Below are 72,089 nucleotides of genomic sequence, written 5' to 3' on the forward strand. Positions count from 1 at the left end.
GTCTAGTCCTCTTGTGTGACTGATGAAGAAATTCTTTTCATAATCTTTCAGCGGATCTATAAACTTACCCATCTTGTCTTTCAAAGTGCTTCTCTTATTTCTAAGAAAGGGTGCCCTTTGGGGTTCATAACATTTTACATTTTTCCTTCCTGTCACTCTTCCTAATTGGGCTACCACCCCCCATAAACAGGCTTAGCCTCACTCCAGAATCTCTTCCTCTTTCTATCTCTCCATCAATTGCCTGGCACCACCATATATCCATCCAGTTACTTAGGTCAATATCTAATCTAATAACTAATAACTCATCCTAAATGACTTTTTCTCTTACCTGGATTTTCTTTCTCTGTTATAGCAGCAATAATATACCCTCTTGACTTCACCTCCAAAATACATCCTGAATTTTATCCCTTTTCACCATCTCCTCTGCTTCTACCTGAATCAAGCCATCATCATATTTTGCCTGGACTCCTCTTCTATAAGACACTCTTCACAAATCTCTCTGCTTTTACAACTTGCCAACATACAGTCTGTTCTCAAAACAGTAGCCAAAATTAAAAATTTAAAATATAAATTATATCATGTAATTTCCCTGCTTAAGTCCCTGCAATAGCTTCCCATTGCAATTAGCTATCCACATTTATTACCATTACCAATAGGATCCTGTGTGATCTGACATTTGTCAATCTTTATGGCCTCACCTCCTACCCATTTCCATGTTTTTGTCTCTGTACATGTCAGGCTTATTCAGTCTTAGGACCTTTACGTTAGTTTTCCTGTCAGCTCAGGAAGCACTTCTACCTTTCGTTTCTCGGTTTCCTCCTGATCAGTCAGCTCATGCTTCAAGTGTCAGTCTCTCAGAGTGGTCTTTCCTGAGGACCTAAGGTACTCTATCATGTAACTCTGTTTTAATTTCTTGTAGCACTCATCATTACCTTACAGTCTTATTATGTGTTTGATTCCTCATATTGGTGTGTTTTCTGTCTGAAACTTGTAAGCTCTTTTAAAGCATAGACCTCATCTGTCTTATTCACTGTTGTACCACAGCATCTAGTACAATGCTTGGCTTTTTCCTGTTTCCGCCTTGATTGCCTATATAGTGTCCAGTTCTGATCATCAGAAGTAACACTGGACTGTGGTATCAGCTCCTGCCCAAGAATGTCCAGCCAGTCAGCATGCTCTACAGATGGTAGACTTGCCTAGCTAGTCTTCACAACACTATTACATCAAAGCCAAGATTAGAGTTTATTTATTTGATATTTTTATTAAACAGCAAACCCTACTATCACAAATGTTTTAAAAAATAATTTTAACTCAGAGTCTTTTTTTTTTTTTTTCTCTCCCAGTTTTCCTTCCTTCATCAAAACTACATTGAGCATCCACAACTGGCCAATTCTAGAGAGACACACAGGAAATAAATCATTGCACATAGCAGACTAAGGAAAATATTGTAAACAGCCAGAGAATACTTTGAATAAGCAGTGCTACAAAGCTCCCTGGTTCATAGGAAGCCTTTCCATCTGTGCAGTTAGGACAGCCTGAAAGTCCCCTCTTCCTCTGCTGTTATCATTCTAGGGGATCTGTTCCTACCTGGGATTTGCTGGTAGCCTTCAGCTGTTAAACACCAAATGTGTGTGGTATTAGTCGCTTAGTTGTGTCTGACTCCTCATGACCCCATGGACTCTAGCCCTCCAGGCTCCTCTGTCCATGTAATTCTCCAGGCAAGAATACTGGAGTGGGTTGCCAGTTCCTTCTCCAGGCAGAGTTTTAAAGTTAACAAAGCGCTATGGCTTCCATTAGTTCTTTTACTTGTTCTTTACAAATATTCTGTGTAGTAAGTGGTATTATCTCCAATTTATAGATGAAGAAATAATTGTTAGTGTAATTTCTGTGTTCGTTCAGACATTTATAATGTGTTAGCTGGCACAAGGGATAGAAATGCAGTAATCTAGAAAGTTCTAGATTGAACACTGGTCTTTAGCCTCCAAATCCTCTTCTCTGACCTCTACATTAGAACCCTCTGTAGAATATATGAATCATTAAAATAGGACAGGTCATGTGTTTCAAAAAACTAAAATAAAAAATATTATATATATTTGCAGTAAGTCTATGAAGTCATTGTTGATCTCTTCTAGGTAGACTTCATAATGTTGATTTAAAAAAAATCTCATTTCTTGATGTTGGAGTCCAGATAAATTTTAATTTTGGTGTAATATAGAAAATGATTCCTCTTTCTGTCAGAACGTGAGATTCTTTTGGTATTTAGACAGTTGGAAATGATAAAATTAATGATTTTATAATGTATATTAATTAAATACTATTTTCACAAAAAGTGTATTCTGAGTATGCTGATATAAAAAACTTTTCTGAGGGGGAAATAAAAGAAGTAACATTAGTCTTCTTTGTGTCCTTCAGCTAAAATCAAGACTATTTTAACGAGTTTGTAGCACTACTCTCTGAAAGGCAATCTGCAAAGGAGGATAGTTAGAAAAGTGAAGAGTTTTGAAATTTCAATTGTATGAGGACTAGGTCATGAAATTTCCATGTTTCATCTGGAGAAGGGCAGAAGAGAGCTATCTGAAGAGAGCTATCTCAGGTTCATCACCAAGGCTCATCCTCTTTTGCTCATTTGTACTCTCTGGCTTTCTACCTAGTTTTAAGTCATTAATGGTTCCTATTGGGTTAAAGATAAGCTCAAATTCTGGGCCTTTTTTTCTCCTTATAATCCAAGCTTCTGAATTCAGATGGAAATCACACTTCAGTTCACATTCTTGGCAGAAAAGTCAAGTTTCTTAGGTGACCTTCTGTGATTGTATTTATGCTGTACTGACACCAGTACAATCTCTGCAAAGACTGTGTGCTGATAGATGCAAAAAAGGCTAGAAAAATCCATGGGCTTTCTTTTTATGCAAAGAAAATTAATTAAATGTATTACATTCTCAGGTTCCTTGGGCATTACATTGCAAACACTATCTTCTTCTATCTCCTGATTTAAAAGTAATTGGTGATTTTTCATAGCAGTTTCAGGCATGGAAACATCAACAGCTCAGGATACCAGTCTTGGTGAATGTGGTTCCAATTCTGCCAGTCCTTCTGCCAGAGACTGTTCCTTGTTTTCCCACTGAAATGGGTCCTGAGGATCTCACCTTGCTGTCAAGAGTGGTGAACATGGCTCTGTTGTTGCATCTGGTTAGTGTCTGCTGTGGTTCAGCAGTGCTGTTCTTTTCCCAAATGGGGACCCAAAGTCTCACATACACAGTGCTGTTGATGACCTGCCTTAAGAATCCAGAGTACTACCTACTGTATAGCACAGGGAATTCTACTCAATACTCTGTAATGGCCTATATGGGAAAAGAATCTAACAAGGACTGGATATATGTATATGTAAAACTGATTCACTTTACTGTACACCTGAAACTAACACAACATTGTGACTCAGTTATACTCCATCTATGTCCATCTCTAATGTTGGCCTGTAATTTCTTTTTTGTGTGATATCTCTGTCTGGTTTTGGTATCAGGGTGATGGTGGCCTCTGAAAGAATCCAGAGTCCTAATTTAGTATCTTTGAAGAGTCTTCCTAAACAGTTTATTTCTTTTCCAATATTTTATCTCAATTGGATTGCATTTTCATCAGGAAATCATTTGTGTGTGTCTGTGTTAGTTGCTCAACCTTGTCTAACTTTTTGCAACCCCATGGACTGTAGCCCTCTAGGCTCCTCTGTCCATGGAATTTCCCAGGCAAGAATGCTGGAGTGGGTTGCCATTTCCTTCTCTAGGGGATCTTCCCGAACCAGGGATTGAACCAGGGTTTCCTGTGTTTCCTGCATTGCAGGCAGATTCTTTACTGTCTGAGCCACCAAGGAAGCCCTAATCATTTAGATCAGGCCTAAACTAAAGTCATTCCTTTGTATAAATATTCTTCTCTGAACTCTCCAATGAAAATATTTATACATTATTTTGAAATGGTAACACCCACTTTAGAACTTAAGATAAAAATCACAATTCTGCCCACTGCTGGGCATACACACTGAGGAAACCAGAAGGGAAAGAGACACGTGTACCCCAATGTTCATCGCAGCACTGTTTATAATAGCCAGGACATGGAAGCAACGTAGATGTCCATCAGCAGATGAATGGATAAGAAAGCTGTGGTACATATACACAATGGAGTATTACTCAGCCATTAAAAAGAATACATTTGAATCAGTTCTAATGAGGTGGATGAAACTGGAGCCTATTATACAGAGTGAAGTAAGCCAGAAGGAAAATCACCAATACAGTATACTAACGCATATATATGGAATTTAGAAAGATGGTAACAATAACCCTGTGTATGAGACAGCAAAAGAGACACTGATGTATAGAACAGTCTTATGGACTCGGTGGGAGAGGGAGAGGGTGGGAAGATTTGGGAGAATGGCATTGAAACATGTGTAATATCATGTATGAAATGAGATGCCAGTCCAGGTTCGATGCACGATACTGGATGCTTGGGGCTAGAGCACTGGGACGACCCAGAGGGATGGTATGGGGAGGGAGGAGGGAGGAGGGTTCAGGATGGGGAACACATATATACCTGTGGTGGATTCATTTTGATATTTGGCAAAACTAATACAATTATGTAAAGTTTAAAAATAAAATAAAATTTAAAAAAAAATCACAATTCTCCCTTTTCCTGGTATCCTTTACCAGACTTGCTATCACAAATTATACTAACATTTCAAAAGATATTGGGGAAGCTGGGCCTGGGAAGTTATTTTTGTTGTTTGAAAAGAAATTCCTCATCAATCATTCACTAAATGGTTTTTACAATCATGGAAGATTGTTGCCTAGACACATTGTTTTGTTGAGAGTTACAAAACGGTGTTTTTTTTCCTACTTCTTTCATTTCTTCTGCATGTAGTAGTTGGAAATTTAAAGTGCTTCCACTTAGCTACTTGACTATGTTGAAATATAGCCTGCACGGGAAAGTTGAGGTAAATGCCGAGTATTTCCCTTTACTTAACAATTTTCGAAATATGGGGTCATTACCCTAGTAACTACCAATGGTGATCAATACTTTGATGGGGGAGTTAAGTATGATTTTTATATATTCAATGCATTGCAGTAATTGCAGGTGCTTTTTGATGCTCCTTAGGAATCCCTTAATGTTGGCTCCTGTATAGGACTGGAAGTTCCCATTAGGTGACCAAACTGGCAGGTCAAATCAGGAGCCATTGCACTGAGATGCCTGGAAGAAAAGAGGGCTGGTTGCTGAGGGCCATCTCTACTTATTTGGCCTAAAGTAGTTGTTGGACTCACAATGAAGCCATATAGTTTTCTCTCTGTGTTTTGTTATTTTTTCACATATGACTAAGTGCTTACTTGGGTGCCTATGTTAATCTTTTCATACTTACCTTTTGTTCCTTTTTTCCCCTTATGTAATTTTACTATACTGGGAACCACCCTTCACCACATCCCCACTCTGGCAGAGTTTTTAATATAAGTTGTGAAAGCAGGTATCTCTAATCTTCTTTCCAATTTCAAAAAGAAAGCTTCCAGTGTTTCACAGAACATATAAAATATGTGCACTCTCTCTCTATGCACACACACACACAATTTGTTGATACATTGAGGTGGTCTTTAGCAAAAGAGCTGCTAAATTTGGCTTGCTAGCCTGCATATATACAGTGGGTAAGAAGTCAATGAGCCAAGGGACTTCACTGGTGGCTAAGACTCTGTGCTCCCAATGCAGGGGGCCCAGGTTCCATCCCTTGTCAGGGAACTAGATCCCACATGCCCCAACTAAAGATCCATCATGCTGCAACTAAGACCTGGTACAGCCAAATAAATATTAAAAAAGAAGTCATTGAGCCAAATGGATGCACAGAGTCTCACATACAAGGACAGCAAAAGTAAGATCAGAAGATCAGCATGGTGTCAGCTCCTCATGTCCCTCGTCCCACAAAATGACAATGAACCACAGGGACAAGATGACAGGTGACGTGAGCAGCAAGTCACTCTATCATGGAGGAGCTATTTTCATATTACATCTAATTCGTTTTATAGCTTGAAGTGGTACCCTAAGGGAGGAAGCAAGACGGAAAATCCCATGCCTCACTAGAATGAGGGAGGCTGCCTCTTGGCAGCCCTCCAAAAGACAGCGAGGAGGTGAGAAACAGTCCTCACAAGGCTGCTTGTCTCAACATGTTCCAGGGAGGATCACAGAGCATTTCACCAAGACTTAGGTCAACTTGCTGTTGGTTAAGCCTTGCCTGTGTGGAGAGGTGGCAGGTTGGTAGCACACCTGAGCAGAGGCATTCCCCTACAACCATGAACAAATCCTGAAAATTAAGGGAGCCTTTTAACTATATTAATACACTATAATAAATATATGTTTTATTATTACAATAAAATTGTACTAATATGACAAGCTGAAATCAAGATTTTCAGGAGAAATATCAATAACCTCAGATATGCAGATGACACCACCCTTATGGCAGAAAGCAAACAGGAACTAAAAAGCCTCTTGGTGAAAGAGGAGAGTGAAAAAGCTGGCTTAAAACTCAACATTCAGAAAACTATGATCATGGCATCTGGTCCCATCACTTCATGGGAAATAGATGGGGAAACAATGGAAACAGTGACAGACTTTATTTTCTTGGGCTCCAAAATCACTGCAGATGGTGATTGCAGCCATGAAATTAAAAGACGCTTGCTCCTTGGAAGAAATGCTATGACCAACCTAGACAGAATATTAAAAAGCAGTGACGTTATGTTGGCAACAAAGGTCCATCGAGTTAAAGCTATGGTTTTTCCAGTAGTCATATATGGATGTGAGAACTGGACCATAAAGAAGGCTGAGCACCAAAGAATTCATGCTTTTGAACTATGGTGTTGGAGAAGAGTCCCTTGGACTGCAAGGCGATCAAACCAGTCCATCCTAAAGAAAATCAATCTTGAATATTCATTGGAAGGACTGATGCTAAAGCTGAAGCTCCAATACTTTGGCCACCTGATGTGAAGAACTGACTCATTAGAAAAGACCCTGATGCTGGGAAAGATTGAAGGCTGGAGAAGGGGACGACAGAGGATGAAATGGTTGGATGGCATCACTGACTCAATGGACGTGAGTTTGAGCAAGCTCTCAGAGGTGGTGAAGGACAGGAAAGCCTGGCATACTGTAGTCTATGGGGTATCAACGAGTGGGACACGCCTGAGCGACTAAACAACAATACTTAATGAGTCAATTATATTGTGTTTAGAAATCCTTCAGTCTTGGTAAATCAGGATTTTACCAGTAGATGGCGCATGGCAAATATTCATCATTCAATTGGTTCGTATGGAGGGACTACAAACTTAATTCTCATTAGTTCTAAAACGTGTATACATTTCAGCTTCCCTGGTGGCTTAGACGGTTAAGAATCTGCCTGTAATAACTTTAAATATAATTATTGTGCAATACTATTTTTGTTAAAGCATTTTATTCTTTATTTTCTGAAATTTAGAGCAAAGAACAACACAGTAAACACCTGCATGTACTCAATCTAGATTTACCAATTACTTGTTGTTTAGTCACTAGGTCGTATCTGACTCTTTGAGACCCCATGGATTGTAGCCCGCCAGACTCCTCTGTCCATGGGATTTCCCAGGAAGAATACTGGAGTGGGTTGCCATTTCCTTCTCCAGGGGATCTTCCTGATTCAGGCATTGAACCCACATGTCCTGCATTGGCAAGCATATTCTTTACCACTGAGCCACCAGCATATTGCTAATTTGCTCTATCCTTTCTTTGATTTTTTTCTAAAGCATTTTAGAGTAATTTGTAGACGTCATGGCACTTCACCTCTGAATACTTGAACATGTGTCTCATGAGAACAAATCCATCATCCCACATTATCATACCAACTATTATATTGATCTAATATTACCTAATATCTAGCCTATATTCACATATCCCAATTTTTCCCCAAATGACTCTTATAGTATTTTCTACTGAGGATCCAATCCAAGATCACATATTGCATTTGGTTATCATAGCTCTTTTTTAGGGTCATATTTCTTAATCTTTAATCCAAAACAGTTTCCCTGCCCCTCCTTTTTAAAATGTAGCAATTCTATACAAATATGAAAATGCACATCTTTTAAAAATATTTCTTATGTATTTCTTCCTCCACCACTGAGTGTCCAATATTTTTAGGCAGATAATGTAACAACTTTAATTATAAATGTTATCCCAAATGGATGACATTTAAAAAAATAATAAAATACTTCTAAGTATGGCAATTGTACATGTCATGTATAATAAAAACTCATATAGAAATTTGAGGGCTAGCTCTTTGTTAGATTACGAGTTTTTTAGAAAGGTAATGGACTGTGTTTATTCATTTGTATAATTCCCTACCCCCAGTATTTTGATGCTATGATAAGAGGAATTGCTTCTTAAATTTCTCTTTCTGATCTTTCGTTGTTAGTGTATAGAAATGCAACAGATTTCAGTGTATTAATTTTGTAACCTGCAACTTTACCAAGTTCATTGATGAGTTCTAGCAGTTTCCTGGTAGCATCTTTAGAATCTTCTATGTATAGTATCATGTCATCTGCAAACAGTGATAGCTTAATTTCTTCTTTTCCAGTTTGGATTCCCTTTACTTCTCTTTCTTCTCTGATTGCTGTAGCTAGGACTTCCAGAACTATGTTGAATAAAAATGGTGCGAGTGAACATCTTTGTCTTGTTTCTGATCTTAGAGGGAAGGCTTTCAGCTTTTCACCACTGAGTATGATACTAGCTTTGTCTTATAGTGTAATCTGAAGTCGGGGATCCTGAGTCCTCCAGCTCTGTTTTTCTTTTTCAAGGTTGCTATGGCTATTCAGGGTCTATTGTGTCTCCATATGAATTTTGAGACTTTTAGTTCTGTGAAAAATGTAGGTCTGTCTATATGGCCTTTGTTATGTTGAGGTATATACCCTCTATGCCCACTTTCTGGAGAGTTTTTTTTTTATCATAAACGGGTGATTAATTTTGTCAAAAGCTTTTTCTGCATCTATTGAGATGATCATGTGGTTTTTATTCTTCAGTTTGTTGATATGGTTGATTTGATTTGATTGATTGATTTGCAAATGTTGAAAAATCCTTGCACCCCTATGATGAATCCTACTTGATCAGGGTGGGTATATGATCCTTTTAATGTATTGCTGGATATGGATTGCTAGTATTTTGTTTAGGATTTTTGCATCTATGTCCATCATTGATAGTGGCCTGTGATTTCCTTTTTTTTTTTTTTTATGGTATCTTTGTCTGGTTTTGGTATCATAGTGATGGTAGCCTCATAAAATGAGTTCAGAAATTTTCCTTCATCTGCAACTTTTTGGAACAGTTTCAGGAGGACAGGTGTTAATTCTTCTCTAAATGTTTGATAAAATTTGCCTGTGAGGCTGTCAGGTCCTGGACTTTTGTTTATTAGGAGGTCTTTAATCATGGTTTCAATTTCAGTGCTCTTAATATTTTCTATTTCTTCCTGGTTCAGTCTAGGGAGACTGTAACTTTCTACCCCCAGTATTTTGAATGTGGTGAGACTCAATACATGTTTGAGGGATGAATGAATGGTTTTCTCTCTCTTCTTTTACTGTAGTAAAATATGCACACCATAAAATGCATCATTTTAACTATCTTAAGTGAACAGTTCAGTGGCATTAAGTATATTCACATTGTTGTGCATGGTTCTCTTTTAATAACCCAAGGAATATATGTTAATTATAGAAAAGTTATTAAATAGATAATCAAAAAGAAAAAAATGATCTAAACACCCCTCAAATTTGCCATCCATAGAAAACCCAGACATAGTTATTCCTAACATTTTGGTAAATATCCTTTCAGTTTTATTTATGTATACTTATTCCTAGCCATATAAGATACAAAAAAGATCATATTATATATACTGTATAGTAACCCACCCTCTTTTTCTTAACATGTAGTTAATATTTTCCATGTTAATAGATAAGTGGGTTGTTTTGGATTTGGTTATATTTCATCCACTATTTTTGCAACATGTACCTCCAGTAACCAAGAAGGTGGGTGGGAGCATGGTTACAGGGCTAAGGATACGAACGAATTCTGTGCATTAATTTTTTTCTCTGAGCACAGTGGGTAGCAACACTGATTTAGAGCCTGGATTTATAGCTGTGCTGCTATTTGTAATTTGGCGATCACAGAAAGTTTAGGCATCTTTTGCTAATGCCCATCTTTAGCTCGGGGGTCTAGGGACAGCACTGCACCAAGGGACAGGGGCCAGACAAGAACAATCTCTGTCATTTGACTAGAATGTCTTTGGAATCTGAAATCTTTCCAGGGAGAACTTGTTATTGAATGCCTGCTTTGCCTTTATTGGGGAAAACGCACGCATCTTGAACAATAAAATGGTAATGCTCACCACCAGAGACCAGACCTTGTGAATGTTCTCTGATGCCTAGTAGGACCATTGCAGAGAAAAATATTAATGAGACTGTTGCTAGGAGATGGGAGAGCCAAAGACCATGGCTTGGTAGGGGTTTCACTGGAAAGCAAGGCAATTTAGGTATATTTTAGATCAGCAGCTTCACTGTTAAATTCCGCCCTTTGTTGAGCATGCGCTTTTTAGCATGTAATGTTTAATATGATTTTATGTTTGGAGAGGAATTTTGAGGATAATGCCAAGGCATTTTTTCCCTTTCCCTCCAGCTAATCCCTTCTTCACAGCACAGCTCATTTTCCAGCAGCCGCTGCAGCTCTTCCCCCACCCCTTCAGTGCGACAACCTCCGAGCTGGTGGAGAGGCAGAGCGAAGGCAGCTGGTAAGTAGCGGAGAAATCTTTTGTAATATAGATATCCGAAACGTTTTTTTTTTTTTTTTTTTTAATAGCAAGCGACATGTTTTGATGGATCAAAATAATACATAACTGTGGAGGAATTTCTGATTTTAATCCATGGCATTGAGAAAATGGCTTAATTCAATTCTAAACATTCCACGGTCACTTTTCTAGTTTAAAGCTCGTTTCTGAAAAAGTGAATGAATTTTTAGAAGGAAGTATAGAAACTTCCCTCTTGTGATTCTGGTTAAGATAGTACCTCAAAGAGGACTCGATGAAGATGTTATTGAAATGAGACATTGCGTTGGGAATGCTATGGCAGCTTTAGGATGTTTGCATTAGATGTGATGAAATGGATGACAATTCACAATGTTCTAAGATCTGATTTCCTTTCACGGTATGGAGAGAGCATGAGAAAAATGTTATTTTGCAATGGGGAAAAAAATACCATGGCTCATTTTTTTTAATTAAGAAAATCATGTGACTAGATGTCTGTACAGGAGAGAAAATGAGAAGGAGGGTACCCTGTAATGTTCAGATTAATTGCTTCACATGAGAGATGAACGTGTGTTGAATGAGAAAGATTTAAATTTGGTTTTAGGATGAAACATCATGAAAGAGAAATAATGACTATTGTGACTGTGCCTTTATTTGGAAAATAATTCATTTGTATTTGTGGACATTGATTTTTACAGTAAAGACAATATGATAAGTGCTTCTTTCTTGGGAAAGGGATGTGAAAAAAACAGCAGATTCCTATCAACAAAGCTTTTATATTTGTTTCTGAATCGTGCCTGAAAATGTTTACCCTTTAGTGTCTCCTTGTACCTGGAAATTGCTTTAGTACATACGTTTCTGCAAGAAAAAAAGAGAAAAAAAAAAGCTGAAGTGCTGGGTCTTTTATTTCTCTGAAATTCAGATTGCTTTGTCAATAGGAAGCAAAGGAGGACAAAGATAGATAAGTAGATTTTTTGAGTTAGATGCCAAAATAGCAGCCAAGGAGGAAAAGATAAGAATGAAATAGCTTTAAAGAAAGTTGGTAAGAGGGGCCATTTTTTCCAAGCTGAAAATGTCTGCTGGTGGCATGTTTTGCAGGAGGTGGTGGGGAGAGTGTGATGAAGCCATAGGAGGGAGGGGGGCTTCGAACAGAGCACTGCGGCAAAGAGGATGACTGACACATCCAGGGACACGTGACCATCCTCTGCTGTAGTGAAGAAAATTTTCCAGGAGTCCATCTTGTATAAGAAATTCTGTACCTACTAACGTACAAATATGACTATAATCTTTACATAACACATCTTGAGTTTATCTGGTTTGCTCCATTGTTGATAAACATGGACAGATATACTCTTTGCTTTCTAATGTCTCTAATCCCAGACTTTCTTTTCCATACTCTCATCCCTTTTATAGCCATTATTAAAATCAATATCTTATTAAAATATCTTGCCATCTTTCCCCTTTATTATAAAAATTCACATATTTGTTGTAGAAAATTGGGGAAAACCTAAAGATGCCTATACAAATTACTTATAATCCTATAACCAAGAGCTAATTGCTGTTAATATAGTCAGTCCCTCTTCTCTGAAACATGCAAATCTATGCATAAAATATGTATTTATATATAAAATGAAGATCCTACGCACATATCCTTTTCAATCTGCTTTAATCACTAAGCAATATATTGAGAGAAATTCTCCATATTTTAACATATCCCACAAGAATGTGATGTTTTGTGGATGCTTAATTTTCGATCATATAAGTGTTCCACTAAATGTCCAATTATTGAAAGTTTCTATGTGCAATTTTTGCTGTTATAATTTAAGGAATATCTTTCCATATAAACCTCAGTGAGCTTTTTTGTTTTTTTTTTCTCCTAGGATAAATTCATGGCTGTGAAATTCCTGGATCAAATGGTATGAACCAGTTTAAGGTTTTTCCCCTACCCCGCCAACCCCATACAATATCGCCTCATTTATTTATCATATGTGGTAAAAGCATTATTTTTCAGTTTATTTGCCTATTTCTGTTTTATCATTTATGGTGAGTTTTCTTAAACGTGTTGCAGCTTTACATTTTTAGACGTCATAACTATCAAGTTTTGATTTTGTGATTTCTTTCTTTTATGAGTGTATTCACCTGCATTTTTCCTAGTCATTTACTTGTTTCATTCTTTGCAATTAACTCTAATTCATCTAGAATTCATTTTGGCATATGATATGAAGTAGATCTAATTTTGTGTTTTTTCCAAATAGGTCACCAATTGTTTCAGCATCATTTATTGAATAATCCAACCTTCTTCCACTGATTTGAAATGGCAAGAACTGTCCTCCCACTAGATAGGGTGTAGCTTTCCACAGGTCGGCCATTTTCTCTCTACCCAAGAAGGTTACATCCAACAATAGCACTGGTACCTTCTTGCAGCTTCTGACAGCTTTCTATACTATAGCATCACGTTCTTGCTGATGCCTTTCACAAATTCAGGGCACACACAGTTTAGGGCAGTGGTTTTCAAACAGGATTTAAACATAGTCAAAAAATTATCTTTCTGAGATGCGTTTTACAAGTGAAAATCGAGGAATCCTGATATATGAAACCACTGTTCCAGATGTGCTATTCCTCCTAGACACAGCTGACAGCCTAATTGTGTAGTCAAACAATACTCCTGGGGTTAGTGTTATTCCTAAAGTTCCTCCTTCAACCTCTTTTTCTACTCCTCAGGTACTCGGAGAATTAAAGCTGACTGGACTCAGTTCCTGGAATTTTCTAGAATGGTAGAAGTGGAAAATGTAAGAAATGTATAAGGAACAAAAATAAATAATGTTTGCAGCCTGTTGCTGGCGGTAGTCTGATCTAGGGATTTAAAGGAGGCAGGATGAGTCCCAATCCATGCCACCACTGCCACCATCTCTTGTAGAGAGGGACATACCCCTGTGATTCGCCTCTTTTTACTGCAGGTGAAAGGCTCAAGCATAAACCACGGAGTCTTTTAGTGGGTGGTGGGCTAAATGTTTCTGAAAGAAATATTTGACTATTAAAATCACCCGCCACCCACTGTTGACCCTTGCCACCCCCACTCCCAACACAGTCTTCTTTTCGCTATTGACTTCTGACTTGCTTCTAGCCTTTACTGATTCGGGAAGAAAAAAGGGGGGTGTGGGTGGGAGGATGCCTTGCCTGCCCTTACTGCAAGGGGCTCCTTTGGCTCACAGCCGCAGCCCCAATCATTTCTAGATTTGCTGTATTAGGCTATGATTTGTTTGTGACTGGAGGTTGGTTTCCATGGCAACGGCAGCTCACCAGGGCATGCGCATTCTTTCTTCCGCAGTGGCAGAATGCGGCTGTGGAGGCGAGGGAGGGGTCATGGGGGCTCCAGACGCTGAAGGTGTTATTTTGCTGTCCTGATGTCAGTTCTTCTGGGCTGAAATGCCACCATTATGGTATACAGAGCATTGAATTTTTTTTTTTTAATCCTCGGAAGGCTTTGAGCCACTCCCTTTTCCTTCCTCCTATATTACCTGCTTTCAGTATGTCCACCAGAGATCATGAAGTCTTCCCAATCTTTGAGGCCACTCACCCACAAGGGGATATTACGCCTCAGGGCCCCCAGGGGATTCATAATGGTGTGGGCAAAGGTGACAGACTGCCTTGTTTCAAACCTCCACAGGTGGCTAGTTGCATGATCACAGGTACAATTTTACTTAATGTCTCTGTGCCTCAATTTCCTCAGATGGAAAATGGGGGTAATAATAGCACTTTTAGAACAGTGTCCAGTAATGATAATCAGTGTATAAGTGTTGGCTATTATTCTTTGTAGATATTAAAGGAGACTTGCCCTGAAACAGACTGGTGCTACAATGTACAAACTCACCCTCTAATGTCCCCTGGCCAAACAGCACAAGCACTGCAGTTACCCCTACAGCACAAAGACTCTTTGCTTTGCATGTGGAGAAGCACCAGGGCCACAAACGTGCCCCACAGCACACATTTCACTACATCACCCAGCCTCACCCAGAGGCATACATATCCTCCCCGCAGCCAAAAGTCTCACTAAAGCATGCAGATCTGTGCCCCCCGTGACACAGAGAGACTCTACCCCAGACACAGAGACCATCACAGCCCCTGCGACTGTCCCCATGTCACACAGAGCGTTTCCCTGGCACACGTAGAGCCCACAGACACAGCCCACAGAACACAGATTCTTCCAAAACCAAGCATCTTCTCAAGGCCCAAAGACTCACTCCAGAGGTCACAGACACGCCCTCCTACCCACCAATACGCCCCACAACACAACACTCTCACCACACAGCAGGGACTCAGTCTGTAGCACATAGGCTCCCCATGGAACAAAGGCTGTCCCCACAGCACCTAGATTTCTCCGATGCCCCACCCACTAAACCCATAACTGAGGTCCTCTGTAGGGCGCAGACTCCACTTGCATCTCCCTGACCCAGCACACGGACTCCCACCAAGGGAGAGGACTTTTCCCGGGGCACAGAGATGACCTGCAGAGCACGCAGGCCCTCCTCCGGGCACAGGACCTCGCCCCCCTCCCCAGGCACACAGCCTCCCCCATCCCAGAACACAGTTCACCACACAGCTTGAAAACCCGCACAGAGAGACACAGAGACTCTCCGCTGACAGGCGAACTTCACAGCACGCAGACAAGCAGCACAGGACCCAAGCCCGCCCCTACGGACACGGACGTGGCCCGCAGGACACAGACATGACTCAAGTCACACAGACTCACCCCATGAAACACAGCCCACCACCCCCCACCCCCGCCAGCTGACAGCACACGGAGTCTCCCGGACACACACAGATTCTCCTTTTGGCTGAAAGATGCTCCCCACAGCACACAGTATACTGTCTCCAGTATCTAGGCTCACCCCACAAACCCAGCTGTCTCCCCCAGGACCCAGGGCCCTCCCTCCAGGCACACAGACCCTCTCTGACTCAGCGGACTGGCCCCAGGACACACAGCCTCTCGGTGTAACACAGTTGTGTCCACAGCACAAGGATGTGCCCTCACCACCTAGACCCTCCCCACAGCTCCAAGACTCAGCCCACAGCACCAAGATTAAATCCAGAGCACAGACTCGCCCCACTGCACTTGGACAAGCTCATCCCATCACAGAGAGATGCAAAGACCATCTTAACATGTATCCCCTACCCCCTCGGACTATGGCACAACGCACCATCTTTCCCTCCAATGCACCAGTTGACTCCACAACAAACACAGTCACCACACAATGCCAACACTCACCCTATGGCACCCTCATGTGCCCTACAGAATCCAGAGCTCCTCCAAATATACACTTCTCCATAAGGCACACTGTGGCCTTGGATCAAGAAAGCCCCTGTCAAATTCTTCAGACATACTCTGTGATACATAGACACACCTCACAACTCATAGCACTATTTCCCAGTGTGCAAACTGGCCCTACAGTGCACAGGCTTGTTCCAACAACAGACATGCTCATGCCATGGCAGCACCTAACTTTTCCGTGAAATGTTCAGATTCTCCCCTCAGCTCACAGTCACCTCACAACCTCGATACAACCTATGACAAAGCACCAACCCTGCACTCGATGATGCAGAGTCATGTCACAGGACACCACTTGTCATGCAGATTCACTTCACCCAAACCACACTCCTTAGGGTGATTACGCAGTGCACACACACACACCCAAACACTCACCACCCTTTGCTCTACAACCTGTGGATTCACCCATCACACACAGATGGCTTTCACACTGAAGTCGGCCCAAGGAGGCCCAGAACTTCATCTAGATGCACAGATCTCCCATCCAACACACAGACTTGCTCCACAACACACACAAATACCACAGAACCCTGAGCCTCACCCCAAATACTCAGTCAAGCCTTTCAAGTCATAGATTTGCCCCACGACATAATCACACCCACAAAACTTAGAATTCACAGAAATGCCTGTGAATACATAGATTTCTCCCTCAATGCACAGAATTGCAACACAACACACATTTACCCTAAGATAGAACACCTATATAAAGCACATGAGCCTTCCCCGATATGTAGACACACAACACACACTATTACCTGTGCAATGCCAAGATTTCCATCATAGTTTACAGATGTGCTTTACCATCCCATTGAAGCTGCAGCCCTGGCCCTCAACACACACCACTTGTGTAATGGCTAAGAGCAAGGCCTCTGGACCCAGACTACTTGGGTTCGAATCCAGGTTCCACCCCTTTCTAATTGTGCACATTGGGTAAGTATATTTTTCTGTTCTTTGGTTTGCTCATTTGTAAAACAAAGATAACAGCCGTATCTATTTAAAAAGGGTTGTTGTGAGTATTGAATGGATTAGGATACGCTAAGTGCTTAATACAGTGCCTGGCACACAGGAACTGTTTCAGTTGTTAATGTAATTAACAATGTAATTGATAGTACCATTGCTAATGTGAAAAGGGTCAACCCCAGAACATCTGGGAACATTACGGCACACAGGCGCTTTGCCACAACAGCCACACACCCTACAGAGCACGGACAGGATCCTAAAACCAGATCCTGCTTGCCACACACAGAGCTTCATCACAGTTCAGAAGTGTTGCTCTGTGATGCAATGGGCTTGCTGCTTAATATACACACTCACCCCCACAGTATCCAGACCCACAACACAACACATGCACACACACATGCACCCTCCAGCTCCAGCGATGTGCCCTCTGTCACATGAAACACACCCTAACCATGCACAGATTTTGTCCCATCATGTGTGGATATAGCACAGAAACTATTGCCTCCTAAGGTCATGCTCTCCTCAGTGAATAAGTCTTGTGCCTTGTGACTCATCCCACAGCATACAGCATCACCCAGCTTGCCTCACGAGCACAGAGAAACACTCCATAATACGTGTCCCACCTCCCAGACCCCTAGGGTGCTTACTGTGTAAGTGCTCAGCATTATGTAAACACAACCCCTCTCACTCTCAAAACACAGTGTCCCTCAGCCCAAATGCACACCTGCCTCCAAGGCACCAGCATGCCCCAACAACACAAAGATGCTTCCCGTAACATTGAGCACAGCTAGGCCGCCAGATGCCGCAGAAATAATTGTACAGCAATACACACAACACACCCTACTGCAGAGGCATCCTAAAATGCACAGACCCCCCCTCCTCATATTAGCTCCCAGGTGACGCAAGTGGTAAAGAACTCTGCTATACCAATGCAAGAGACACCAGAGGACTGGTGGGTTCGATTCCTGGGTTGGGAAGATCCCCTGGAGTAGGAAATGGCAAACCCACTCCAGTATTCTGGCCTGGAAAAATTCCATGGACAGAGGAGCCTGGCAGGCTACAATCCATAGGGTCACAAAGAGTTGGACATGACTGAACAGGTACACACATTCCCTCCTCAATGACCTCGAGAAACCTGCAGACCCCTGCAACATAAACACGTTTCCCCACAGCACACGCGGTCCCCTCATCACTCACAGAACTGCATCACAATTATAGACTTCCCCCTACATGGACTCAGTCTAGGACAGCATATACCCATCGTCCAGGGACTAGATGTACAACATGTAAAACACACCTTTCCAAATCGACACTCAAGCAAACACACGGGATTCATGGCTGACAGCTCACAATAATTGCATCACCCACCTACCTGTCCTTTAAAGCAAGAGCTCAGCACAGTGGCCACAGTCAGTGCACAGTGGAAAGCCTTGCGCCAACACAGGGCAAAACCATTAGCATCTTTGCTTCCAAACTTGATATTAAACAATGCCCCCCTCTGCACAAGACCCATCCGAAACTCAGGGAGAAGCCTCACACACTTGGATGAATTTCTGCTCTCTGTAGGGCTCTGCACCCTATATTATACCACCACGACCGACACAAACCCACAAGGTCCGGAAATAATGCACATCCCCAAACAAAGGAGCGGTGTAGATTGTGGTTAAAACTTACTTTTAGGATTCAGGCTGCCTGGCTTCCAAGACCATGTGTATTGTTAACTAATCATGTGCCTTTGGAAAGGAGTCTTAATGTCCTCTGTGCCTTATTTTTCTCAGGTATAAATTTGGGAGTAATAATGGTACCTACTTATTAGGGCTGTCAAGAAGAATAAATGCGTGACTGCTTATAACGTGTTTAGAAGAGTGCCTGGCACAGAATTAGCGTTACAGATGTTAGCAGATCTGGTTGTGTTGTTATTGTTGCTTCTACACGTGCAACTGGACCATAATGGTACAACTCGACCTAAAATAATTCAAATTAACAACACAACATGCAGCCCAGAATCAACATCACAGCTCACTCCCACCACCCTTTCCTTACAATTTCCCTATCGACTGCAGTTGAGCGCCACAACACTAGGAAGCACCTACTGTGCAGAACACGTAGACGCATCACACAACACCTGGCAGTGCACAAACACACCCCATGATACACAAACTCATCCATGCAACAATTCATCCCATTGAAACTAAATGCACCTTGTCATACACACACACACACACACAGACACACACGGGGTCTACAATTCACATACCACAGAACACATTGCCCCACAACACAGAAAAACTCACTTTAAAATCCCTAGAAACAATCCATAACACATAGACTTCTCTAATGGAAGAGCTGATCCATATCGACATGCCTTATAGCATACAGACTTGATTTCACTGCAGACTCTCCCACAAAGTAGAGAATGCATCGTGACACACCATCTTGTCCCACTGCGCAGTCTAGTCTCTGAAATCCTGGGAGTCTTCCACAGGGTATGGACGTCCACACAACCCACAGCCCCCCCGCAAGGGAACAGAATTACATCACAGTGCAAGGGCCCCAAAACACCTTAGTTGTGTGCACCTAGTCCTCCAACAGATACACAAGGCCCAGAGCCCTCAAATACGACCTGTGACTGGTAATGCAAACGTCTGCCTGCCTAACTCACACTCACATCAGAACATCTGGAGGGAACTTACTGCTGACAGACCACCCCCATGCTGCACACCATGCCTCACAACATACAGATATTCATCTTGAAGTACAGACACAACCCCAACCCACACAACCCACTCCATAATGCACAGAGTGATAACAGTGTAAGACGTGCTCCACAAACACCTGCCTGCCATGTCCTACACACCTTCATCTCATAGCACCATCATGCCAAGTATAAAGCCCAACAAAGGGACATCCCTGGTGGTCCAGTGGTTAAGACTCTGCACTTCTACTGCAAGGGCACGAGTTCAGTTCCTGGTCAGGGAAGTGACATCCCACATGTCCACAGTGTGGCCTAAAAACGACCCCAACAAAGCACAGGTAAACCCCTCAGTGCATAGACCTGCCTCATAACAAAAGGCATACCGTGCATGGGCTGGGATCACCATGCACATCCTCACTCTACAAACCTGGTTTGCTCCACAGACACTCCACAATGAAAACACTAGACCCACAACACCCAGGCTCACTGCCAAGAGTTTCCCCAGCACAAAGGAGGCCCTATAATGTGCAGGTATGCTCCCTTACCTCCCAGGCTTGCCCAAACAAACTGTGCAAGGCATACATCACACTCCAGTCTGGACAGATAGGAGAACACCTTGTATACAATGCAAACATGCCTGCTAACATACTTGGTTCCCTGCAGTGCACAGACTTACCCCATGGAGCACACGCTCATCCCTGTACACAAAGGCACATCCTAGAGCACACAGACATGGGCTGCAACATCCAGGACAACCCCACAATGCCCAGATTCACTTCACAGTACCATTAAACCCTGTATCCTTAATGCAGACAGAAATGCATAGCACACAGACTTGCCTTCAAAACACATAGCTGTACAACAGAGCACAAATGTGGCCGAGAACCAAGACGTGGTGCCCAACACATACACACACACCCTGCACCTTGCTGGGCAGACACCTGGCTTACAGGGAAAACAAGAGCAGCAACAGAGTACCAAGACCTGTCATGCGCAGCACAAAGGCACACCCTGCAACGCTTATCCACAACCCATTACAAGGACTCACCTCACCACTCTGAGCTCAGCACACAGTGTGCAGAATTGCCAAAACCCAACAGGCAGATACAAATACGAAACCCAGACTCTTCTCAGAAAGCACAGAATCGTGTCACAAAGCCCTGATATGCCGCACGGTGCAGTGTCAAGTCACAATGAGGAGACACAACTCATGCCACAAGACTCTTCTTACAATGCAGAAATGTGCCCCAGCGCACGTTTCTCCTACATGTTCTCCAAAGACAGTGCCAAAACTGTGCTCACCACTCAGAGACCCACACAAAGGAGCATACAACCAGCCCAAATTGGGCAGATTCCCCAGGTATTGTAGAGGGTCAACTCAAGACACACAGATGTGTCACACAACACTCACAGTTGACACCAAACACACATACATGCATTTGTACACACATGTCCCTCAGCAAAATGAGTGCTCCCTAACACTTGCAGTCAATGACAAGACAACCTCCTCTCCCAACAAGGCATGGAATAGCATCTTAGGATACCACCCATTCTATTGAATACAATCTGTAGAACCCTCTCACAGTTAACACACTTAGCTCATAATGCAAAGATTTGCTCAAGCAGTATACACACATGCACTATAACATGCAGAAACACCTACAATATACTCACACATGCAAGATAGAGATTCCTCTCAGAACTCACAGACTTACATTACAGCACATCAGCTTGCTAGTCAGGGTACGGATGAGCTCGACACACACTTTTGTCCCACACCACACCAACTCCACAAACTTGTCCCAACTCAGACTTGTCGCAAAACATGCAAATTTGCCCCTTGGAGTCTCAAACTCACAGTGCAACACACAGACTCTAAAAATAATTGCCAAACCACATTAAAATATAATAGCATGGCCCCATTAGAAACACCCTCATTAAGCCCATAGTTGAGTTTCAATGGATAGAAAAGAGCAACAGCACTCCAACTCGGCTCACAGTTCTCTGAGTCACCCCACAATGCACAGAATTGCATCATACTGCACAATCGCAACCAACAACTCACAGATCTACCCCAGAGAAGAAACTCGTGCCACCACACACTTAACCACATTACTCCCAAACTTGTACCAAAACACTCACCATTAGCCCCAATACACAAACCCACCCTGCATCAAGCCCAGCATGGCACACACACTCATGTGTGTCCCACAGTGCCCGTACACACAATAGAATGTACAAGCAACAGTCGCAACTTAAGACACTGCCAAAACAATGGGCATAATCCAGTCACACCACCGAGCTCTCGCTACATTGGCCAGACTTACATCACAGCAGCCCAAATTACACAAAGTGGGCAGCTTCCCCCATAGCTGTTCTATACATCCTGTATACACGCCACAATCCATACATATGTCCCCAAAGATGAAGACCCCCTCAGAAACACACAGAACTGCATAACAAGGTACAAATACTTCTCAAAACATGCACTTCATAACAACTGCACTCCTCCACCATATCTGGTCACATCCTCAAATGCAAAGACTTGCTCCCTCCCCCACCAGCAAAGTCTTGTCCAGGAGCTCTAAAACGTGTGACAGAAAACCTACCTGCCTGATAGTACATAACATAATTTTACACAACTTCCAAATTCATCTTACAATGCACAGGCTTTCCCCCTACACATGGCATAAGTCCATAGGGCAGAAACTCATCTACAAAGCAAACAATGAGCCCATTATGCACCACAACCACCAGATGCCCCCAAACACACAGAATGTGCACCACAACTCCAAAACCACTCTGCCGTATGTATATGAGCCCTACAGTGCCTAAACTCTCCCAGAACTCCAAACTCAGCTCTCAATGACCTAGACCAACTGATGATATCACACATGATCCACGACGTGACTCCCATTGCAGCCCATAGAATAGTATCACCATATACAGGTTTCTCTCACAATGCAAAAATTCTCCAAAAAAGCCAAGATTTGCTCCCTGAGGCATCCAACATCTCTATAAACACTTAGCTTTGCCTCAGAATCAGTCTTGCACCACAGTACTTGCAAAATGTCTCACAATATCCACAATGACCTTATAATGGACAGACTTGCCCCACCATGTCCAGGCTTACCCCACCACACCAAGACATGCCCTATAACCCACAGATAACTTCCACAAAGCTAAACTCTCCCGATACTGCACAGCCTCACTTTACAACATCAACTCACCCAATTTTACCCCAATGATAAAAATAGATTTAAAAAATATCCAGCCACCAATTCAGTCTTGCCACACAACACCCAGATGTGTCTTCCAGCACACAAACTAGCTCCATAATCCCTAGCTGCAGCTAACCTACGATGAGCAAGTGTACCCTGTGACACAGAGGTTTCTCCCACAAACACAAAACTGCATTCTCATGCACAGATTCACCCCAGTATGTACACACACAATTGCTCCGTAAGGCAAATACTTACCCCACAAAGAAAACATGTGTCCCCAACCCCCAGAATTGCCCTAGGACACACAGACCTTCCCCTACAGGAGGAAGACATGATCCCCATTACAGAGTTGTTCTCCTCACCAGATGTACTTTTCCAACACAGCCTTGCCCCACAAGATACCCTTGACCTACAACCTAGACACAGTCTCTAGTGTACTTTGTCATCCCTACACCTTAGCAAAACCTCCAGTGAAAAAGTGCATCCTACAATGTAGAAAACACCTTGCAAATGCAGGGACATGCCCCAACAGTTCCAGAATGGCCACATCAGGCTCAGACTTCCTCCCCAAAGCAAATTCACTTGGAAACACCTAGAACAAAATCACAACTTAGAAGCGCACTCCAGATCAAGTTCTCCCCATAACACACTGACATGCGCCAACAATATTCAGACTTACCTGCCTGCACAAAATCTCACAATTCAATACATGAGCCACAATACTACAGACAAGCCTCACAGCACACAGTCGTGTCCTACACCGCTGAGAGACACGCCCTATAATGCATAGACTGACCTACCACACAACATCCTTCACAGAACAAATCTTTACCCAGCATAAAGATTCCAAACTCAAGACATGTTCAGTCATACACTGCATATGCTACAACACAGAATTACTTCATAAAGCAGATATGCCTACAGCACACAGGGTAATCTTAACACAAATACACAAGTTCCTGCACACCCAGACTCACCCCTAATAATATGCACTCTTTTTAAAACACCAGAATATACCCAACACCCCATCCAGAAACAGTCTAATCATACAGTGTGCAGCACAGACCATGTCTTCCAGAAATGGCATACTGTGTAAAGACACACTTTACTTATGGGACTGTCCCTCTTTATGAAGCCACATAGATTGCCCGTGAGGCATAGACATATCCTACAGTGCAAAGGTTATCCCTATGACATAACAACTTACTATAGAATCTCCAGAATCAACCTATGACATGTTGTCTCACCCTGTGACTCAAGCATATATCCCACAACACACAGACTGCAGTGTATATACCACAACAGCTAGATATGCCCTACATTGGGAGGACATGTTCCTCAGTCCATAGATGTACCTGATGGTACATCCAAAAAAGGCTTCCCTGGTGGCTTAGTGGTAAAGAATCTGCCTGCCAATGCAGGAGATGCAAGAGACATGGGTTCAATCTCTTGGTTGGGAAGATGCCCTGGAGGAAGGCATGGCAAGCCACTCCAGTATTCTTGCCTGGGAAATCCCATAGACAGAGGAGCCTGGTGAGCTACAGTCCATAGGGTCGCACAGAGTCAGATATGACTGAGTGACTAAACACACACACAAATCCAAAAAATCATAGTCATAAAAATCACAATGCTCTGAATCACTCCTGCAAAACACTCTCACTCCAAACCTCAGACCTCACAGGACCCATAATTCATAGCGATAACCCATAATCCACAGCTTCACCTCACACCCTATAGCTATTCCTCCCTTAATGTAGAGAACAACATCACAGTGCACATGTGAATCATACCTGTCATGGACTGACACCACAAGAAACTCATAGGCCCTACCATTTACTAACACTCCATATACTTCACACACACTTGCCCCACAACAGCTAGACTCACCTTCCTTCAGACAGACTCAACACACAACATTTAGCCTTACTCCAATTACACAGAGACATGCCGCCTAAACTCAGAAACTAGCCCTGGGGCACTCAGACTTGTCCCACGGTCCTCACAGAAGAGCCATACCGAGAGACACACAATCCACAGCACACATATTCATCCCACAAAGCCCAGCCTGGCCCCAGACTTCACAGATACCCTCATAACACCCAGACTTGCTACATAATACTCAGAAGGCCTCACAAGAAAAGCAGGGTAGTTAGTGTGTGTCCTCTGGAACATTCAGATTGACTTCATGAGACATCCATGCTATCACGTTTAAGCCTCAGCAACTGGTTGTTACTCTGTAGCACACGAACTGTGGAGAAGGCAATGGCACCCCACTCCAGTACTCTTGCCTGGAAAATCCCATGGACGGAGGAGCCTGGTAGGCTGCAGTCTATGGGGTTGCTAAGAGTCAGACACGACTGAGCGACTTCACTTTCACTTTTCACTTTTCACTTTTCACTTTCATGCACTGGAGAAGGAAATGGCAACCCACTCCAGTGTTCTTGCCTGGAGAATCCCAGGGACGGGGGAGCCTGGTGGGCTGCCGTCTATGGGGTCACACAGAGTCGGACACGACTGAAGCGACTTAGCAGCAGCAGCAGCACACGAACTGAGGACCTGCATGCTCACACAGGATTTTGACACGTGACTTCATTTCTTTGGCTCTGTATAAGCATTTGTAAACATGGGTGAAATATTTCCTTTTCAGCTGTTCCAAGGATGAAATGAGATAGTTTCAGGAAAGAATCAAGGTTCAGGACACAGGCTTGGGAATGCAGTTGTGCCTGTTCCCAGTCCTGGCTCCAGCACTGGGGACGGGACACACTCGAAAGTAGAAGTGGTTCAGGGTGGAGCAGAAGGCAGAAAGCTCTCATGTCATTCAGGCCTGGCTTTGAATTCTGCCTCTGCCACTTATTAGTCATATGGTGCTCATGATGTGCTTTAATTTTCTGATCCTCAGTCTTCATTTGTCAACTGTGGATGATGCTGGTTCCTGCCTCCAAGACTGTTGGACTATATGACACCAGGTATCTTAATCTGCATTTCTAGTCAAAGAGAAGCAGTAGAATGGGGAAAAGGTTGCAGCAGGTGGGCCCTGCTTAGGCCCAAGGGGAGGAGGAAGATAGGTAGGTGCATGCCAGGGTCTCTGGCAGAAAGGTCCCTGATGGCATCAGGACTGGAAGATCTGAGCAGCCATCATATTTGGCCTTCAGATTATAAAGCCTGTGTTATTACACCATAGTTACTGTCTTTAATAATCCACATTTTCCAAAGAAGGCCATCTTTTAATGCTTATTTTTGTGGCTATTTCAAGAGCAGGAAGAAAATCTTGAGCCCCCTCTGCTGGCCAAACAGTAGAAAGGCAGCTGAAGAAATGAGTAGAAAAGTCTTTCTCCAATAAAGTAGTCAACATACATAACATTCATCACAGATAAGTACCTACACACCAGAACACACACACACATGCATAGTGCCACAGATATTCACACTGACATAGACCTACAGGTGTGTCATCATCCCACAGATCATACATTCTTTCAGCCACAGCCAAAGACGTGTTTGCACAAATATGAGCAAATAACCCAGAGTTCCAACAGGGATCATGTCGTGTCTACACAGATACACATATGCATCCACACAGATCCATACAAATGTACACAGTTCTGTAGGTAGACACAGAGCACCTTGTAGGTAGAAATATACACTCCACACTCACACAGGCCCAGAGAAGCATGCAGAGACATATGTACGCCAACCTAGGCATCCATAGGATGTGTTTACTAATTCATAACCTCAAAGTTGCAAAAACACAGATACATACACATACAGACATATGACAACATATAGATGCTTCTAGAGGCTGATGAGGTACATGTCTCTTCTTAGACACTTCAGATGTTTATGCAGAAACGTAGACAAACCCATGGAAGCTCACACAGACACATGGGTGTTGGCCTGTCTACACACACACCCATAAGCTGCACAGAGCTGTCCATATGCAGACACAGCTGTATGTGTTTTTATTGATACACAGAGACACGGAGACATTTACGCAAACACTGAAGTACAGAGATTTATTCATAGGTAGATACATGTGTTTTAAATATGTATTTACTATCATTTTCATGCTCACAGGAGTACATGAATCTACACACAGAGGCATAGTTGTTATTAAAACATACCTGTGCATACATGTTCCTGCCTGTACATGCAACCTACATGCTCATGCTCACCATGAAAGCATATAAACGTGCACACATGCATATGTATAGAAATGACCATGGGGATGCACATGGGAATGTTCATGCATGTTGGTGTGCACGTAGAAACACACAAGCATGTAGGTGTGCACACATACATGCACTGTAAGTGGAGACATATCCATGCAGACACAGACACAACAGAGACAATCCATAAAGAAATCTCTACATGCATATATACACAGAGACAATGCTGTATACATATAGAGACATATACTTTTATATAGAGAGATATAAGCATTATATATAGATACAGGGGAGAGAATGAGGCAGGGAAGAGAGAGGGAGATTGATTCATATGCAGAAGTGTATACCTGCAGATATGGGCATATAGGCACACAGGCCTAGAGACCCACGCAGAGGTATACGTGGGCAAATACGTCTGCACTCACACACACTCACTTAGATGCACAAGAGGAACAAAGTCACATTCATGCACAGAATCTCAGTTAGATTCACAGAGACACAGGCATATAGACAGAGACAGAGAAATAATGGACTCACACCCATGTAGATGCACAAAGGTATCGACACCAAAGCTGGTATAGGTACATCTATACAGATTTACACACGTGAACACATTCCACGTGAATGTACAAATGGACACGGAGACCCACAGATATACCGGACAAACACAGAGGCACACAGGGACACAAGCATGCATGTCTTTCACACAGACAGAAAGGTATGCACCCACACTGGCAGAGCCCGGCACGCCTTCACAAACACACAGTTGCACAGACACGTGTGTGTATTGTCATATGTATGTATGCAAACAGAAGTGGGCATCGGTACCACAGGAGCATACACAAACCAAGAGGAGCAGAGACATAGCAGAACACATAGGGAAAATTCCCAAACACAGAGTCCTCAAATGCACACAGTAACATAAACACCTGCCCCTGGACACACAGATGCATTCACCCAGAGAGTCGTCCAAAGACATTAGTTCTCATGCAGACAGACTTATGCAGACTCACACACACACACATGCACCCACAGACATGAGGATGGTCACACAGACATACACATCCAACCAGAGGTGGAGGAACAGATGTATGAACACCAAGGCATGCATGTGTGAATAGAGAAGCCCTGAGACACAGATAAAGAGGCTTATAGGCAAGAATGTACACATGTAGGCACATGGACTCCTACCCCTACACACACCTATGTCATGTACACACAGATACAGAGACACGCAGAGGCCCACACAGATGAATATTTGCAAACAGTAAACATGAGGACTAAACATGTCCATGCAGGCATGGGTGCTATCTTATGCACACGGTCTCATGCAGAGATATACACACTGAAGACAAGACCTCAACCACATAGATGCTGACACGCTAAATGCACTTGCCTATATGGACACACAAATTCACATGCAAATGTGCACTCAGATGGCAGGCATCCCCACCCAGAAATACACAGACACAGAACATCTTCACCCTATAAAAGTAAGAGACATACACATATGCATGCATGTGTGCTAAGTCACTTCAGTTGTGCCCAACTCTTTGCAACCCTATGGACTGTTGCCCTCCAGGCTCCTCTGTCCGTGGGATTCTCCAGGCAAGAATACTAGAGTGGGTTGCCATGTCCTCCTCCAGGGGATCTTCCCAACCCAGGAATCGAACCCTCATCTCTTAAGTCTCCTGCACTGGCAGGTAGGTTCTTTACCATATACATGTAGAAATAGAGACAAACCCACAGGCACACAAATGCACAGATGCACAGAGATGCACCCTCACATGTCAATATATACACACATTGACTCGTGCTCATGTGTGCATATGCACAAATGATCTACAAATGTACTTCTATGCCCACACAACACTAAGTCTAAATGTACATCAAATATAAGAATGTACAGACACTAGTACATCTGTCAGTGTAAGCATATAGGTGTATCCATGGGCTTAATCATGTTACAGACAGAAACACAGACTTCCACATGCATAGACATAGAGACACATGCAGACTTAAACATATGAAAATCGACTCAACCACATATAAAAGAATGTGACTTTTAGTGTATCTTTTTCTTAGCCTCTTCAAGAGAAAATGAAAATTAGGGAGCTCCCTCTGATGGCTAAAGTATATAAAGTGATGTGGAAATTACAAGAAATATCTCTGAAAGCTCTGGATTGCACATGTGTTTGTGTGTGTGCACACAGACACACACTTCCACATTGCACAGAATCATGGACATAAAAATCACACAGAAGCACAGAAATATAAATATGAATAGACAAATATAGAAAGACCCATAGACAGTTACACACACACAACCCCAAAGTATCACAGAGTGTGATATTTAAGGGTGTGGCTATTGAACTTGAACAAAACCAAACCTGCATTTGCATCCCATATCTGGCACTTACTGACTCAATGAGCTGGGGCTCTTTTCCTGCTTTCTCACCTGTATCCTGGGGATGATATTAACACCTAGCTCTTAGAGCTGTTTGCAGATTCAGTGCAATGAAGGGCTTAACCTCGTGCTTGGAATGTCCCAGAGGCCACTGCTGCTGCTGCTTTTTGATTTTTCTAGGGCTGAAGTACTTAGCTGAACAGGGTTTGAGTTTTGTAGTTAAAGTGCATGGTTATATCAGAGAGATGTATTAGTTAACAATATTTGTAAGTGATATTAATGAAGAATAAATGACCTTCCCAGACAAGGCTATTTCTGAAATTTTCAGAGATGAGAAGGACTTATTATTGTCCTTGGGAAATGGAAACACCTAAAACAAATATTTCTTGCTATTGTTGTGTGTCGTTGTCACCGTTCTACGTTATTCCTCTCCTTTTCCTTTTTGCAGGAGATAGGAAGATTGAGAGAGCTGACGGAAGCGGGGAAGAGGGTGTCTTTCGCCACCTAGTGATCATTTTGAGTAAGTACAGTATTTGTGTATTGCTTAGAAATACTCCCTAAAATTTCACCTTTGCAAGATTGTATAACTGCCCTGGTGAATAAGCTGGTATACATCAAGTTATAGTGGTTTCTGCTATACCATAGTCCCCACCCTTATCCGCTGTTTTGATTTCCAATGTTTCAGTTACCCGCACTCAACTGTGGTCTGAAAATATTAAATACAAATTTCTAGAAATAAACAATTCATAAGTTTTAAATTGCACGCCATTTTGAGTAGCATGATGAAATATTGCACCGTCCTGCTCGGTCCCACCCAGGATGTGAAGCATCCCTTAGTCCTGCACATCCCACTCGTTAGTCACTTAGTATCAGATCGACCGTCGAGCTATCACAGCCTTGTGTCCAAGTCACCCTTATTTTGCTTAATGACCTCAAAGTACAAGAGTAGTGATGCTGGCCATTGGGATACACCAAAGAGAAGGCATGAAGTGCTCCTGTAAGTTAAAAGTTCTTGAGTTAATAAAGAAAGAAAACCACGTTGTATGCTGAGGTTGCTAAGATTTACGGTAAGAATGCATCTTCTACCCATGAAATTGTGAAAAAGGAAAAAGAAATTGGTGCCAGATTTGCTGTTGCATCTCAAACTGTGAAAATTACAGCCACAGTGAAGGATAAGTGCCTAGTTATGATGGAAAAAGCATTTTATTGTACAATAGGATATTTTTGAGAGAGACCACGTCCACGTAATTTTTATTACAGTGTATTTGTTCTGTTTTACTCTTTTCATTATTATCATTAATCTCTTACTGTGCTTAATTTATAAATTAAACTTTATCATAGGTGTGTATGTATAGGAAAAAACATAGTCTATATAGGGTTGAGTACTATCCACGGTCTCAGGTATCCACTGGGGGTCTCCGAACATATACCTGGGAATAAAGGTGGAACTCTTCAGAAATTAAAAACTCATAAAATAAAAAGAAGTCTTTGTTTCTAAAATTCTTTCCTTCACTCAGTTTTCCTCTGGGATTCAATGAGACTATGTTTTATAGTGGTGGTCTTCAAACTTGCTAATTATAGGCTACCTAAAATAATTTTGAGAAACTGTCTACCCTGTCAAACATCTTGAAGTTAGCATCTGAAATTTCTTATCATAAGTTTAATTATTTGTACAGTTATCATTTGTGGCATATTATAAATATTTATACTTTTAATTAATGATTTAATCACATTTTTAATCTGTCCAATGAGCTAAAAATACCTTGCTAATTGGAGAAGGAAGTGGCCACCCACTCCAGTATTCTGGCCTGGAGAATTCTATGGACTGTATAGACCATGGGGTTGCAAAGAGTTGAATGAGTGAATTTGACTTTCACCTTAATCTGTCCAATGAGCTAAAAATATCATGTTAACAAGACACTCATCATTGTTAATTAAGAGCAAACAAATAAGAAAAAACCACGAACAGCTAGAAATTTTACATGATTTTATCATTTCCTTGAAATTGCCGTTCCATTCAACTTCCCTCACAGAATTTATCCTAATGCAATTTATTTTAATGTTCAAAGACCTTTTATTGGTCACCCATACATCTCTGCAAAAATATAGGTTGAAATAAATTTTCCCATAATGCTAAGCTTCTAAGTACTAAATCTTTTATTATTAAATTATTAGTAGCACACAGTTTATCAGAAGAGTATAAAATATTACACATTTTGAAAAGTTAAAAATGAAAACTAGAATTTGGTTGGCAATGCTTTTCCTAAGTGAATTTGATTGTTTGTTTTCCCCCAAGTTAGTTCATGACTTGGAGGATGACTCTTACTTCTAATGAAACAGAGTACAGTATAAATTTTATTCCCATAAATAAGGAGAAGGGAATGGAATGAGTATCCAAGTCACAGGTCAAAAATCACATGGTGACCAGTCATAAAAAAAAGTTTAATGACTTAAACTTTTTAAATTAAATTTTTTTATTTTTAACAGACAATTTGGCTGAGCCTATCTTTAATTGTTTGAAAGAAAAGAAGCCCGAATTATAAAAGGGTTTGTTGCTGAATCATTAATTTTAGTGTTTCTGGGAGGCTTACCAGAATAACCTTATTACCGAGGTTTAGCAAATGACTATTATATATCATTCTTTCATTTTGAGACATTGTTTTTAATTCAGTGGACTTACAAAGATTGGGAAAATCAAAATACTTAGATAAGTGTCACTTAGTTAATACAATAATTTTGATAAAATCCCTTTAGTTTATTATTTACCCTAAATATGAAACTTTGAGGCTACTGATTTGGATTATTGATTTCATGGAAAACATTTATAATATAACTCAGTTGACAAAGGCAATGTTCATATAAAAATAATCAGCCAAATCAGCTTTATCTTCAGATAAAGTGTCCAATTTAATTTTTCAATGGAGAATATGAAATAATATGCATTTTGAGGAGCCTTATTTAAACCATGGAGAAATCAATTTGGGGGCACCTCTGGTTAAACATTTCACTAGCAAAGTAAATAGAAGATTAAAATGAGATTTTAACGTATTTCAGAATAAAGAAAATTTAATTTTAATATTTAATAATAATTTTAATGATAAAATTTATTAATAAAATAAAAAAAATAATAAAAATTTAATAATTTTTTTCTTATATGTAATTTAAAATTAAACAGTGTAATATGTAGCTAACATGTTATAAAACAAGGAATTGAATGGCATGCATAGCTTCTTTTGGTAAACAAATATCCCAATTTTGGGTTTCTGGAAATAATTAAGAATAATGTATAAAAAATTTTAAAGACATTAATATTTTTAGGCCACAGGATTAAACTTTTCAGCCATATTTTATAAAAGAGAAAAGTATATAGAGCTAAAAAATAACTGGTCTGGCAACAACCATATTTAATTTTTTGATAATAAGTACTAGAAAATCTGTAATTATAAAATGAAATGAGGATTGACTTTCATTGGGAAAGATATTTCAAGATACAATCTGAGAAAACACGTTTTAGTTAGTTTAATTGAAGATGTATCTTATTTGAAAAAAATCACATACAATTTCTGTACATGTTTTACCAATGTAAACATTTTGTAATACAAAAAACATTCCAATTATATGTAAAAGAATCAGCATGGACAGTATATGCAGCTATTAGGAGGTGTTTTCTTTCCAGTTAATGACAGATGTAAGTGATTAGTGTTGAGAATAGCTGCAAAATAATGCTTAATTTTAAGCAAGTGGGAAAAAGTTGTCCTTGGACAGATCAGTTTTAGGCAAGAAGAGGCATGGATGTTGAGAAGCTGAGTGTGGATTCCCTGCAAACTACCCCTGCTCTCATACTTTCTGAAAAGAATTCATGGATGAGTAGCCAAGTTTGAAGCCCACTGTTCTAAACTGTCTTCAGCAGGATTGCTCCAGAGCAATGTTTTGTCAGTTAGGATAATCAATTTTTTGTAGTTCACAGTCACAGGAGTGCAGTGGAGGTAGCTGCCACTCTTGATTTTCTGCCAACTGTTTTTATGACTGATCATGTTTGAGCCAAAGGTTCTGAAAGGGATTATTTTTGTTTTGCTGATAAATGGGTATATTGACTAGACCTCCATTGTCTGATATTGGAGCCGCTAGCAACATGTGGGTATTGAGCATTTGAAATGTGACTAGTGCAAACTGGGCTTCCCTGGTGGCTCAGTGGTAAAGAATCCGCCTGACAATGCAGGAGATGCAAGATACCAGGGTTCGATCTCTGGGTCAGGAAGATCCCCTGGAGAAGGAAATGGCAGCCCACTCCAGTATTCTTACCTGGGAAACCTCATGGACAGAGGAGCCTGGTGGGCTACAGCTCATGGGGTTGCAAAGAGTCAGAAACAACTTAGTGACTAAACACACACTAGTGCCAACTGCAATATATTCTAAGTGTAGAATGCAACACAGCAGATTTCAAAGACAGGGCACACATAAGTGAAATTGTTCATTAATATTTTTATATTGAGTACATGTAGAAATGACAATATTTTGGCTATATTGAGTGAAACAACACACATTATTAAAATTAATTTCACCTGTTTTTTAAACTTTTTTTAAAATATTGTAACATGAAAATTAAAATGATATAGGTGGCTTGCATTATATGTTTTATATGATAGTGCTACTGTAGAGCTCAGATTAAAATTCTCTAACTTCCCCTAAATAGCATGATCACAGAAAAGATTGATTTGTCCACTAATGTTGATATTCTGATGTAACCAGTTCCTTTACTAGTATTTGGGTTTCTGAATTGGGGAATTTCTAGTTGTTAGGCTTGAAATTTGTAGTTGTTTTTCTTAGGAAAAAGTAAAAAACCCCAAACAAACCAATATTCCACTAAAGATATTGGAAAAGTAGTCTTTTATTAGTACCTGGAAATTTTCCCAGAATGAACTTTGGATGGCTTCTCAGTGGATATATGTGAAGTTTTTCAAGCTCTTCAAAATTGTCAGTGGCAGATATTGCATTCTACAGAAGATATGACGTGTTTCATCACATTTGAGATTTTTTATGTAATATGTTTTTATGTAACACTAAGAAAAAAATACTTCCAAATAAACTGTGATGTAATGCTTTCATATCCATAAAATTTTAATTTTATACTTACCAAAAGAGCTTTTTTTGGCATATATGGACATATATTTTTATCATATATCATGATACCAAAATAGCCACAACCAAGTTTGAGTATGTATGGCAGTGACATTTCCCTTTCAACTGCCTCCTGGCTGACAGGGATTGTAAAATGCCCTGATTATAAGACACATTCTGATTTGAAAGACATGAAAATGTTAAGAAAATATGCATCTTAGAATTGGTTAAATATGGTCAGTCATTTGTCAAGAAAGAGAGGATCACAGAGGACAGAAAGCCAAACTCCAAGACATCAGCTTAGTGAAAACACCTTTTCTGTGTGTGATTGGATACACAAAACCCAAAATGTGGCTCTTATTCAAACTTTTATCATAGAGCACTTAAAAAACATTGCAATATACAATTCATGTTAGTTGTTTGATGGTTTTCCTAGTTTTCTTTTATTTGTTTCCTGGCTTGGAAGTGGGAGCAGTGGAGGAGAAGGGGACGACAGAGGATGAGATGGTTGGATGGCATCACTGACTCAATGGACATGAGAAGTTTGAGTGAACTCCGGAATTGGTGATGGACAGGGAGGCCTGGCGTGCTGCAGTCCATGGGGTTGCAAAGAGTTGGACACGACTGAGCGACTGAACTGAACTGAATTTGGAAGTGGGAGAGTTAGGGAAGAATCGTGATGGGTGGGGCTTCGGCTGGGCACAGACTGGCTCTCTCCAAACTAAAAATATCTAGCATCTCTGGAGTGAGAATCACTTAGCACAGCCTTGTGTGTGGCTGTGCCTTCAACGGCACTGTTTCTTCTTTACAAGCCGGGTAACCGACACAGCCTTTCTGCCTGTCCCTGCTGAGCTTAGTTCTAACATATTCACCATATCCTTTCTTGATTGAAGGGTCTAAGAGAAGGAGGGATGGAGATAGAACTGCTTTCCTAGTTTTTGTTTTACATAGTATTTGAAAGGGTGAGCAGATGAATAAAAACTCCACAGGAAGTCCATTATGTCAAGAATCAATGAAGTGAAAACACAGTCTAGATTTATCATCCGGAAATTGTGCGAATCTCTGATTCTAATGGTACTCATGATGATATATTTATAAGAAGAAACAAATTTCAGAGTTCTCAGGAGATGAGAAAAATAAGAGAATCCAAACCATATTTCCTCTTTTGTCCTTAACACTTGTACTGAGCCATAAGTGTCTCTTGAAAGCTCAGAAGGAGGGCCCAGCTTGTGACCAGTGCAGCCTCATTGGGCCCTGAGCTTAGAAGGGCTCCATGCTTGCTTTAATGCTCTGCTGTCATGGTCTAGAAATCCTTAATACCTTTTTAAAAAGGAAATCCCACATTTTCATTTTGCCCTGAACCCCACAAATTATATAGCTAATGTTGTTCAAAAGGAGACACTTGCCAGAGAATAATGAACTGAAGTTGCCACATTAAATTAGAAGCATTGCTTTTCTAATGTTCTGTCCTGAATCCTTTCTGTCAGTACTTGTAAATACAGTATTCGTAAGCTACTATTGTTGTTAGGAATAATAGGTGTAGAAGTACATCACAGGAATGGTAGTATCACTCAACAGTACTTTGTATGGCCTTCCCCACTGATTCATAGGACCTGGGGCATCTTCTGTGTTTCTCTTTTGTGATCTGTTAAATGGCAGTGACATTTCACCTTAACCCCAGATAAGGTTAATTGTTAGAATTAGATTGAAATGCCCATGGAAGTACTTGTGATCTCTAAAGGTTGAAGCAGATACAGAAGATGATTTATGCCCCTTCCCTGGCATGGAGTCTGGGCGGCACCTATCTGCTGGGGTCCTGGTGCCTGAGTTGCACTCAGCAGTGAGGCCACTCTGCCCCATGACTGTATAGCAGATATCCAAGGGGGTCCTAGAGCCAGACAGTCAGCACCCCTGCCATGTCAAGAGCCTGCTGAGGCACATCACACTGCTGCCTAGATGACTGGGTCAAGGCTCCTGGCTGGAAATCACTGCTATGTGGACAGGGCTAGAGGGCTGAGAAGACATGGGAGGAAGTGTGGACAGGAAAGATCCTTTGCGTCCCTGGGACCTAGTCCTGAGAACTTTTTCTAGGGCATGCATGCATGCTAAGTCACTTTAGTTGTGTCCAACTCTGTGCAATCCTATGGACTGTAGCCTGCCAGGCCCCTCTGTCCATGCAGATTCTCCAGGCAAGAATACTGGAGTGGGTGCCATGCCCTCCTCCATGGGATCTTCCCAACACAAGGATTGAACCTGTGTCTCTTATGTCTCCTGGCATAAGGAGTTCTTCTGCCAGAACCTGGCAGGCGGGTTCTTTACCACTTGCACCACTTGGGAAGCCCGTGGGCTATATTTGAGGTTACGGAGGACCCAGCCATAGGTGCTAGCCACTTCAGATGGCCACAGGAGTTTTCTTATTTCTCAAAATGGAGCTGTATTCAGAGTTGCCATTATCTCAGTAAGAAAAGTAGACTTTCATTTCCATCATGTGAAGGAACTCATTTTCCTGGAAGTGGGGTGGGGAAGTATGCAAGAATGCCCATAGTGACTTTGTGGTACATGCTGCCAGCCTTATTTAAACAACTGCAGGGTTTTGTTATGATGCAGTGGAGGTCACAGAAAATGCCATTGGAAATATCTTGGTAATGTCTTCTGTCACTAATGGGGTGTGGTGATTGACAGTTTCCTTTAGTTCACATATCAGGTATAAGACTTTTTGTTTCTTGTGTGTGGCAAAAGTGAGGATGGGGTGTAGTTTTATAGGAATGAATGTCCAAGAAGAAACTATTTATCTCCTGCCTAAGACGATGCAGTGTGTTTGGTTGCAAGCATCTACTAGAAAACAGGAGGGGACTATGTTGTGTTCCCATGCAGGGGATGAAATAGCCAGGAGATATGAGCATTATTTTAATGTTTTTGCATTAGAGTTTGCACTCCAGCTTCAGTCTGCCACAAAGGCTGCAGATCTGGTAAACCTATAACAAGCAGCCAACATCTGGTCTGTGATTGATCCAGATCTGAGACTGCCAGCTGCCTAGCAACTTGGCTTGGGGAGGGTGCCTGACAGCCTAGATCAGGATTGGAGATGGGGGATAAAGATGGTGATTAGGCAGCTGTCTATGTGCTAATGAGCTTGCCACTGGGCACATGTATTTTGAGAGACTTTCATCATAAGACAGCCTGTAAAGGGAAGTTGGCTGTTGCACACAAAGGTTGGTACAGGCATAACGATGCCTGTAGGTAAGAGGATGAGGTGTGGGGAAGGTGCTCTGGGGGACTTCATGAACTAGATGGAAAGGGGCCATCTGTGCAGGTGCCTGTACCTGACTTAGGTAAGGCCCTGCTCAGGTTGGAATCAGAGCTTTCTTGAGCTGCCTCCAGCACTGCCTGAAATCCCTACTGTGTGTTCGCACACCAACCAAGAGAGGCCACACCTGTTGATGAAGGCAGGTTGGGGACTCAGTGATGACCTCACTTATAGGAAGATGATAATATCATTATAGAGTTGCAAAGAACCCTTCAAGGCTATTTAGTGCAATCATTATATCTTAATTTTGAAACCTCCAATAAATGGTTTTTTTCCTCCAGAAATGAGAAGCTCAGTGTTTCCTGAGGCAGTCCATTCAGCCTCTGGCCATCTTCAGTAGTTCTGCTTTGTACTGGACTGAGGTCTGCCTCCCTGGGAGGCACATTCTGAACTCTGGGACAAGTTATATCCTGCTGACATGTGGCACTTTTGGTCACTGAAGACATTTAACTCTTCTCTTTGCCTAGCTTAGTCTCTGTCTGCCGTTCTCCATTTGACAGTTTAGCCAGTGTTATCCTTACCCTTGTTTTCTTCCTCCTGAGAGTCCAGGTCCCCAGGATCCCAAAGTTTGGACAGTATTCCTGGTGCAGTTGGACCATTTGTTCCTTAAGCTGAATATCATTCGTCTATTGAGTGCATGACATTTATGATCAGATTGCAGTGTTGGGCCACCCAAAGTCTCCAGACAGTCTAAATGCATCTGAAAGGTGCCTTAAACCTGCTTCACTAAGAACCCCAGGGATAACCAAAGCTTCTAACCCAAAGTATTTTACTCACTGAAAGTTAAGTCATGGTGGCACGTGCGTGCGTGCTCAGTTGCTTCAGTTGTGTCTCACTCTTTGCGACCCTATGGGCTATAACCCACCAGGCTCCTCTGTCCATGGGACTCTCCAGGCAAGAATACTGGAGTGGGCTGCCATGCCCTTCTCGAGGCGATCTTCCTAACCCAGGGATCGAATCCATGTCTCCTGCATCTCCTGCACTGCAGGCAGATCCTATACCCACTGAGCCACCTGGGAAGCCTTATGGTGGTACAGGGGGGAACAGAAATGGAGGGTAGAAATTTATCTTCTGTTGAGAGCTGTGTTATCTATTTTTCTTCTGCATATCCTTAGTTTATTTAAATATCATTTCATATGGACTCTGGGAGCCTGAGAAATTACGGAAAAGTGAACCTTAGATAGGATTGAGGAATTACATTCATCATGTGCATTGCTCACAGTGAAGTGGGAGTAAGCTGAAAATTTCTTTCTTCATGTCCCCTCCCCCACCACAGCCTCAGGAATATACAACATCATCTGCAAGGAGAGGAAAAGAGGACTTGGTCACGTAAAAATATAGCAATCTAATCTGTTTCTTCCTCTAGATTTTAGCTAAAAGGTTTATTTACTACATGGGCTGAAAAGTGTTATATATTCCATATATAATTAACTAAATAATAATCCCCAGTAGAATGTAAAGAAGACATGATGTGGTGGATTCATAATGCAGTGTGATACTACATCTATGAGAATGTTCACATTCCTGATGGGTTTATGTAACCAGCACACATCACAATGATGACTCATTTAAAATTATGTAATGAACACTCCATGCAAGAGTTAAACTCAAAATTAGGGCAAGAGGGGTGATTGCTGTACATGTAGCTATAGAGATAGAACAGACTGAGGTGCTGGGAATGTTCTGGAAAGAAAAGTCACGTGGGTGAAGACTTTGCTTGCATTGCAATGTGTTCATGATTAAGTATTCTGATGCCTCTTACTCTTGGCATTTACTATATTTGTTGCTCTTCCCATCTCTCTTCTTGGGGCTGGAGTTCCCACGGTTTCAAATCTGGCTTCTTGCCTTTGCCCTGCCTTTAGTTTCTGCAGAAAACATCATGAAGTTTCAAATGCAAAGCTGAATTCATTTGAAAAACAAAAAATTAATCCATTTTCAAAAATGTCCACCATAAATGCATAGGAGTTTTATTAGTAGGAAAAATAAGAAATGCAATATTAAAATTTAAAAAATTTATTTAGGTAGAGGGTGGGATGCACTGGGTTTTGTGTTTTTTTTCAAAGTTTGGAACTCTGGACTGCAGTCATTGTGAGCTCACGAAGCCAGGTGTCCTGACTTGGATCTCTGGTCCCCTTTCAGCTGGCAGTTGGAAGGGATCCTGTGCCCAACTGCCTTCACAAAGAGCAGAACTGGGCCAGGGGCAGCAAAACTTTGTTCTCCCTCTCCCAAGCCAGCAGTCTGTTAATAAGGAGCAGAGTGTGTGATGGATGCTAACGCCTTATACAGTTAAAGGCACCCCGTGTTCCTTTACAGATGAAGAATTGAGATAATGTAAAGTATTAACCTCCACTCTAGAAGAAACCATCTCACTGTTCATTTTCATAAAACTTTATTAAAGTTATGAGCTTCAAGTTTAATTGAAATATTCAGGAAACTGCTTCTTGGGTAGAGGAAATGAAACCATGAGGCAGCAAAAGTATTTCATTGAGTTTCAGTTTAATGGCAGCCTTGGACACTTGATCCGGGAGGGGTACAGCTCTCTTTCTCTGCGTTAGTCAATCTCTTTTGCTTCCCTCAACCCAATCAGTTAAGGGTCAGTTCCCTGTTGTAAATTTTATCTAGTTGATCCAGGCAATGAAACATCTTATTATGGCATGCCAGATAATTAGAGTTTACTGCATCCCTATTTACTGGCATGTTGAGCAGTGTCGGGAGGGGGAAGTTTCCTTTTAATCCTTCTTGAGTTCTTTGGGCCAGTCTAATAATTAAATTGACATAAGACAGATCACCAGGAGAAAAAAAGAATGACTGAAGGAGGATGAAAAGTCCTTTCTGTGTGCAACTACTTGGAAAGTATTTTTAAGCTTTGCAACTTAAAAACATAACTATTGATAGAGGATTGTCTAATCTACAGAATACACTGTAAGTCGAAAGTGAGATGCATGTGGTATAAAATAAGGCCTGGAAATCTCCACTGGTTTGCCCGTGAGCAGAATAAAGTTTGAAGAGGCTCCAATTTTTTGCCATGGCTGGATGAACAATTTGCTGAGGTAGAGTTTCAGAGGAAACAAGAAGATTAGCTTTGTATTTGATGCAGAGTATTAAGGGCTTTCTAAAGAGATTAAATCAAAACCTTATTACAGTCCACTAATGCTGTATTAATGTAGCAGACATTTTTTGCTTTTCAAGGTTTTCATTTAAACTTGTGTTTGTGAATATTATTAAATTTCTTGGGATTAAGGACTTTGAAAGCCCCTTGTTTGTAAAGCTCTATTATTGAGTTCCCTGTAGGAGCTCAGAAAGCCCTCTGCACATTTAACTCCCGAGTCCTCATTATTACACGGGGGCTTAAGAAAGACAGAGGTGTTGAAACGGCTTTGGGAGAGAGAGGAGCTTGGCCTGGGGAAGAGAGATGTTTGCAACTGTTCATCCACCTTTTCCATGTCATCCTCTCACCCGTATCCCAGATTGCTGGGTGATGATGCTTCTAGGGACATGGCATTAGATTTAGCCCCAGCAGAGAACTTTGATTCAGCCTCTTTCATGGACTTGTAGGAATTCGTGATCTGGAAGTGTAGGGTCGCCTCACTCTGGCTCATCTTGGTTCTTTAGGCTCTTCTCCCTCTCTCCCTTTGCATGCCACTGCCTTCACTTAGAGTGTTTCTCTTCCTCAGTTTGCCTGTTCAAACTCACCCCATCCTTTAAGGCTCATCTCAAATGCATTGCTGTTGTCCCTTACACCTCAAACAGGAAATCCAATCTTGAGTGACCTCTGGTAGTCCCACTCAGCACACTCTATGGCAAAACCTAAAAATCTTATCAGCTCCAAGGTCAAGAGAAGGAGGTGGAGAGAGCAAGGCCCTAGACTTTCTTGTGGGGAAAGGCTTCTCTGATGCTAACATCAGCCGTCTTGCACTGTGTTTATTGCTCCAATGGCCAGGGCTGGTCGTTGGCTTGTATCTTCCCAATAAGGCTCGTGAACACTGCCAGATTAACTGAGCTCTGCACAAGCCTCATAGTGAAGATTCTCTTGCTTCTTCTGGGCAAATAGGTTCATGTCTTATAAATATATCTTTGATTGGGAAGGCTGTCTTTCACATTTTTGGTAAAAATTCACACCCACCTCCTTGGGGGTAATGCAAAGCTGGACAAGCAAGAATGCATGACTTTTCTGGGTAAATGGTGATCTTCTCACCACTGTGTGATTAAAACAGAAAAAACTAAGACTGTAGCTTTGATCCTCAAGCCCAGATTTCAAGTGCTGGAGTTTCTCGAGACTGCTTCTCTCTTCTCCCCATCTCATCTCTGTGTCCTTTTCTTATCCTGATCAGGTTAAAATGAGCTAGACAAAATCATACATGTCGGAAGCAGTAAAAAGATGCACTTCTCATAGTGTTGCATATGCATGTCTCTGCACACTTAGGTTTGGGGGTTGTATGTCAGCTGGTTGTATGTTCCCTTATACATCCTAAGGATCAGTTCAGTTCAGTCACTCAGTCGTGCCCGAATCTTTGCCACCCCATGGACTGCAGTGTGCCAGGCTTCCCTATTCATCACCAACTCCCAGAGCTTACTTAAACTCATGTCCATTGAGTCACTGATGACATCCAACCATCTCGTCCTCTGTTGGCCCCTTCTCCTCCTGCCTTCAATCTTTACCAGCATCAGGGTCTTTTCAGATGAGTCAGTCCTTCACATCAGGTGACCAAGTATTGGAGTTCCAGCCTCAGCATCAGTCCTTCCAATGAATATTCAGGACTGATTTCCTTTAGGATGGACTGGTTGGATCTCCTTGCTATCCAAGGGACTCTCAGGAGTTTTCTCCAACACCATAGTTCAAAAGCATCAATTCTTTGGTGTTCAACTTTCTTTATAGTCCAACTTTCACATCCATACATGACTACTGGAAAAACCAAAGCTTTGAATAGATGGACCTTTGTTTGCAAAGTAATGTCTCTGCTTTTTAATATGCTGTCTAGGTTGGTCATAGCTTTTCTTCCAAGGAGCAAGCGTCTTTTAATTTCATGGCTGCAGTCATCATCTGCAGTGATTTTGGAGCCCCCCAAAATAAAGTCTGTCACTGTTTCCACTGTTTTCCCATCTATTTCCCATGAAGTGATGGGACCAGATACCATGATCTTAGTTTTCTGAATGTTGAGTTTTAAGCCAACTTTTTCACTCTCCTCTTTGACTTTCATCAAGAGGCTCTTTAGTTCTTCTTCACTTTCTGCCATAAGGGTGGTGTCATCTGCATATCTGAGGTTTTTTATATTTCTGCTGGCAATCTTGATTCCAGCTTGTACTTCATCCAGTCCAGCATTTCTCATGATGTACTCTGCATATAAGTTAAATAAGCAGGGTGACAATATATAGCTTTAAGGTACTCCTTTCCTGATATGAAACCAGTCTGTTGTTCTATGTCCAGTTCTAGCTGTTGCTTCTTGACCTGCATACAGATGTCTCAGGAGGCAGGTCAGGTAGTCTGGTATTCCCACCTCTTGAAGTTTGTTGTGATCCACACAGTCAAAGGCTTTGGTATAGTCAATAAAGCAGAAGTAGATGTTTTTCTGGAACTCTCTTGTTTTTTCGATGATCCAACGGATGTTGGCAATTTGATCTCTGGTTCCTCTGCCTTTTCTAAATCCAGCTTGAACATCTGGAAGTTCATGGTTCATGTACTGTTGAAGCCTGGCTTGGAGAATTTTGAGCATCACTTTGCTAATGTGTGAGATGAGTGCAATTGTGCTGTAGTTTGAGCATTCTTTGGTATTGCCTTTCTTTGGGACTGGAATGAAGACTGACCTTTTCCAGTCCTGTGGCCACTGCTGAGTTTTCCAAATTTGCTGGCATATTGAGTGCAGCACTTTCACAGCATCATCTTTCAGGATTTGAAATAGCTCAACTGGAATTCCATCGTCTCCACTAGCTTTATTCGTAGTGATGCTTCCTAAGGCCCACTTGACTTCACATTCCAGGATGTCTGGCTCTAGGTGAGTGATCACACCATTGTGATTATCTGGGTCGTGAAGATCTTTTTTGTATAGTTCTGTGTATTCTTGCCACCTCTTCTTAATATCTTCTTTTTCTGTTAGGTCCATACCATTTCTGTCCTTTATTGTGCCCATCTTTGCATGAAATGTTCCCTTGGTATCTCTAATTTTCTTGAAGAGATTGCTAGTCTTCCCCATTCTATTGTTTTCCTCTATTTCTTTTCATTGATCACTGAGGAAGGCTTTCTTATCTCTCCTTGCTATTCTTTGGAACTCTGCATTAAAATGGGTATATCTTTCCTTTTCTCCTTTGCCTTTCACTTCTCTTCTTTTCACAGCTATTTGTAAGGCCTCCTCAGACAACCATTTTGCCTTTTTGCATTTCTTTTTCTTGGGGATGGTCTTTATCACTGCCTCCTGTACAATGTCACAAACTTCCATCCATAGTTCTTGAAGCACTCTGTCTATCAGATCTAATCCCTTGAATCTATGTCTCACTTCCACTGTATAATCGTAAGGGATTTGATTTAGGTCATATCTGAATGGTCTAGTGGTTTCCCCTCCTTTCTTTAAGTCTGAATTTGGCAATAAGGAGTCCATGATCTGATCCACAGTCAGCTCCCTGTCTTGTTTTTGCTGACTGTATAGAGCTTCTCCATCTTTGGCTGCAGAGAATATAATCAATCTGATTTCGGTGTTGACCATCAGGTGATGTCCATGTGTAGAGTCTTCTCTTGTGTTGTTGGAAGAGGGCGTTTGCTATGACCAGTGCGTTCTTTTGGCAAAACTCTGTTAGCCTTTGCCCTGCTTCATTTTGTACTGTAAGGCCAAATTTGCCTGTTACTCCAGGTGTTTCTTGACTTCCTACTTTTGCATTCCAGTCCCCTATAATGAAAATCGCCTTGACTTGTGTGTACCTTGCAGCATCTAGCACAGTGCCTGCCGGGGGGTGGGCCAGTCAATGACTGAATATGCACAAAAGACAGAATCAGTGTTTAAGTGTCAGTGTGGATCTATGTTTGTATCTAATATTTTGGATATATTTGGTTATATAAAATGTGTTATAAAATTAACTTACCTGTTGCTTTTCACTTTTATACATGTGTTATCTGCAAATTTAAAAATTTTACCCATGAACTATGTTATATCTTAATTGGATAGTCCTGGTCTAGAGAGTAACTCATTTTGCATGTGATTTGAGTTCCAGTTACTTGGAAACCTCTCAAAGTTGAAACCATCTAAACTTGCAGTTCTCAGCCCTGGAAGCACTTTAGAAATCACATGGGGAATCACAAACACTTGATTCCTCCTAATGATTTTGATTCACCTAATGCAACTCATAGTGATAATTTCTTCTGTGCTCTGAATTCCTTCCAAAAGGCTGTAGATGGTGTGATCATAATGATATAGGACTCTGTGACATGAATGCCAGAAACATGTATATCTCCAGGTTGGCCAGCTGCTGGATGAAGGGGGCATGCAATATTCAAACAGACTTAGTTCAGACCCTCAACTAATTTTCCAGGATGAACGGACCCTCTTCTTAGCTCTTCTGTTGTTAAAATCAAGAAAACATACAGGAAACACTAACTTAAATTAATTCTGTCTTAGCTGCTACTTCTGAAAATCAGCTTACTGCATTCCATTTGGCCTCCCAGGGAGATACTTAGTATTACTTGCTCTGTTTTCAGAGAGGAACATGGGGTCAAGGAGTGTGACCATCTCTTTGGTTAAGAGAATTCCTTCTGCCAAATTTGTGTTACTTTGTTTGGCTTTTGTTCTGCTGCTGCTGCTGCTAAGTCACTTCAGTCACGACTGACTCTGTGAGACCCCATAGACGGCAGCCCACCAGGCTCTGCCGTCCCTGGATTCTCCAGGCAAGAACTCTGGAGTGGGTTGCCATTTCCTTCTCAAATGCATGAAAGTGAAAAGTGAAAGTGAAGTTGCTCAGTCATGTCCGACTCTTAGCAACCCCATGGACTGCAGCTCACCAGGCTCCTCCGTCCGTGGGATTTTCCAGGCAAGAGTACTGGAGTGGGGTGCCATTGGCTTTTGTTTTAGTGGGCGGGATTTTTTTGAAGGGGACTTGTAAGGGGTTAAGGAAGGTAACATAGAAAAGGCAGCTTTGATTGGAACTGGACCATCCTCTATTTTGGAACGAGCAGTCATTGAGTTCACATTGATTCCTAGTAGCACAGGCTGCATCTCCTAACCTGACCCTCAAATTTTGGGAGGCACCTCCAAGGTCCTGTTAGTTCATAGAGCTCTGGGTGGCTGCTCAGTCTCTATGGATGACTAAGGCTGGTGACCTGGTGTGAGTTCAGAATAGATTGGCAAAATAACAAAAAACTCTAGGCTTTTTAAATCAGATCCTACTGAATTGTATCTTGGGATCCTGGGAAGTCTAAGCACCTTTCTGACTGTAGGGCTGCTTGAAAAAGAGGTGCTGAGTTATTGTGATCATGAATGGCCAAATTTGTGCCACCTACAGTGGTGATAGGAGCTTCCCTGGTGGCTCAGATGGTAAAGTGTCTGCCTGCAATGCAGGAGACCCAGGTTCGATCCCTGGGTTGGGGAAGATCCCCTGGAGAAGGAAATGGCAACCCACTCAAAGTACTCTTGCCTGGAAAATTCCATGGATGGAGGAGCCTGATGGGCTATAGTCCATGGAGTCACGAAGAGTTGGACGCAACTGAGCAACTTCACTTCACTTCTTCACTTCACTTTACAGTGGTGATAATGTCTTGTCAAGGCAGTAGAGAGTTAAGGGGAAAGTTCCAGTAAATAGGGCTTCCCTGGTTGCTCAGACCGTAGGGAATTTGCCTGCAAATGCAGGAGACCCGACTTCAAATCCCAGAGTCAGGAAGATCCCTTGGAGAAGGGCACAGCAACCCACTCCAGTATTCTTGCCTGGAAAGTCCCATGGACAGAGGAGCCTGACAGTCTCTGGGGTCACAAAAAGTCTGAACACAAATGAGTGACTAACATTTTTTCCAGTAAATAGTCCTTGGTGTCCACAGTGTCCTGAGGCTTTTCCAATCCTCTGTCTAGGATTTTTGGTTAAATACTACTTTCCTGAGTGAAAAATTCAGTAAAAGATGTCATGTTGTCTGAGTTATTATGGGAGTGGCTCTGTTGCTTACTAGCTATGTGACATTGGGCCAGTAACTTCTTAAAGCTCCACTTGTGAAATAGGAATCACAGTAGGACCTACCTCATACCTTTCAGGACATGCGATGAATTACTCTACATATCTCCAGCACCTTAAACGGTGATGCTGTGCCCAGAATAGCAGCTGAGGAAAGGTCTGTGGGATGAATAGATGAATGAATTATTGAATGTAAATATTGCAGTGAAATTTTCCACTTTTTCAAATCAATCTGAAAGTGCTGGGGTTTACTTGGGAAGGCAAATTGCTAAAGGCTAATTAGTTAATCAAATATTTAGACTCAGGGGTATCTTCACTCCCCATGTATTTTCACAAAAGAGATACTAGACATAGATGGAAAGCTAAAGATAGCATCTTTTGCCAGTTGGCTTTGGAGTCTCACAGTGTCCAGAGTATACGTTTAATGTTGCAGAGATATTTTAGGGATCAAATTGTTCTCAATATGAAAAATGTTAAATGCAGGTGATTTATAGCCCAATGTAAGTAAATGTTACTAAGTAAAGAGCTATTAAAATGGACAAGCAATAGTTAGAATGGTGACTAGTAACTATATATTATTGAAACATGAACCTTTAAGGTGCTTGATGAAAAAATAATTCTCTGAACTGCTTATAAAATTTCTCCCACTAAAAACAGAACAAACAAGTAATAAGTACCCAACTTTTTCTTTTTAAGGACAGCCCATAAGAGGGTGGTGATTAACTTAACAAAGAGATATTGCAGAGCCGTGAATTTAAGATTTTTTAATGTAAGGTGAAGTTTGAAAAGATAACATCATGCTTTTTTTTCCCCTTGAAAGTCCATCTTTATACTATAATTATAACCCAAATCACATTTGAACAAAACATCAGAAAGGTGAAATTGAAACCTTTTGTGTTAAGTATAGTTTGTGGCTGCAGAGAATAAAGTGATGTTGCTTTGCCATCAGGTCAAGTGTAGAGAGAGTTAACCCTTGGCATTAAATAATCCCATGGTGAAACTCTTAGTCACTCAGTCGTGTCCAACTCTGTGACCCTGTAGACTGTAGCCTGCCAGATCCTGTGTCATGGGACTCTGCAGGCAAGAATACTGGAGTGGGTAGCCATTTCCTTCTCCAGAGGATCTTCCAACAGAGGGATCAAACCCGGTCTCCCGCATTGCAGGCAGATTCTAACCATCTGAGCCACCAGGGAAACCCAATCCAATGGTATTCCAACTTTAAAGCCAGATCACCTCCATGACTTCATTTTATTTTTCTTAATCCATGGATCAGTTTCTCTTGGTATCTCCTTCACAGGAGCTCAATGAAATGGGGAAAGGGAGCAGAGAATAATAGAACCTGTTACACGTGCAGAGACAAAGTGAGAAAGCAAAAAGAGCAGTGCAACAAAAAGTAAGGGAAGCTGAACATATAGCCAGCCGAGCAGCTACTACAGTGAGCTGGGCTGCAACGTCATTTGGTCTTTCCCCTAGCCCATGTGCCTGGACGAACGTAAGGAAATGTGCAGTCTACAGTGCCATTACTTTATTTTCAATTTTCGTTAACAGCTTTTAAAATCAACACAATTTTATAGCAATTAACTATAATTACAAATCTTACAAACATTGTTACGGATAATTACACACCTAATTATTGTTCCTTCATTTAATTCTAAAAGAAATTAACTCTGCTGTTTTGACAAGTGCTTAGTGTTTTCAAAACTGTGAATACTCTATTACTTAAATTTGGTGTTATACATTCTCACAAACTTTCCGAAGTCTGAAACTGTCTGTAATACCTTCAAGTAAGTCCCTGTCTGCGTGCTGGTCCCATACTACTTTCATGCCTACCATTGCTTGGAAGGGACTGTCACCACTGCTAAGGAAAAATGACCCACTCAATTAGTTAGTGGCAGGCTAGAGAATTTGGCTCCATATTTTCTGATGATGGTTGGTTTGATATTTGACAGCCAGATGCCAAGTGGATTATTGATTCATTGGAACAGCTGGATTGCCACAATTGACTTTCTGTCTTCAGGCCACTAAAATAGTGTGTTTGGGGGAGATGAAAAAAAAATTAGAAACACTAGTCTGTGTAACTTAACAGGTTTAATTTAAGCTAACTACATTAAGATATTTGATGTGCAGTGACAATAGGGTAGGTTAATGGGAGAAATATTGAGTACTGGGAGTTAGATGTTTTGAATGAATCTCTGAAATTCAATTAACTGGTCCAGATAGCATCTCAAATGCTGTTTGGTGTTGGGAGGGTTCAAGTTAAACAGTACTGATGAGGAATTCCAATGAGCTATGTTTGCAGTGAATTCTTAATAAGAGGGGAAGAATAAAGGGGAGGACACATGTGACCTACAACCAAGTTCCAGTTCAGATGCTTATGATTTTTCATGTGACCTCTCATGATTTTTCAGAGGGATGAATTAGACAATGTGGGTAAAATCATTGAGGACTGTATTCACAGGTGGTAGGTTCTCAGCAAGTGTTCTTTTCCTTCTTCCGTTAAATTATACATGTGTTGTTCTATAAATAATTCAGTTTTCAAGATTACTTCATTCTGAAAAATATTTTATTTTTTGCTGATTTATCAATTATGTCATAAGAATGATCCAGTATTAACTTGTAGACCCACATGATTATTTTTATGATTTTTAAAACCTTTCTACAATCACATTATCATATATACTTGTTAATTAGTTTCTTATAGTACTAGGTGCTAAGATAAATCCTTAATAATGTGAAACAAATTCTAGGTTCGGGATATAGTTGCACTGGCCAGTGAATGCATAGTTCTTTTTCTAGAACATGTACAGCTATTGTATGAACCTGAAACTAATTTTTTTCTTTATAGGCTTTTATCACTTGGTCTTATTCTTTTGGAAGATGGTGGTGTTTGTTCTAATTTTCTCCAATTGCAAAGCCAAGGATAATGAATTGCCTCTAATGTCAGTTCTCACAATGATAAGTGATGGCCACTTGTTTGTATCCGTGTGAGTGACAGGTCCCATGGTATTCACAGCCCTTCCATCACACAAGGTCACCTCAGTCTGGATGGCTAATCCCCACCCTGCTCGAGCCTTTTTTTCTCTGGGGACACCTATGAGCCCATCATTAAGGGGCTATATTCATTGTGATGAATCACTCAAAAATAATTTACTGAGCCCATTTATTGGACCAGTAATTCTGCAGGTGATGGAAATATAGAGATACCTATTTCTAAGATCAAACCTTAGAGATACTAAGGCATTGCCCAACCTTAAGGTGCTTATAGTCTAACAAGGAGCTAAGACTTGTCTGTGAATAACTGTAATACAAGGTAAGAAACGAAAGTGCCACAAGGAAGAACAAGAAGCTATTAGAGTTCAGAGAAGGGAGTGATTACTTCTAGCAGGAGGAATTCAGGAAAGGCTTCACTCATTATTCATTTAGTCATTCAACAAACAAATGAACAAGAGGTTATGTTAGGCTGAGGATACAAAGCCAAATAAAACAACCTCTGTTCTTGAGTTTACCTCCTAGGAAAAGGCAGATATCCAAACTAATGACAGACCTGTGGGATAAGGTTAAGTTGTTACAGACAATTAAGGTAAGAACAAAGTAGTGAGGGAGCTTAGGAGTTAAAAGAGCTTCCCCTGGTGGCTCAATGGTAAAGAATCTGACTGCAGTGCAGGAGACAGAGGTTCGATTCCTCCATCAGGAAGATCCCTGAAGAAGGAAATGGCAACCACTTCCAGTATTCTTTGCCTGGAGAATCCCATGGACAGAGGAGCCTGACAGGCTACAGTCATGGGGTCACAAAGAATCGAACATGATTGAAGTGGACTTAGCATGCCACAGGAGCCAATATCATTGGGGAAGCCAAGGAGGGACTCATGGTTGAAGCAGAGTTTGAGCTGAGTCTTCTTTAGCGAATTATCTTCTAGTGAATGTGACTGCTATGCACATAAAGAGCTCTAATACCATGTAAAAGGTGCTAAGTGCCTGAGAGAAATTCAGACAAAGGGTTATGAGGGAGGATTCATGGGTGAATATGTTTACTTCCAGCTGGGGCCTCAAGTATTTACCAAGAGATCAAATTGGAGCTGGGCCTTACAGGATGAGCAGAAGTTCAACAAAGGAAGAGGTGATGGAGGGGATAGTAACAGAAGGGACAGCATGAATCAAGGTGTGACCTCTTCCTGGCAATGAAGCTGAACCTGGCCTCTGTACCCTGACACCAAATTAATTTTCAGAGAGTTTGAGAGAAGTAAAAATACCTTTACTGCTTTACCAGGCAGAAGGGTCCACAGCAGGCTAAATGCCCTCAAAATTGTGTGTCCCAACTTTGAGAGGGTAGTGAGAAGTTTTATAGTAATGGTTCAAAGAGGGTATGGTCAGCTAATGGACATTCTTCTGATGGGCTGGTGGTGATGTAATAGGAGTCAGCGTCATCAGCATTCAGGTCTCAACTGGTCTAGGGCTGTACACTTGTGGGCAGCATACCATCTTTAATCGTTAACTTTTTCCCACCTGGAGGGGGTTTCAGTATCTGCAAAACAGATCAATGCAAGGCTGTTGTGTGTATCCAGGCAATCCAGGACCTTGCCCCAAGGCTGCTTTTTGACTGTTCCTCCCTTATCTCTGCATCCCCTCCCTTCCCTAATTAAGCAACTGTTTGAACCTGCCCATTGGAACTCAGGGAAGGTCTTGGAGGCTGAATGAAGCCTAGTTCCTGTAGTCAAGCAATGGGGGACACAAAAGGCTTTTGTGTCGAGGAGCTCCACAGAGTCCTGCTCAGTATTAGTAAGTCCTCTGAAGTGGCTGAAGTAAACTCAGCTGAATGGTGGCACAATGTGAGGAGAACATAAGGTGCATCCGGACCGTGGAAGGTAGTCAATGCGAAGCTGGGTCGCTGGACTTCACTGAGTAAGCAGTGTGTCTTTTCTTTCTGATTGTGCTTTGGGATTGAGGCAATATTAATTAAAAGCTAGGGTTCTGCAGTCAGACTGCTTGCATTTATATTCAGATTCATCAGTGACCTTGAGAGAGTCTCTTAGCCTCTCTGGTTCTTGGTATTAACATCTGTAAACTGGGGGTGACAATAGACTGTGTCCCACAGGTACAACCTCTGAGGATTGATTTAGTTCATGTATATGAAGCTCCTAGGATGGTGCCTAGCAAAAGGGAACACTATGTGTCAGTTGTTGTTGGTAGCACTAGCAGTAGCAGCAACGATACTAGTTGTGATATAAACAAGTAGCAACTTTAGGGAACTTTTGTGCTGTGAATTTATAGGGACAACTTAGGATGACCTGACTTGCTTGAGAAAACCAGTAGCGAACCTCAGGAGCTATTTAAAAATGATCAGTACTACCCTCTTTGCATAATTGTGAAGATACACCTGAGTTGAGCCATGTACTAGCCACGTGCATGGCCAGGCCTCCGCAGCTAGAAATGGCTCAGCCACAATGTTAGCTGTCAAGAAAATGGGGGCAACCAATAAAACAGGTCCAAGATTATGTCCAAGTTAGAGTTTCAGAAATACAAATCACATCAGCAAAGCTTGCAAACAGTAGGCATCACCTGTGGTTAAACTTAAGATTGTGCTGAAAGTGAGGCAATAAAAGAATTTCATTCCCAAGTCCCAGGTGCCTTAGCTTTCACATCCTTACTCAAGCTGTAATTTTAATATGAAAGTGTAGCTATTTCCAAATACAGTCTGCCCTCCTATCCCCAGGTTGAACCTCCTCTGGTTGCACATCCTTGGATTCAACCAACTGAATGTGAAAAATTCAATCCACAGTTGAATCAACAGATGTGAAACTGGCAGATATGGAGGGCCAAGTATACTACACCATTTTATGTAAGGAGCTTGAGCATCTGTGTGTTTTCCTATCTGCGAGAGGTGGAGTGGGGTCCTGGAACCAGCCTCCTCCCCCCGCAACTTCCCTGCCTCCCTCCAGAGATACTGAGGGATGACTGTAATACTAAAGTATTCCCACAGGGGCCATGTTCACAAGAAACAGGCACAGTCCAAAAACCATGATCTGCAAAGCTGTGGAAACTGTTCTTTCTCGTTTGACCCTTTGTGTGATTTTGGGTGCAGTCAACAAGTATGACTGCATTTCACAGATAGCCGGTGATTGAGTACATTCCCACTGTGTGTCCAACTGTAGATTCAGCCAATGAAATGTCATTGTATACGTGTCTCTTTCTTTTGGGTTGCCCTAACCTTTGGCTCACTTAATCTGGTTCTTGGTCATCACTAAAGCACACAGGCTGCTGTACAAGACGGAGGCACATTAATAAGCACTGGAGGAGACCACAAATCTCCCTTTTCAAATGAGCTTTAGCATAGCGAGCTCAAAAGATCCCTTTGCAGATTCACAACAAACCTCTGGAAGTTCCTGAGACACAGAGCAATTAAAATGCATCTCTTTTTGAGACCTCTGTGGCTTACACTCTGAAAGCTCTGTTCAAACATAATTTTTTAGGTCTAAAAGTAAAGGAATCATATTGCATTGGAAAAATGATTATTATATGTCTTAATCAAAAAGGATTTAAAGGTGGCTGGTATTCTGCCAGTAATCAAACAGCCCTTCAAGGATTAAGCCTTAGGTGTCTTCTGCCCAATTTATTCACCCTCCCTCAGAAAATGGATCTTAACTTACACCTTGGTTTTGATAAACATTAATTAAACATTTACCTAGAATAAATCATGTTGTATTCCTTAGAATTTTTTCTTGACAAGGGATATTTTGGATGGCTCATGTTTGTTTAAAAAGACTATCCTTGGAAATTTACTAAATATATATACTTGTGGCAAATAGAAGCTTTCGATAGAGTAGAGCTAGACATGTAGAAATGAGGGAACCTAAGTTCAGAGGGTGTCTGTGAACAAAACACTTGCCTATTGGTATGACCCTGAATAAATAAGGTAATGTTCTGACTCCATTTGTCAACAGAAAATAGATCAAAGAAGATCTGCTTATAACACTGTGTTGTCTGGAGAGAGGATTAATTAAAATACTATACAAGGAAGTGCTTTGTAAATGACAAACTACCATTCAAATGTAATTACTATTGTAATTATCCCCTGTCCAAGGTCCTACAGCTTAAAGCTAGCCAGTTTACCTAAATAAATGATAATCATACACTCCCACCTTTTCCCACTAGGTGGCAGGCGAACTGCTTTGATAAAATGCTGAGCAAGTTGGGGCTATAAAAGCCACAGAGATGCTGTGGTTTGTGAGGCGGTGCAGCAGCGCACAGAGGGTGAATTAGAAACTGTGAAAAGCAGAGGTGGCCGGTATTGTTAAAACCAATCTCATTCAAACGCCATTGATTTCAATTTACCAAAATTTTGTTATCTATGAAAATATGGTCTTTTCTAGACTACTGGAAAAAGGACAGCCAAGCAAATAGTTTCTGCAAATGAGGAAAATGTTTAGTAAAGTCAGAGTTTATAGCTCACAGAGTTACTGATTATTGGTATCACCATTTTACAGGCAATGGTTTCATCCATATCAGAGGTTGACAGACTTCTGTAAAGGCCCAGATAGTACATATTTCTGGTTTTTCAGGTTGATTCATCTCTGTTGCAATAACTCAAGTTTGCTTTTATAGCCTGAAAACAGCCCAAGGCAGTAAAAAAAAAAAAAAATGGTGTGGCTGATTACAATAAAACTTCAATTATGGAAGTTTTGAAACTGAAATTTGAAACACATATAACTTCCACTTGCCACAAAATATTATTCTTCTTTCCATTCTTTTCTACCATTGAAAAGTGTGAAAACCATTCTTAGCTCAAAAGCACCCAAGAAGTGGTTGCAAGCCTGACCCAGCTCCCAGGGGGAAGTTTGCAGATCCCTGTATGAATACCCTTAACTACCCTATTGGACAAGCTCTTCAATTAATATAAATAAGGTTTTTTACTGCTTTCCTAATAAATATTTCAAAGTGACTATTCCTTTTTGTGTATAAGTTATTATGAATCCTTGTGATATTTTTTGCCTACCTCTCCATGTAGACTTGTGTCTTGTTTGTTGGATTGTAAACAGAAGAATTCAAGCAGTCATTGCATTATTCTTAGAAGTTGCCAGAAAAAAAACAGGACACCCTGTTATATTTACATTTCAGTTAAGCAACGAATACTTTTGAAAGTTTAAGTGTGTCCCGCATACTGTAAAGGACATACTTGCATGAAAAAATATTTGCTGTTATCTGAGATTCACCTTGAACTGGGTGACCCGTGTTTTTATTTGCTAAATCTGGCATTGGTTCTTGTATTTAGGGACTTTGTCTGTAATGCATTGACTAAAGCCTGAAAAATGACCAAAAATCTTAAGACAGACCTCCTGAAGCAAAATATGTCTTTGGAGCTTTGAGGGAAATGTGCACCTTAACACATGAAAACAACTGTGTGGCATAAACAGCCGTGTTTCACATCCATTTTCATTTTTCCAGAAGTATTTGTTTAGCATTCTTAGCTGCCAGTCTCAGACAAGCTTTGTAAGAAGCCTGGAGTAATCAGCGGACAGGCATTTGTAGAGAGCAAAGTTCCACTCCACCCCACCCCCGGCCCGCGCTGGTATTCTGAGGGGCTGGACTTATTTTTGGCCAGATCCCACCAGAAACCCTTCCCTTCTCTAAACTCTTGTTCATGCCTCTTGATGGCGATTTCAAGGCTGCCCAGGCAGCGATTGGTGGAGTTTGCTTTGAGGGCGTATTTGTTCGGAGGCACGCCTGGTGCTACATGTTGGCTCAGATTTCATTTGCTGGGTGACTTTTCACGAAAGACACCGAATGCTACATCCTACTCAGATCTGATGTTCGGTCCAGCTTTAAGAGTTGCCGCCCGCCCAAGAGACTGTTACAGACCCTCGCGGAGTCTCTAGTCCCTTGGGCCTTGAGACCGAGTTAATCAAGACTGCCTCTCGGCCGCCGCTGCTGGGACCGAGTTGGGGCGCGGGCTTGGGGTGGGAAGATCGAGGTGGTGTTCTGACCCACAGTCATCCGTCCGGTCGGAAGTGACAGCACGCGGTCCTCCCATCCGTGCGGGGGATGATCGCGCCACGCGCTGAGGAAGGCAGTTCTCTCCCGAGAGCCACCGGATAAGCACGGCGGCGCGGAGGGGAGCTGCTTCCGAGCCGGCTCCCTGCACATGCGAGAGGAGTCCTCCCACACCGGGAGCAGAGCGGGCCTCGGCTGTTAGCAGAGGAGATCGCAGAGTCTGGAGCAGCCGGAACCAGGTGAGCCGACGTCCTTTCGGTATTCTCCTTGAACCAAACTGGTTGCCCTCGGGGCGGGGGAGAGGGGGAGGGGAGGGGCGGGGCTGCCCCCAAATTAGCCGAGCGAGCGAGCCGGAGCGTAGTCGGCTCCTGAGCTGCCTCTAGCTACGCGATCACACCCATCGCCAGGGGATTTGAGTTGAGGGCCCAAAATTTAAGGGGCAGGGGGCAACGAGATACTCAGGAATGAAGATGAAAGTTTTAATGCAATATCTTTAAAGTGCAAAGTTAATGCCAAAAATATTCCAAGAAGGACAATGTATGAAAATATGACATAAAGACATGATCCGAGCCTTGCTTGGGAGGGACTTGACCGTGCTCGCATCACCCTAACCCCCAGCTTGGCAAGGCAACTTCACAGTGATTACCGCCGCTCTCGTGGTCCTAACTCCTAGCCCTCTGTGGTTTTTACTTCTTTGCTCTTCCGGTTGCAATGAGCTGGGACTTAAGTTTGTGCCTCCTTGGCTGCCGGGAAGGCAAAGGAACTGCGGCTCCCCTACCTGGGCTTTGCTCAAGGAGGCGGCAAGGAAGGTGTGGCGCGCGGAGACGGAAGGTGAGAGCTTACCTAAGGGCCTCAGGTACAAAACTCCGCATTCATTGCAAAAGCCAAAAAAAATATATATATATATATATAAAAAAAAACCCCAGAAAACAAAAAACCCGACGGAAGTGAGGCACAAAAGGAAGCGGTGTTTCCTTAATTAGGGCTTAGGAACCCATTCAGAACTGGGTTGAATATAAATACCTTAAAGGACCCACAGGAGGCTGGGCAGGGCTTTTGAAATGGTTTTGCCGGAAAAGGGATGTCTCTGAACTTGGGGACGCCTTATTCCTCGCGGGCCAGCCACGAACGTTTCCTGGCATTGCAATTCAGTCTGAAATTGCAATGATAAAAACACCTTTAATGAGGATCACACTCCATTATTTGCAGTGCGTGTTCCCGTACCTTACCGCTTTTAACTCTCTTAGCAGGTGGCCAGAGACTCCGCTGCTGCTGCTGCTGCTAAGTCGCTTCAGTCGTGTCCAACTCAGTGCGACCCCATAGATGGCAGCCCAGCAGCAGCAGGTGGCCAGAGACTCCGCTAGACACTGGCTAAAAATCGCCTTTCAATGGTCTCTATCCTTTGAAACTTTTTTTTTTTTTTTGCTGATCTTTTTATTTTCTTCTTATTGTTCGCTGTCCTTAAGGTTGTTGTTCAGTTGCTCAGTCCTGTCCGATTCTTTGCGACTCCATGGACTGCAGCACGCCAGGCTTCCCTGTCCTTCACCAACTCCCAGAACTCATGCCATTGAGTCGGTGATGCCATCCAAGCATCTTGTCCTCTTCTTCTCGTGCCCTCAATCTTTCCCAGCATCGGGGTCTTTTCTAATGAGTCAGTTCTTCGCATCAGGTGGCCAAAGTATTGGAGCTTCAGCATGAGTCATGAGGTTGAGAGAGGATAAATGGTGCATTTAGCCTGAACTTGGGAGGTGTCCTGGTTGTATTCCAGATTGGGATGAGGCTGGCCACTGGGTCCTTGATTGCCAGATTCCTTACAGAGTTCCCTAACTGAAAGCTTTCTTTTGTCTTATGAAAGCCAGTGAAAATGAGGTCAAGAGGCCAAGCAAATGGAGGAGATAGGGAAACTATTGTTTATATTTATGTGCCTCTTCTTTAAAAAAAATCTTTGGAAGCTTTGGGTGTGTCCAGTCCTCCAAAAGAACAGGAAAAAAGGTGGAATATGTTGGAGCGCTTGCCTGATTCTTGCAAAAATGAGTTTGCTTACCTTGTGTGTGTGTGTTAGTCGCTCAGTCATGTCCGACTCTGCGACCCCATGCCTGCTAGGCTCCTCTGTCCGTGGAATTCCCCAGGCAAGAATACTGGAGTGGGTTGCCATGCCCTCCTCCAGGAGATCTTCCTGACCCAAGGATCAAACCCGAGCCTCCTTCATTGCAGGCAGATTCTTTACCATCTGAGTCACCAGGGAAGCCCTTATTTTGAGGAGCTTACCTTCAGGAGCTTACCTTGAGGAGCTATTAACTCAACATTCCGCTTAACATAAAAGGAAGAAGTGGGGAAGTGCATCGCACAGCAGCTCCGTGAGCTGTTGCATTCCTTCTCCTCCTGGATTTAGCTGTTCCTCTCTGTAGCCAGCAGAGGGCACTGTGACTACATAGACTCCACTTTGACATTTTTGGGGGGTCGGGGAGGGGTGGGGAGGAGAATTTTCAGAGCTATAAAGATTGCTTGGATCCAGAAAGAAATGTGCACTATTTTCCATGAAATTTTAGTGGGGAAAATAAATTATTATTTAAGAACGTATGGATGTCTATTTGATTAATAACCCATCCAACCAGAAAAGGAAAGGGAAGATGTTTCATAACTGTCTTTGTTACCAAGGATTGAAATAGCAAGAACAAAATAGCTATGTGATAATGAATATCAGCAGGATATCGCTAAATTATTTAGGACGCAACTAGTTAGAACTTTTTCTCCTAGAAATGTTTGTGCTGAGACCTAGTAACAGGGAAGAATAGGTCTGATTTATACTAAACACCTGCTTTTCTATTCATTGCAAACATAAACCCTTTCATTAATATCAGGACAGTTAAACACAACTCCATTTCACCAAAGAAATCTGTCATTGGAGGCCCTCCATGATTTTCCTCAACAGACTTCCAATTTCGTGTTTTGACTATCCACTTGTCCCCGGTGGCTCAGTGGTAAAGAATCTGCCTGAAATGCAGGAGATGATGGTTTGATCCCCGGGTTGGGAAGATCTCCTGGAGGAGGAAATGGCAACCCACTCCAGTACTTTTGCCTGGAAAATCCCATGGACAGAGGAGCCTGGTGGTCTACAGTCCACGGAGTCACAAAGAGTCGGACACACTCAGCAACTACACAGCAGCAACATCCACTTCAGCCACCCCATGTTTCAGCCTCATCTAACTGAATCCCCATACTTCCCTAGCAGTTCCTTTACTCCTCACCTCCCACTCACTCGCCCCTTCCATAAACACTGGAAATCCTACCCATTCTTCAAAGTGCAATTCAAATGCTGACCCTTTGTGAGTGTTGCATGTAACTCTTATTCTCTCTACTGTAAGCATTTGTGCAATAAAATGAGGATCTCTTCTTCTGTTCCAGATACTGTCGAGATATTCACAAATGATGAATACACAGGGAAACGTCACTACAGGGAAATGTTTGTGCTGTAACCAGAGTAAGCATGGGAGGGAGGCTCTGAGAGCTTTGATTAGTGCTTCCCAGACAGTCAGTGAGTGCTTCTCAGATAGCTGGAGGGAGCAGGGAAAGCCTCCTGTTAGAGGTGGTACTTGAACTAGTGTTTAAGGTTAAGGAAATCTGGATGACTGAAATAGTCCCTTAACTGGCTGACTTGTAGATTACAGAGGATGAAGGGAAGAGGTAGTGCAAGATAAGATGGGGGAAATAGGCAGGTGCCATTGTACAGAGGAAGTTCAGCTTTATTCAATAAGTCATGGGGACGTCTTTCATGGGAGTGATTTAAAGTGGAGGAAGTACTGGATCAGATCCCATATTTAGAAAGGTTGCTCTGGAGGCAGTGTGGTCCATAGGGTTGAATGGAAGACAGATTTAGAAATTTATATCACTCTTCAGATGAGGAATGAGAAGGGCCTGGACCACTGTAGATAAAGTACGAAAGGACATGGGAATTACCTGGAGGCCTAGTGGTCAGGACTCAGCATGTCCACTGCGGTGACCTGGGTCCAATCCCTGGTCAGGTAAGTAAGATCCCACGTGGCCAAGAAAATAAAAGAAATGGACAGAAAGGGGCAGATTAGGCCCCCATAATCCATAATCCATTGTTTGCAACTCTTATATGAGGCTTTCTACCTTTATAGTGTGTTCTATTTATCTTCCCTAGGAGACTAAATTCCTTGAGACCAAGATTTTTTAATTCATTTCTTTATTCCTCAGGTCACGTGGCCTTGTCCATGATAAGCACTTTTGTCAGCATAAGTTGATTGAAGAGAATGAATGAATAGCTGAAATTTTTGATCACGAGGATCTACTTTTGAAGTGCTGTATTATTGCTCTTTGGTCTCAGAAGCCAGTTGAATGACATCTTTGTTTAACATATTAGTAAACGCATTGTGGGTAGTTTATAAATTTTGAAAAAAAACAAGACTTCTCATGGAAACCTTACCATTGATTACCATTTATGAGTACTATACTTTAAAATGTTAAATGATTTTGATGGTCTGTACTTTTTGAGCTCACCGCTTGCATATGTGTGTATGTTTTAAGATTTTTGAAGGAGATTTTGAAGGATGTTAATTCTGCACAATTTTTACAAAAGCAAACTCCTTGTAATCAAATGTCCTTTCATAACAGAAGCTGCAATGAACTCAATCTTATTTGTCCATACAAATCCTCAAAGGATGTGATGTTTTATAAAATTCTTTGTTCTTGGTGAAAATGCTAACAGGAAAAAACATCCTGAGATCCTTCTGCCCTTTTGGGCACTTGAACAGGGTGAGCCCCAGTTCATGACTACAGAGCTCAACCAGCCAGGCTCTATTTCTCCTCATAGAGGATGCCAGGCATTCTCAGATTCACAAGGATCAGAAGCGTGATGTTACACTCTCTAACTAATGTACTTTGGAAAAATACCTGGCAAAGAATTGCATTAATGCAATTATTGCACTATTTATTATCATCCCAATGAAAGGTTGTTGCTAAGCCATGAAAGACACCAGAATTCTTGGCCTCCAGAGGAGAGGAATTCAATCTGGGGCCAGTGACAAGACTTGATCGCTCAGAGCTTTTGTGTAATAAAGTTTTATTAAGGTATAAAAGAGATAGAGAAAGCTTCTGACATAGACATCAGAAGGGGGCAGAAAGAGTGCCCCATTGCTACTTGCTATTTTTTAGCAGAAAGTTATATATCTACTAGCAGGCTGCTAATTAGAGAAAGGAAATGTCTCAAAACTCAGAGAGTGGCACCAGGCCCCTCACCCACAACATGCCTTTTGAGATAGCTTTGGCACAAGGTGAGTCACCCCGGGCCATAAGAAGACTGACATGAATCTTGAAGAAAGGCAGGTTTCCAAACAAATATATAGTCTCATTAACAGAGCTTAAGAGAACATTTGCATGAGGAAAACATACTGGTTTGTTGAGTAAAACAAGTTTGTCAAGTTAGTTCTGTCTTAGTCAAAACTGACTTGAAGAAAAACAGAGTCTAAGGTAAATACATAGTTCATTAACGTAGCTTAAGAAACACTTTTCCATAAGAAAAATTCATTGGTTAGCTCAAGGTATGAGAAAAGTTAAGTTCAGGTGGAACCAGGTGTCCTCATGGCAACAGAGAATTTAAAAGAAACCTCCTTTTAATTTTGTATAGAGAAGGGAAAAAAATCTGAGGCTTGTAGTTTGTTTCTTCCTGCCGCTTAAGAGAGAGATAAAAAAACGTCTGACACTTGCAACCTATTTCCTCTGTTTGGGGACCCCTTGCCTTCCTGCCTGTTACCCTCTCACTAAAAGTTTCAAGTCTGTACAGCTTGCAGAACTGAAAGCTAATGTGGGAAGGTTACTTCAGAGTCTTTATTCTTCACATTAACTTGGCTCCAGCATTTTGCAAAAGTGACATATCCTTAGCAAAGTCAGAGAACACAGGATTAAACTCTGACCCAAAGTGAATTTTATGGGTAGAAGTATAGCTATCATTGAAAAGTTGGTTGAATGAAATTTTACCCAGTGATTTAGTTAAATATAGAGTCATGTCATTCTCCCTACCTGGAGTTTCAGTTTTTAATGCTCTTATTTGCATGCATAAAATGTATTTTGTGTGTTTTTAGTTTTATATGTTTTTTTTTTTTTTATCCTCTTAAGGAGGGGAAGGTTTTTAAAAGCAAAGCATGAAACATTTGACTACTGCTGCTGCTAAGTCACTTCAGTCATGTCTGACTCTGTGTGACCCCATAGACGGCAGCCCACCAGGCTCCTCCGTCCCTGGGATTCTCCAGGCAAGAACACTGGAGTGAGTTGCCATTTCCTTCTCCAATGCATGAAAGTGAAAAATGAAAGGGAAGTCGCTCAGTCGTGTCCGACCCTTAGCGACCCCATGGACTGCAGCCTACCAGGCTCCTCCATCCATGGGATTTTCCAGGCAAGAGTACTGGAGTGGGGTGCCATTGCCTTCTCCGAACATTTGACTACATAAATATTTGAAACATCTTTATGGTAAAAGACAAAATAAATGACAGGCTTGGATAAAATGTTTACAATTAAAAATAAGAGTTCCTTAATATGCTAATGGATTCCCAGGTGGCTCAGAGGTTAAGAATCTGCCTGCCAATGCAGGAGATCCTTGGGTCTGGAAAATCCCCTGGAGAAGGAAATGACAACCCGCTCCAGTATTCTTATCTGGAGAATTCCATGGACAGAGGAGCCTGGAGTGCTACATTCCTTGGGGTCACAAAGAGTTGGATGCGACTGAGCAACTGAGCACACACACACACACAGTATGCTAATAGTGCCTACAAATCATTAAGAAAAACATTAAAAAGTGGGCAGAGGATATGAACAGACAACTTAAAGATGAAATAGAAATGGCTTACCATATGGAAAGATAATGAAAGATGAAAATTAAAAATGAGATACTTTGTGATTCACCTTCTGCTTGGAACAGATTGCAGAAGTGGATAGTATTTTATGTTGGTGAACATATGGGGTAAAAGAACTCTTATCCACTCTTAGTGAGCATGCAAATTGGTCTAACTTTTGTAAGGGCAATTTGGCAGATATTATTATTATTATTCCACATTTCTGTTCTCCTCGCTAGCTTCTAAGCTACTTGTGCAGACTGCTTCTGTTCCTGTCCTCGTTTCCCATTTTTGTGTCTGTTTTTTCCTAGGTGGTGATACTTGTTCTCATCTCAGCCTGGTAGCCTGACCTTGACTCCTGAGTTATGTGATCCCTTCACAACTGCAAGTCATTCTCATATGAAATTTGAGTTTACTTGGTCTGCATCTTTGAGAGTTTCAGAACAATATACAAATTCCAGTTACCATCATGCTGTCTTGCTGAGTATCTCACATGACAGGACCAACATTTGGGTTGCTTGCTGGTACCCTGGTTCTTCTACCCTTTCTTCCTTCTGCCGCCGTAAATCACATACACGTATAGTCATGCCAAAGCTATTTTACCCTTTCTATTTGTCTTGTGAATGTTGTCATTTGCTCTTTATATGTTAGTGTTGTGTATTGCTCAGTGACAGAAAACTTTCAATAGCTGTAATTTTGTGTAAGTTTGAATACGAATGGTATCCAAGCAAAAAACCAAGAAGGTAAATGATAGAGAGGCAAGAAGGGTGAAGAGGACAAAAAAGGTGGCAAACAAAATGAGAATTCTTGAAATGCTTGATAATGGTGAAACCAAGACCTCTGTAGGGCATTTTTGGGTGCTAATGAATCAATAAAGAAAAGTAAGAAAGCTATTAAGGCCAGTGCATCAGGGGCACAGCAGAATCACTGAGAAAATCAGACAACTCAAAATGCCAAAATAGAAAAAAAGGAAAGAGATTTGCATTTGTGGCTTCTAAAACAGAGAAGGCTGAATAGACCTCTTTCTATGTGTAAAATCTACCAGCAGGCATCACAAACATGCAAATTTAAATTTTGATCTGGATGGAAAATTATAACATTCATTGTGAGTAGTAAGTGGTGGGATAGGTTTAGGAACTGCCATGGTCTATACGAAAAGACATGGCTTGCAGAGGAAGCAGATCATGAAGCCACTGCAGAATATTGAAGGAACAGATAGAGAAAAATGGCTATATGCCTGAACAGGTCTACAATGCTGATGAAACAGTCTTGTTCTGGGAGTGCATGCCTACTTGAACATCTATTGCAAAGGAGGAGACAAAGACCAGAGGCTTCAAGCCTGGGAAAGATAAGCTCCAAAGTTCTTTGTTCCACTGCTTCTGGTGATTTTCTGACTAAACCCGTTTTGCTTCACAAGTTCCAAAATTCTTGCCCTCTTAAAAGAAAATGCCAGAAACACTTTTCTGTGTATATGCATGGAAACCATAAGATATGGATCACTGAGAAACTCTTTTTTGATTGGTTTTTGAAGTGTTTTGTTCCTGAGGTTAAACAATATTTAAACCAAAAACATCTTGAATTAAAATTGTTGCTGATTCTGAACACGGCTCCCACTGATAAAAGTGTGATAGTAAATGCTGATCTTTGTGTTAAAGTCATCTCCATTCACCCCAGTACAACTCCATTCCTTCAACCCATGCACTTGGGAGTATATTTGACTACCTGGCAACTCTTATGAGAGAGACACCTGAAATTACTGTGAAAGTAGCTTGGCAAAATTTCTCCATATGTAATGCTTTAATGATAGTAGAAGAGTCAGTGAGAGAAATAAAACAATCAGCCCTTAATGGAGCCTGTCAGAAATTTCAGAATGAGGTTGTAACTAATTCTGAAAGTTTCCTTCCAGTGCCAGAAGAAATTGAAAATGTTGTAGCATCTGCAAAATGTTTGGGTGGTGAAGGATTTGAAGACAGTGAATTAAGTGACATTGCTGAACTGTTAGATTCTCACCCTCAGGAGATAGTTGAGAAATATTTCAACTGTCAGAGACGTGATCACATCACAAGTTGATGAAAGAGGTCAGTATAGGTTAACTTCCAGAACTTGAAGAATGTTGAAGCACCCACTCTGCAAATCAAATTGCTGTGATGATTCAGAGAAAAGAGATCCTTTGGTGGAATATTTATTGACTTTCAGGCAAGGCTTAAATGATTACCCACAACCTTATAAAGGCAGGAATAAGAAAGCTTCAAACAAAGGCCAGTAAGCATTTTCTCTCTGCTTGCTTCAACAGGGAGAAGAGGCTGGATCATCGGACTGCGTCATGCAAACCCATTCTACAAATAGCAGACAGAAAGACCTCACACAGACAGTGGAACCCTGGGATTCAGACTCTGACAGCTTTGATGATGTGATGATCCATGCAGGAGACTGAGCTTACTCATATGCAGATAAAAGCCTATTTTCTCTACTCTTTCCCTGTCACTACTGTGATGATCAGCCTTTTCAGTGATGCATGATATTCTTCACCTTGAGCTCAGAGAGAAATAGAAATTAGTTGTTCAACAATCACGAATGCTAATGTAAAATTCGTAAAATTCCATCAAGGCTCACTTTACTTAGTGTTTTATTCTGATGAACAAACCAATTGTCAGGGCTTTTATAATACTCCCTTCCCTCCCTCAATTTCCCCCCAAAGCTTATAAATTCCTCCAACACAAATTCCCCTACAATGAGGGTTTAAGTAACTCAACTCTAGGACCTAAGGAGGGGGCTATTCAGTTTGATAAATTTTTGATCCTATAATTTATTTTAACTCTGTTTAAGCTTAACTTGCTGTCTCAACAGAAAGGATACAAATCCCCTTGTTAATTCATTTGGTATAAGTTCATTTGTTTTGCAGCAATTGTATAAGGTACTGAAGGGCATGGTGTGTCCTGGAAGACAGTACATTTATAGTGGATTCCTGGATTTACTTTGGTACCTAATCAAGGAAGAGAAGCTGCTAGAGTTCATTGCCATCCATCCTCTCTGTTCTCATATCTGGTCTTCCAAGTGATTTAAATGGTTGAATATCCTCTTCCCTAAAGGTGGTAGAAATCCAGTAAGTTTTCCCCTAGCCTGGAAAACCTGTAAGATAGATCCCCTATATCTGAGTTTGCAGTGATCAGAGAAAGGGGACAAGAATACAAAAGTTAAAAGTCTTGGCTTGTGTAGTTACAGTTGGGATGGCAGACATTCTTCAACGTGTTCCAAGGAGGCAGATGAGTGTTGAAAACCCATTACTGGGTGATAGGGATCTAGGGACTCACCATAGTGCTAGGGGAGCTTACACTCTTCTCTAAGTCACAGTGGTTTTCAACACTGGCTGCCCATCCAAATCGTTATGGGGAACTTCAAAAGCAGATTTCTGGGATCTGTCCCTAGACGTGCTAAATCGGGGATTAGGCCAGCAGCTGTTGATTTTGAAAGCTACTCAAGCCATTTTTTAATAGAGTCATGGTTGAAAACCACTGCTGTTGAAAACTATAGTTATGATAGAAAATAAGAGACAAATGATAGTGAGCCCAGGGGGTAGGAAACCTCCATTCTAAGTTTCTGCTCTGCTACGGGCTCAATGGATGCTCTTATTCAAATCATCCTACTCTTTCCTTATCTGTCCAAGGAGAGAATAGGAACACTTGGTCTCTGATGTCCTTCTATCTCTGACATTGTTACCTTGAGAGAAAGGTGCATCAGCCTGATTGGTTGATTTGGGGACTACCTAAGCCCTTTCCTAGAGACCAAGGTGAGTAGCAATACTGCTGTCTTGTACTCTTGTTATTTTAAAAATGGTTCTTGTGGCTCAGGCTGTCTTCTGTTTTACTCCCTCTCAGAAAAGAGTTAGTCACAGATGCCACAGAAGAAAGGGAAACCAATGTAACATCAACTCTGAGTTATAGGGTTTGCATTATATATATATAATGCATAGACATTGTCAATAAAACTAGATATTTTGTTTCATTTCCATAAACCAAAGCAGAGAAATATGTTAACTGTTTCAAGGTTCCATGGATAACTGGGGTACTCTTAATCATACCTAGAGGTAAATATTTTTAAGCGAATGATTGTTTTACCAGTATAATCAGCAGTTCCATATGGTGTTAAAGAATGTAGTTTCTTGATAAGTTTATCATTTATTGAAATTATTGTATTGGCAAGTTTTTGTCTTAATTTGACTAGAATTAGAGAAATAAAACTTTAAGTTGAATAGCATCCATTAGGAACTGTTAATATAGAATAATACAATGGGAAACTGACTATTATATGATTCTGGTGGTGGTAAGAATGCCTAGACTTTGGCTTGATATATGGAAACATTTGTCTAGGGCCTAGACCATTTGAAATAAAATACTGGGGTAGATCTAATTCTTGTTTATGGCAATATCCAGTTCAAATAATTTAAGAAGTATCATTGATGAGGGTGAAAGACCATTTTAATATGGTTCTGTCTAACAAGTCAGCAAGGCTTCCGAGGCAGCTCAGTGGTAAAAGAATCCGCCTGCCAATGCAGGAGAAGCAAGAGATGGAGGTTCCATCCCCGGGTTGGGAAGATCCCCTGGAGAAGGGAATGACAACCCACTCCAGTATTCTTGCCTGGGGAATCCCATGGACAGAGAAGCCTAGTGGGCTACAGTCTATGGGGTCACAAAGAGTTGGACACGACTGAGTGACTGAGCACACACAAGTCTGCAGAACACAGGAGGATGTGAAAGTTGGTTTAGGCTAAGTGGTAGAAATAGAAGTTAATGATAGTAGCACCATGTACATGGGTGTTCCTTTTTTCTTTTCTAACTGGAATTTCTTTTGGTAAATTTTATATACAGTTTGAATGGAAAGGATCTTTCTGTTGTCAAATGGCTCAGGTAAATTCTGATCTTCGATTTTATGAAGTACATGGAAATTTCCTTCTTTACAGACATATTTAACAACTGGCAAAAAGAAAGAAAAGGAAGACAAAGCAGGTAGAGAGAAAGGATAGCTCAGGTTGCTGAAATTTGTAGAAAATATTAGAAAACTGGCATTACATTTAAAAAGGGCATTTTGTTTGCTTAAAATCTTTTAAGATCAAAATGCAAAGAAGGCTCTTTAAACTACACATTTGGATTATATAGCTGCCAGCACCTGAATGCTAATAAAGGGCTTCTCCAGCGTGTATAGTCTCAAAGAGTGTATGGGTCATGTTTATGCTATGAAATACATTACTCACTGAACTTTACATAGTTTTATTACCTTTTAATGGCCTTTGATGTCAGTGTGTTATGGTTGTTTTCCTGAGAGTTCAGAAATAAATATGTGCTATGAACAGAGTGTATATGCTCTGGGGAACTATAAAATCAAGTAGAAAATAGGTGGAAGGATAAATAGTACATTTCACTAACAAATATGAAGAGTAGTTAAACGTGAATCTAGTGTGCTTGAGATGTTGCACTTCATTTTTCTTGCATTACTACATAAAGCCGAAGATATAATCAACCTATCATTGCAAAGACCCAAAGTTGGTTCTTGATTAACTGGCAGTGGTATGATGAGTGGCCTAATGGATGAACATGGGACTTAGAGTGAGGGCTTTGCCAGTGACTTCTTGTCTGCCTTGAACTGGGGGCTCCCTCTCTTTGGGTGAGTGGTACTTAGTCCTGGCAGAATAACCCTTGGCCTGTTGAGGTGTGAGAAATTAGCATGGGTCTTAGGCTTGGGAATCAGGTACAGGTATCTGCCTGCTTGCAATCCTGTCCCTGCCAATTAACAGTTATGTAACTGTGGCCATGTTTTTAAACCATTTCAGACTTCAGTTTCTGATCTGTAAAACGGGGTTGAAAATGCTTACTTATAGGATTGCTATGAGGTTGTATGAAATGTTTAACACAGTGCCTGGCATAAAGTAAATGCTCAATAAGTTGTTGCTGTCACTATTATTTTAATGTGAATAACCATTAAAGAACTAGAATATGATCATTCACTATCTTTGCCAAATTTTATCTGATTTCCTTCAAAATAAGTTATACATGATGGTCTCACAAAGAGAGAAGGAGTAAAAATCAATGTTAAATATTTCTGTTTGTTTGCTTGTGAGGGATACCTGACAATAATTCCTTAGTCCCTGTCATGCCTTGACCTAAGTGATTTCATATGATATATTTATAATGTGGTTATTTATACAGTGATTAAGGGTAATGACTTTTCTCACATGGATGTATTTCTATTCTTTAGAAAATAATCCATCCACCTGGTTCCACTTTTAAGATAACTAAGTGACTCTGTTAATAGGAGCCAAAGATAAAGCTATATGGGACCTTAAGCTATATAGACCTTTGTGTGCTTAAACCACACAAAGTATTAGTTCAGCTGTCTTTGAGAGAAATTGGATGTCTAAGTAATCTTACTAGATGAGAACAAGACAGTTCCTCATAACTAGCTTCTGAACTTCTTTGTATTGTATTTCTTGTATTCTGTGATAGCATTCAAGCAGTTTGAAATAGTCGTATTTAGAATGCTAAGTACTCATCGTAACACAGATGCTATGTATGTTGAGCAACAGAAATGTAATTCAACTTAATTCAACCTTAATTCAACTATAATGGTCTCATAATTCACATCCTATCCAACCCTTTAAGTGTTTTAACTTGGAGTCTTTGGTGTTCTACTTATATTTATATATATATATATATATATATATATATATATATATATATATATATATATATAGTAGTCTTTGGCATTCAACATCTTGCCCCTTGACTAACTTTCCTTGTGCAAACTCTGATTCTGGTACTTTCTTGTTCAAAAATCATCAGTGGCTGCCAATTGTCTATATGTTCACCCACTTAACCTTGAAGTCTGGGCCCAATCTCAGTGTACCTTAACCAGTTTTGTCTGCCAGTGTTTCTTTTTTGCAATAAAAATGATAGTCCCTCCCTTCCTCAGCCCTGTCTTTAGCCTATAGCTCAGTTCTGATCTCTTAAGCTTATCAGTCTCTGGTGAGTAAGACCAGAAATCAGAAACTTAATTATTTGAAGCCAGAGTGCCTGAGATGAGCCTACCAAGCTGTAATCTCCTTCCTGTTCTCCTCCATCACTGCAAACACCTCGAGATTATTTGGCAGTGGTAGGATGACAAGAACACGGGACTTAGAATGAGGGCTTTGTCACTAGGTCCTTGGCTGCCCTGGGCTGGGGACTCTCTCTCTCTTTTGGTGGGTGATGCTTAATCTTGGCAGGATAACCCTAGTCTGTAGTGGTGAGTTTCTTCTTTTAAAAAAATATTTTTGTGTGAGTTTCTTCTTAAGCTTCCAACCTACTAAATTAGGGCATCCTCACTGAACCTTATCCCCCTAGGCTGGGGCCTTGAATACCACCCACTTAATTTTGGCTCTGAATACAAATATCCTTGTTGAGGGCCCTGAAACAATTAATCGGAGATCTAAACTTCATTCTTAGGTTCTTGCCAGCTTTGTCTCCTGAATAGCATCATATGCTGGAGAAGGCAGTGGCACCCCACTCCGGTACTCTTGCCTGGAAAATCCCATGGATGGAGGAGCCTGGTGGGCTGTAGTCCATGGGGTCACTAAGAGTCAGACATGACTGAGCGACTTCACTTTCACTTTTCACTTTCATGCATTGGAGAAGGAAATGGCAACCCACTCCAGTGTTGTTGCCTGGAGAATCCCAGGGACGGGGGAGCCTGGTGGGCTGCCGTCTATGGGGTCGCACAGAGTTGGACACGACTGACTCGACTTAGCAGCAGCAGCAGCAGCAGCAGCATCACATGCATAGGATCTTTATTTACCGCTGGGCTTCAAACTGCTCTATCCACTCTTTTCCATGAGTGCTAGACTGGAATGTTCTTAAGTTTACCACACCCTAGATGTGGTATCTAGAGCTGGGCCTGGCAAATTAAGGCCCTTGAGCCAAGTCTGGCCCAGCTCATTTATGTGTTTTCTAAGGTGGGGCTACAATGGTAGAGTTGAGTAGTTGCAAGAGAAACCTCATGACCTGCAAAACCATAAATATTTACTATCTGATCCTTTACAGATAACTTTTGCTGACCCCTGATCTAAAGCCAGGTGGTTCCCCTGGCCATGTCTTTGCTTGTTCTTTGATAATTCCTCACTCTTGTGCTGCCAGTCGATAAACCCCCAAAATCCCAGTTCACTGAAACTATGAAATATGATCCAATCCATTGAAACTACTTCTAATTAATTTGCCTGTTTCCTCTTTGTCATCTTCCTAAAATATCCTTTCTCTGTGTTTTGATTTTTAGTGGAAGAGATGCTATATTCATAAAGACTGTTAGTCTTATGTCTTTTGATGTCACATCAGGTCCTAGTATGAAATTATTTTTCAATACGACCTTCCAGTATCTCTAAGATTAAAAAGGACTAAGATTAGTCCTTTTAGTTTTTCAGTGTCTCTAATATCAAGTCTTCTGAGCTACGTGTCATCTAATATCTCCAGTTGCCAGATCTTCTAGATCTTCTGCATGTTACAGTTTCCATGTTTTCTACTCTCTGGCCTGCAGTATCTTCACTGCCAATGTTTTCTAATCTCCTTAATATCAGGGTCTTCTAATATCTTCAAAAATTAATCTTCTAATTCTACGTCTTGCCTTTCAGGGTCCAGAGTTCTAAATGCCATTTTTTCCTATGTTCTCAATCCACCAATGCCTCCTAGACAGGTGTTCTAGAGTCCATGTATTTCATTGTGTACAAAAGTCTAGCTCTTCTAATATCTTACAGCACATAGATAGTTCAGTTCCTGCAATTTATAGTATCTCTAAAATCCTGATTTTACAATGTTTTGTCATCACAAGTTCCTCTAATGCCCAAGTCTTTCAATATCTCCAAGAACCTGGTTTTCTAACATTGAGGTGTTCCAACATCCTTAGTGTTTGAATAGCTCAGTCTCTCTTGATCTTTTAATGTCCAAGTGTCCTAATGTCCAGGGCCGCCAACATCCTTGACTTACAGCATCATGAAAACTACATCTTCCAAATTCTATGTCCTTTAACATAAATATGTCAATATCCAGGTTTTCCAGAGTCTCCCAATATCCAGGCCTT

At 41.4% G+C, this 72,089-nt stretch overlaps 1 long non-coding RNA gene and 1 other non-coding gene across 3 annotated transcripts; both read left to right on the forward strand.

Moving 5' to 3' along the window:
• Window positions 1-10,747: 10,747 nt before the first annotated feature.
• On the forward strand, window positions 10,748-44,955 carry LOC112445042 (uncharacterized). 2 transcript variants are annotated; one of them, XR_009493505.1, is made up of 5 exons: window positions 10,748-10,807; window positions 12,700-12,735; window positions 13,541-13,608; window positions 25,924-25,990; window positions 30,046-44,955. It is a non-coding gene; the product is annotated as an uncharacterized lncRNA (long non-coding RNA). The 2 variants fall into 2 exon arrangements; XR_003033438.2 differs by lacking the exons at window positions 25,924-25,990; window positions 30,046-44,955 and having other exon boundaries at window positions 13,541-13,653.
• A 1,562-nt stretch (window positions 44,956-46,517) lies between these two features.
• TRNAC-GCA (transfer RNA cysteine (anticodon GCA)) lies at window positions 46,518-46,590 on the forward strand. The gene has a single exon. It is a non-coding gene; the product is annotated as a tRNA-Cys (tRNA).
• Window positions 46,591-72,089: the final 25,499 nt, after the last annotated feature.

This window comes from Bos taurus, chromosome X (genome assembly GCF_002263795.3).
Source record: "Bos taurus isolate L1 Dominette 01449 registration number 42190680 breed Hereford chromosome X, ARS-UCD2.0, whole genome shotgun sequence".
Taxonomy (NCBI): Eukaryota; Metazoa; Chordata; class Mammalia; order Artiodactyla; family Bovidae; genus Bos; species Bos taurus.